This window comes from Tachysurus vachellii, chromosome 14 (assembly GCF_030014155.1).
Source record: "Tachysurus vachellii isolate PV-2020 chromosome 14, HZAU_Pvac_v1, whole genome shotgun sequence".
NCBI lineage: Eukaryota > Metazoa > Chordata > Actinopteri > Siluriformes > Bagridae > Tachysurus > Tachysurus vachellii.
The window spans coordinates 8,543,651-8,598,471 of record NC_083473.1 but is presented as its reverse complement, the minus strand read 5'-3'; the positions used below and the strand labels follow the sequence as shown (position 1 = coordinate 8,598,471).

The 54,821-nt window shown below is 37.9% G+C and overlaps 5 protein-coding genes across 5 annotated transcripts; 3 read left to right on the top strand and 2 right to left on the bottom strand.

Annotated features, from left to right (window-relative positions):
- Window positions 1–1,417: 1,417 nt before the first annotated feature.
- On the top strand, window positions 1,418–8,678 carry cdx1a (caudal type homeobox 1a). The gene is made up of 3 exons (XM_060887181.1): window positions 1,418–1,962; window positions 7,072–7,220; window positions 8,046–8,678. Exons 1-3 carry the CDS (start codon window positions 1,545–1,547, stop codon window positions 8,241–8,243), a joined length of 765 nt encoding a protein of 254 aa, XP_060743164.1. The 5' UTR covers window positions 1,418–1,544; the 3' UTR covers window positions 8,244–8,678.
- A 7,698-nt stretch (window positions 8,679–16,376) lies between these two features.
- On the bottom strand, window positions 16,377–20,069 carry LOC132857456 (exosome complex component RRP40-like). Its single transcript, XM_060887413.1, has 4 exons — window positions 19,759–20,069; window positions 19,069–19,218; window positions 18,811–18,962; window positions 16,377–16,915 (listed from the first exon to the last, which is right to left on the bottom strand). Exons 1-4 carry the CDS (start codon window positions 19,993–19,995, stop codon window positions 16,708–16,710), a joined length of 747 nt encoding a protein of 248 aa, XP_060743396.1. The 5' UTR covers window positions 19,996–20,069; the 3' UTR covers window positions 16,377–16,707.
- Window positions 20,070–20,775: 706 nt separating this feature from the next.
- Window positions 20,776–24,606, top strand: nudt22 (nudix (nucleoside diphosphate linked moiety X)-type motif 22). Its single transcript, XM_060886849.1, has 6 exons — window positions 20,776–21,272; window positions 21,362–21,962; window positions 22,678–22,791; window positions 23,119–23,216; window positions 23,933–24,026; window positions 24,170–24,606. Exons 1-6 carry the CDS (start codon window positions 21,187–21,189, stop codon window positions 24,272–24,274), a joined length of 1,098 nt encoding a protein of 365 aa, XP_060742832.1. The 5' UTR covers window positions 20,776–21,186; the 3' UTR covers window positions 24,275–24,606.
- A 102-nt stretch (window positions 24,607–24,708) lies between these two features.
- Window positions 24,709–36,684, bottom strand: si:ch211-107m4.1 (heterogeneous nuclear ribonucleoprotein U-like protein 2). Its single transcript, XM_060886848.1, has 14 exons — window positions 36,127–36,684; window positions 34,406–34,535; window positions 34,233–34,309; window positions 32,941–33,080; window positions 32,150–32,249; window positions 31,922–32,034; window positions 31,178–31,444; window positions 30,933–31,055; window positions 29,591–29,698; window positions 28,614–28,782; window positions 26,962–27,147; window positions 26,723–26,778; window positions 26,522–26,611; window positions 24,709–24,983 (listed from the first exon to the last, which is right to left on the bottom strand). Exons 1-14 carry the CDS (start codon window positions 36,563–36,565, stop codon window positions 24,909–24,911), a joined length of 2,073 nt encoding a protein of 690 aa, XP_060742831.1. The 5' UTR covers window positions 36,566–36,684; the 3' UTR covers window positions 24,709–24,908.
- A 292-nt stretch (window positions 36,685–36,976) lies between these two features.
- smyd5 (SMYD family member 5) lies at window positions 36,977–52,410 on the top strand. Its single transcript, XM_060887021.1, has 13 exons — window positions 36,977–37,120; window positions 37,437–37,545; window positions 37,917–38,056; window positions 38,837–38,958; window positions 39,513–39,582; window positions 39,845–39,949; window positions 40,045–40,107; window positions 41,121–41,191; window positions 42,740–42,846; window positions 43,043–43,099; window positions 43,214–43,308; window positions 44,890–44,960; window positions 47,304–52,410. Exons 1-13 carry the CDS (start codon window positions 37,028–37,030, stop codon window positions 47,440–47,442), a joined length of 1,242 nt encoding a protein of 413 aa, XP_060743004.1. The 5' UTR covers window positions 36,977–37,027; the 3' UTR covers window positions 47,443–52,410.
- The last annotated feature ends 2,411 nt before the right edge of the window (window positions 52,411–54,821 follow it).

Genomic DNA, 54,821 nt, shown 5'->3' with positions numbered 1-54,821 from the left:
GAAATAAAAGACAAAAGGGCGGACACACTTGAGCGAGCGACGCGTTTTCTGTGTGAAACTTCTTCAGGATGAGGAAGAACGTAAACTCCTGTAACTGCAACTGCTGTAATAAACTGTACAGAGCAGTGTGTGCATCAGAAAACACACACACACACACACACACACACACACACACACACACACCACTGCTGTAATAAACTGTACAGTACTGCTGAAATACTATTATTATTATTATTATTATTATTATTATTATTATTATTATTATTAGCATCATAATCATCATCATCATCATCATCATCATTATTCTTATTATTAGTCATAGTAGTAGTAATATTTCAATGAACAGTTTACCAAAATATCATTATTTAAATGAGATTGAGTTTGTTTTGTTTTTTAAAACAAAAAGTTTCAGATGCTTTCCAGTGATAGCCGGCAATCTTATTTATTTATATATTTACTCGTTTGTTTGTTTGTTTGTTTGGTTCTATTTTACGTACAATCGAACAGAATAGAATACAATAGAATAGAATACTGAATAAAACCTGTATAGTGAAGGGTCAGAAACATTCATCCATTTTATACTAGTCTATTCTGTTCTGTTCTATTTTGTTTTTATTCTATTACTTATTTCACTGACCCTTCGCACCCTGGGCACAACCTCTTTCAGCTCCTCCCTTCTGGCAGGCGCTACAGAACTTTGCTTACTAAAACTGCCAGACACAGGAACAGTTTCTTTCCCCAGGCAATCACCCTGATCAACAACTCACCATAATTATATTCACTGCTTCATATCTATAAGTACTGCATTATCAGAACTGTCAGTCATCAAATCATCTGTATATATTACACACACTACTGCTGCTGTATATTGTACAAAAAGCATATTGCATAATATTGTTATTTGCACTCCCACACTTTATGTACATAACTGATCAGTCATATTCTATATTCATATTTAATAATCATTCTGTCTATATTGTATCTCATCGTCTGCATTGTCTTGTGTAATTTGTATCTATAGTGTTGTTTATGTCTGTACTTTTGAGAGTCACAAACAGCTGGAACCAAATTCCTTGTGTGTGTCAACACACTTGGCCAAAAAATCTGATTCTGATTCTGATTCTGATTATTATAAAGTCATAGAGTTCTTTTTGACCAAAAGTGCGCAATTAGAAACAAATGGTATTTTTTAATCAGGGTTAAATCTCTACTGACTAATAAATCTAGAAACAATCTACTCTGTATCTGATCTTTGGCCATTGTCTTGGTGAGAACTACCCCACCAATAAAACTGCCTCTTCATGTGGATGGAGGTGTCGGGCCCTGTGCCGGGGCTGTAAAATCATACGGTACTGTAGTATTTTCCACACTCCACCACCCCTTCCCATGTACTAAGAGCAAACACGACGTCATCAGCCGTGTGGCCGACAGGTGAGCTTTACCAGGAAGGTGAGTGTTTAGTTAAAGTAAAACTCGCCTTTGCCCCGCGGCGGCTGACATCAGGCTCCGGGGGCCATTATGTACCAGGCAGTTGGCTCATCAGGATGTCCGTGAGCTACCTGTTGGAAAGGGACGGCGGCGCGATGTACAGCAACACCACGCGGCATGTCAACCTCGGCTACAGCCACCAGAACGTGTACCCGTCGCCACCGTACTCGGACTATGCCAGCTACCATCATGTCTCTGCAATTGGCAACGAGCACCATCACGGAGCCCAGAGCGGCGGCGCGTGGAATCCCGTGTACGCGCCTGCGCACGACGAGTGGCCGCTGTATACGCACGGTGCCACACACGCGCCCTTCCCGGGCCTCGGTCCAGTGAACGCGGGGAACATCAGCGGCTTGGTGGCGCCGCAGGAGCAGCGCAGCATACCGAGTATCCCCGGTCCTCCTCAGCTATCCCCTGTGTCTGAGAGGGACCAGGCAGAATGGGCGAGACGTATAGGACCACCCGTGACCAAAGGCGAGTTTCCACTCAATAGTAGCAGCATTATTAGATCCTTATAACATATTTATAAAACTTATTTAAAAGTTAATGCATAAATCTCTACGCCAAACACTTTCATTGATAACAAAACAAAATCCACCATATTTGATCTACCTCTAATTATATCTCAATAGGGTCAAACTACCTTTGATCCCAACACCCTAATATTCTTGGGTCTTCTCAAGACAGAGCCAAAGGATATGAAAACACAAACAGATCAGACTTTCAGAAGTTTCCTGTAACAATACTGTTCATTTAGCATCAATTGATGTTTCAAAGCATTTGCAAAGGTTCCTAGAGAAATTCACTTGCTTTGAAAAAGGAAATGCCGTAAAATATTTTCGAGAAAGCTTTAGTTAATTCACATTCAGTTTTTTTTTTTTACTACAAAATATAAATGAACAACAATGAATATTGCCCTGCAATCACAGTGGACTTAACTGAAATTAAAATTTCCACTCATCTGACCGCGTGCTACTGGAAATAAAAATACGAAACAATAGGTGTATTAAATCACTCAAGTAATTAATGGTATCTTGAAGCACCATGTAGCATATAATTTAGACATTATTAGCTATTTTCCACAGCCTTATCAGTGTGGAATGAAGGCTCAGAGTTTATGAGGTGATAAGAAAGTGCTCCTCTCCTCTCCTATATGTGTGTGTTGGTGTCTATGTGGCACCCAAAGAGTTCTTAAAAACTCATTGTTTGGGAAATAACTTGGTATTTGTGGGATTTACTAAAAATCAATTGAACGATCATTTTATAGTACATTTTAGTGACATTTTAAAAAGAATATCAGTTGAAAAAAGAGCTTTGAGAGCTTTCTTTCAAATTTTGTGCAGCAGCACAAACAACATACTTGCAGGAGTTGCGGTATACAAACAGATGACTAATTTAATATGTATAAAATGTAAAAAAAAAAAAAAATTAACATTATAGTTTAATTTTACATTTGTGTTTATTTAACCTAATTGGTTTATTTGTTTATGCATTTATTCATTTATTAGAGGCTACCGGAGTGCGTCTCTATGACCTTAAGTATCCGTATAGCCTACTTTATAACGCCTGTTATGGGGTTATCTTATGAGTAGTATATGAGTTGTGAGACCTCATATAGCAAGTGTTACCAATTAACCTCCTAACTTGGGCTTTACTACTGTATTTTATCATTTTATTGACATGTATGATTTTACTCTATCCAACAGCCACAGATTGTGTTAATAAGCCATTAGGCTACTGGTAAAATAATAGTAAAACATTTCTGGACATGAGTATTTGGGCCATTAGTAGATACTGGATGCTGTTAGTCTAGTATTAAGTATATATAAATTTGGTTTCTGGTCAAGTTTAACATACAAGTTATGAGTTATTGCTTAAAGTATAAATGTTTGCATCTTGCCTACTTTACCCCCTACTTCATTTCACACCACTACAGGGTGACTACAGTGTTTGTGGTCTCCTTCCTAGCGTTGGACTCACAAATCATTAGAGCTCCCACTTTTACACCAACACTGAGCACTACTTATTCATAGTCTGTCTCCATGTTCACTTTTTGGAAATAGTACTAGGAAGCCTGCTGTGAAAATAATCCAAATATCTGTTAACTAGTAAGCTCATACAAAGTGAATCCCTAAAATATAAGCAAAGCTTCTTTATTCAGCTATGTGTGCTTAACATACACAACACTTTCTAATTTTAATAACTATCTCACCAGAGCTCAGCCTTATTTTACTATGTATCTCTGTCAAGCCCTTAATTAACTTCATGACTGTTTGAACCTGGTAGTCAGGAAGTGTTTTGCTTGCTAGGAGAAATATGCTGGCTTTCTAGGTTCAGTGCTGTAACGACCGTCCGATATTTTTAGGTTGCTAAGAAGTACAACTATTGTAGCTGCTCATTCTCTATCTGTAAAAAAAAAAAAAGGTTAGTGGAACTCTAAAGCAGAAAGTGACATTTGATGGTGAAGTTCAGCACCTACAATTTTGAGACAGAATGCTCTAGATAAAAAAGAAGTTATAAGAAACAGAAGTGTCGAAGAGTTAAGATTTGAAAAGAATAATGGAAAAAAAAAAGATTTGAATCTATTGATATGTTTGAACAAAGAAATCATTAACCCTCACATGCTGGGCCAAAAAAATTTCACCATCCTTATAAGATCTTCATAGAAGTAATAATAATAAGGAGAAGAAGAAGGAGAAGAAGAAGAAGAAGAAGAAGAAGAAGAAGAAGAAGAAGAAGAAGAAGAAGAAGAAGAAGAATTGTGATTAAATGAAACTAATTTATCTAATTTATTTTTTTGCTCACTATTATCAGATTATCAGCCCAGATTCAGCTATAGGAAGAGGCTGTGAGTCAGTGTTTTCTTATAGTGTATGGTAAGAGATGAACGCATGTAGACCACACTACAGTCAAGTTCCGTGTCCAAAGGTGGTGCAGTGTTGCCCAACGTTAGTGTATTATCCATCACTGGGTCAAAGCACAAGGTGTCCTTGAACACAGCAGCCTGGCTCCTAGTGAAAGATTTTCTGAAAAGCTAACAGGAGAAGCCAGGCTGTCTGATGACATGCAGGCCGCACCCTGCTGTGTCCACTTCAGGAGGAACCCACGAACGCTGATAACACTGACAGGGGTGCAGGCGTGTAGGCGTGTGCGTGTGCCCGAAGTCAGATAGCCAAAGTGTGAGTGTGTGTGTAGAGAGAGAGAGACATGGCACACTGCTGGAGTCTACCTGAGGGCTTGAGAAACTCAAAGTATCAACTCAGGCTATATTATGAAATAAGGAAATCAGATATGAGATTCACAGTCATATGCAGTCAAAATTTGCATTTCTAATTTGGAATCTTTGAAAGTTTAGAGAGTTTAAGGAAATAGTGATTTTCCATGTACTGTGTAGTTCAGTACAAGTTATTGGTTTTATGAGTTATGAATTGCTGTGCCTTTGAATACATATTACTTATTCTACACACATGTTTAAATAAAACATACACAAGTGTCTAAGAGAGTGTTTCCTGTATACATGTTTGCTTGAGCCCATGTGCTTGGATTAACATACCATGTCTTATCTAACAGGATAGACTTATATCAATATATCATCATCTGTTTCGTCAGGACACATTCAAGATCAATTCCATTAGTGACTAAACTAGCTTAAGCACTGGGTGTATATATTTGTTTTTGTCCTGTTTTTCCACAGTGCAAACAAGATTTGATAAGATTTACCACAAAAACTGACCTGGTGTTTGTGGAGCCTGTAAAATATTTAAACAGTACAACTTATTTGTAGGGTATGTATTATATATTATATAAAAACAGACATTACATAAAGAAAGAAACTTGTAAGAAATTGATTTAGTACACTTTTAGAAAAGGAAGAAGATAATTTACAAGATATAAACTGTAGACCATACACATACTGAACACTATACTAATACTGGCTAGAGCTTCATTTTGTTCTCACTACAGCCTCAGTTCCTCATGGCATGGCTTCCACAAGAAGTGGGATATATTGCTTTAAGACTCTGGTCCATGTTGTCATGATTACATCACACAATTCCTGCAGATTTTTCTTGTGCACATTCATACTGTAAATGCCCCGTTCTACCACATCACGAAGATGTTTGGACTGTTGGATTCAGATCTATTTACTGGGAAGGTCACTGAAGAACACTGAACTCATTGTCATGTTCATGAAATCAGTGTGAGATAAGTTTTGCTAGGTGACATGGGGCATTATGCTGGAAGTAGCTATTAGAAGATGGTCATGAATTGATTCACATGGTCAGCATCAATCAAACTGGCCATGCTATTCAAGCAACATTTGATTGGTTTTAAAGAGAAAACCCACACCATTATACCAACAACACCATCCTGGACTGTTGACATGAGGCAGATTGGGTTTATGTATTCAATGCTGTTGGCACCAACTTCTGACCTGATTATCTTGTGTCTCAGCAGAAATCAAGATTCATCAGATTTCTGTCTGGTTTTTAAAATTATAAACAATAAATTCTAAAAATGTAAAATACATAGTTTTTAAATAATTAAGAAATACGTATAGTATATTGGACCATTTTCTTTTTTTAACAAATGGTTAAAGACAAGCAGGAAATTACTGTCGACCAGGACAACCTTTAGAAATACAATATGAAGAAAACATTGCACATTATTTACACATACATTAAATAGGACTGTCAGTGGTCTGATTAATTTTTAATCAGAATGATGTAGTTAATAATTCTGGTGCATAGCCTTGCTCTTGCAGACAAACAAGGGCTTTTGTATTTTGGGTTATTACTGTGTGTCATAAGCAAATATTAATACACAATGCGATGTCAGTCATGGGAAACTGATACTTCAGTGTGGAGAAATGTCCAGTAGTTTACATGGCCTGTTAAATAAATTGACGAAGTCTAATGTTCTGTACATTACCAAGCTGATATTTCACATCAAAATGTTAGATCTGCCTGTGAACAGAGCTGTTAAATGAACCCAAAATTTTTAAATGAATGTAAATACTCTGGTACATATTGCTGTATATTCAAATTCTTCACTCACTCTATTAAATTCTACTTAATTTAGGAAATGTACAATGAAGATTCACAAAAAATGCATGCACATTAAATCCCACACTAAATTTTGTTATTGATTATAAATTACTTAAGCCTAAATAAAAACAACTTTATTATTTGAACCTTTCACGTTAGCTAGCATGATTACTCGGATGATACGACTGAATGAAAAATAGTTAACTTTCAGTATACAATTTGTTTTAATTAATAAAACAGCAGATAGTTTACAGTGATGGGTATTGGGTCTCATCCTCGCTGTCACATTTGTCCAAATTTAAAATTGAAATCAATTTCTTGAATCTCTAACCTCATGGGACTATAAAAATATAATAAATTAAAATATGAATGAAAATATAAATATATGATTATAGAGACATGTAGTGATATAATGTCTGAAAGTGTAGTGAGTAAAAAGTAGAGATTCTTCCTCTGAAAATATTATTTTAATTAGATTCTCAAGAAGTGAGATTTTCTATTTACTGTATTTTGCTGACATTAATTTTTTGCACTAAAGGAGCGAAGACAAGGACAAAGGACAAGTACAGGGTGGTGTACAGTGACCATCAGCGCCTGGAGCTTGAGAAGGAATTCCACTTCAGCCGCTACATCACCATCAGGCGTAAGGCCGAGCTCGCCGTAGCTCTCAACCTCTCTGAACGCCAGGTGTGTGAAACTTAACTACTTACAGAGTGGAGAAGGATTTTTATTGTTGAATTAATTCAAGCTGTAGACATAACACTGTCTGGACTGGCATTCAAACTGGTAAACATTGTAACTGCTACAGTGAATGTCTATATATGAAGGTAACCTTAAAGTGATAAATTGACAAAAAAACGAACTAAGGCAGATTTGGATTAAGCTATGAGCTTAATTTAGCCAACGAGACATGAAACATATTAATTATGGTTGTTTGAATTTTTAATATTACGTTTTTAAAATGTTTTTTTGGCTTTAAAAAATCTCTAATTGAATTTTTGTCGGTAGTAATTATAGGGTACAGCATGGCTATATAAGTTTCTTTTTGTACTTTCACATATTTAAATACAATATAACATTTTTACCTTTTTTACTTCTAAGAATTTTAGTTCTAGGTTCAAATTAAAAGTTCTGACACGCAAAACATATTTAATGCATTATTGAAGATTATCGATTAAAAAAGTCAGCATTATATCTAAATGTATGTATGTATGTATTTATTTATTTATTTATTAGAATTAGGTTAGTTTATCTATACCTTTTTGATTAAATTTTAGCAAACATGCTCATTATGCTGTGACAAACCTTTTAAGAATAACAACACAGATTTCAATTTTGGTTGATGTTTCAAAGCTTTTTTTATATTCAATGGATTTCTAATGACTTAATCTGGTCTGATTATTCATTCTAGTGGCACCAATAAATATTTACTATTGTACTGTGTACTTTAGGGTTTTCTACCTACTAACAGGATCTTGATTTCTGTTCCTCTTGATATTTTATGATAAACAGGTAAAGATCTGGTTTCAGAACAGACGTGCCAAAGAGAGAAAGCTGAACAGGAAGAAGATCCAGCAGTCACAGCAGGCCTCCACCACTACAGCCACTCCACCTGCCATCGATATCCACACGAACGCTGCTATAGTCGCGAGCACCAGCGGCAGCTTGTTGACAGAGACGTTATCTACGGCTATTAAAGAAGAATACTAAAAACCGCTGATAGCAGAGAGGGAACATGCAATGTGGACGTTAAACTAAAGAAACCAAACGTTTACACTACACTCTCAGTGATATCACTAAGAGCACAAATGAAAATTTACCATTACACAAGAAATAGCAAATGAATGAATCACAATATTTTAATTGAAATATTTTAACAGAAATTGCCATCATGATTAAGGAGAAGCGTAAGCTTTCAGGAAATACAGCTGTTTTTCTAATGCCTTTTTAATGCCAATTATTAACAATGTACCATTTTAGACAGACATTTAGTCTATATTTGAAATGTTATTTGAACTGTATGTGTGAAGTGTTTTCTACTGTGTGCCAAACCAATTAAACTAATAAATATTCGGAACAAGTAAATAATGTATAAATAAGATACATTAATCTTTGTTTGCAGAATAAAAAGATAATATTGTAAAATTCTGGATTCAGAATTCTGGATTTTTTAAGAAAAGAAACAATGGAAAGGAAAAGCATAGGAAGACATGTCTTGTGTTTTATGGCTGTAACTTGTGTTATTTGGTAATGCTACAATGGTAAATAAATACACGGCTGTCATGTGAAAAAAACCTGGCTGCTAAACACCTGCCGTGTGGATAACAAGGATATGGAGAAATGTTCCTTCAGCAAAAGGAGTTACTTTGACCCGTTGGTCGTTAAGTGCTGGGTGTGGCGTGGCCAAAGTTACTCGAATCGTTTCATAGTCAAATGATTCATCTCAATTAGAGATACAAGATACATGATAGTTTTTCACATTTGGCTCCACACAGTGACACGTCAACAAAATCAACCTTTGCTTTGGAAATGCAAGATTGATTTTTTTTAATGACACAAACTCTGTGGAAGTGCATACTCTGCGTTATGTGGTCTTGTGTGTACTGGATTTTAAAGAGTGCAGAGCTGTGAGATGAAGTGAAGTGAATGCAGGAGCATGAATTATAATGTACAGGGCAGTTTGAAACATAAAATATGATTAAAAAAAAAACCAAGATAACCAACATGACATGCTTATGTTATGAATTGGGTTACTATTTGTGTAAAGTGTAATAAAAATTCAGTCAGGTTAAATTCAAGTCACGTCAATTGTACATTGTATAGTATTGTGCTTTGTCAAAGCAGTTTTAGACAAATTCCGATGTAGGTTTACAATTCAGGCGTAAAGTTTACATTCACCTAGGCTTAAGAATATTTAACTTGATATAAAACCTGCTGTTGGGTTTTTTTCATCTTTCAAATGTTTGTCCTGCATCTGTGTATCGTTAGCAACCTTTATCAAAAAAAGTAGTTATAATAATACATTTGGATTGATCTAATATTTGGTTGTGTTGCATGAGAAGTTCTGAAACTACTGCAAAAAAAAAAAAAGAGATAGATAGATATAAACACGACTGTTTAACCCGAGGTTTTTGTGATATGATGTAACATACTTTACAGTAAATACAGCAAATAAACACAGCAAACACTCATATTTTTAAAATGTCTGGAAAAGACTTTCTAAAAATTTCAATTCAAACACTAACCAAATTTCACCCTTTCAAATTCAGATAAAACTGAAAAGAAAATGATCAGCTTATGTCATTTCAATGAGCATAATCAGTTCCAGGTTTATTTGTATAGTGCCATGTCAAAGGAGTTTTAAACAAATCCAGATATAGGTTTACAGTTGACATATTTCATGTTTCTTTTGGCTGGTCAATCAGAGCATTCATTAGAGATTTATTTAGTCTCTATATCACTAAAGAGATATGTTGAATTAAAGCTCATTTATTTCATTTGGCATATGAATTCTTCACCCTCCACTGAGAGAGACCTACACTGCTGAAAGGCTGCCATACAAGGAAAAAGCACTCTTTTTTTATTCTACCAAAAAGTGTGTATGTGATCAACACAACATTTGGAAGTGTGGTCTCTGGTCAGATGAAACAGACATTTAACTGTTTGGAAATAATGATCAGTCCTACACATGGAGGAAAAAATAATAGGCTATGTTTATTTTAAACCAGGAACGAATAAAAGTAAATAAAATTATAATAAGATCTGAAATAGTTAATGGTCTGTCATAGATAAATGTCAACTCCATGACTTACTTGGGACAATGTTCTCCTTAACGACAGAGGAAAATAATAAATAAACAGCACAGAGGCTGACCTACATATTGTTTATTACTGCTCAGAGCTGATATTGTGTGCTATACAAGGTTATCCAGTACAGAACACCCATACAGAAAAGCCACTTGGACTTCACTGATGCTTCACCGATTACCCTTTTTACAATGGGTATCCTGGTTAGATGCAATGACTTAATCAAGATACTAATTAGCATCCAAAAAAAAGGGGTGTACACATAATGCATCTCATAACCCTATGCGCCAGTATATGTGATGAAAATCACATTGTTATCTAGTGCTGGTTACTATTTATGAACAGCAGCTACGCTAATACCTCTCCACTTGCTTCTCTTTTTTACCCATTCTGATTCATCCTTAAATTGTACCAGCTCCAGTTGTGTTCTGCTTCATGAAGTTTACGGACCTTTAGTGAGAAGAGGCCAAGCCTGTGAGGATCCTGAGGCATCTAGAGATGTACCAGCTCCAGTTAGAATCTACTTCATGAGGATTCAGAAATTCAAAGAGGAGATTCCATCTATATGTGGGCTTTGAAGACAACAACCTCCTCATCAATACACAATTGTCGGACTGTACATGACTTTAAAAACATTATTCATAATAACACACTCTGGTGTTCATAACAATTTATAATCACACCCTCCATTGTCACCAATGTCTAATATTAATTATGAACTTTTGTATAATATTAATCTTTGTATAATTACAAACTTTACAAATAATAACTTTATGTACTATATTTCTTATGTTCTGTAAACCTGCTTTGAGACCATTTCCATTGATAAAAGTGCTATACAAATAAAATTGAATTGAATTGAATTTGTGCACATGGGCATTGTCATACTGGAATCTCTTTTGGTCCTGTTAGTTCTAGTGTGTGACTAGTGTTACAAGTTTGATACCATTAGCTAACACCAAACTGAAGTGTTCAAGTGTTCACTGTTATGCCTCCAAATAATGAACATGGTTGGCATGAAAATGTTTGCTTACCTCTTTGTTTATTGTGGTCAATGTGTGCAGGGAATAGTTATCTTTATTGTTAGCTAGCTGATCTTTTTTTCCCATATGTAAATTTCTTACATAATATGTAAAGGTGAAATGCACATTCATGTTTATCCCCACTATATGAAATTATTCACATAAAACTCTTAAAATCTTTTGATGATGAGTGAAATTTAAACTGTACATTGCCGTTAAGGTGGACTTGACTCGTTTACATCAGCGCTTCAGTGCATGAGTGCACACCTTCACACTGCTCATTGTATCTGCTTTCTTTTTCCTTAACGATGCAATGGTTGTTTACAGGAACAATGTCAAAAACAGAAAGGCTTAGTTTGAGGTTTGGTTATGCATCAAACATTAACCATGCGGAAGCTATAAAGAGCTGCTTTGGATGAGGTGATAATGGGCTGTAAAGATAATGTACCTTTGCATTCTGATACTTTTGACCTTAGACCCTATTTTCTAACACTGTCGGTCACTTTAAAGAATTAAAGATAAAATAAAACTTTAAAGAAAATTTGGAGACCTTAAAAATTTTTTTATTTTCTTTCAAATATTTTGTGATACTTGGATTGTTGGGGTACTTAAAAAGCTAGAATGTAGACTATACTTTACTATTTTACTATTACATGTCGGCTACTATAGCAGGAGGAGAAAACTCTTCCAGCTACAGTATCTTTACACGTAGCTTTTTCTTGCACATACAGGTGCTGGTCATATAATTAGAATATCATCAAAAAGTTGATTTATTTCACTAATGAAATAAGTTGATTTTTTAATCACTAATGATCTGCATCTCCATAAAGTTGGTCAGCAGCATGAAGTGCTCTAAAACTTCCTGATATACGGCTGCGTTGACCTTGGACCTCAGAAAACACAGTGGACCAACACCAGCAGATGACATGGCACCCCAAACCATCACTGACTGTGGAAACTTTACACTGGACCTCAAGCAATGTGCATTGTGTGCCTCTCCTGTCTTCCTCCAGACTCTAGGACCCTGATCTCCAAAGGAAATGCAAAATTTACTTTCATCAGAGAACACACAGTAGCAGTCCAGTCCTATTTGTCTTTAGCCCAGGCGAGATGCTTCTGACGCTGTCTGTGCACTTCCTGCTTCCTGCTGCTGACCAACTTTATGGAGATGCAGATTTCATTTTCCAACAGGACTTGGCACCTGCACACAGTGCCAAAGATACCAGTACCTGGTTTATGGACCATGGGATCCCTGTTCTTCATTAGCCAGCAAACTCGCCTGACCTTAACCTCATAGAAAATCTATGGGGTATTGTGAAGAGGAAGATGCGATATGCCAGACCCAACAATGCAGAAGAGCTGAAGGCCACTATTAGATCAACCTGGGCTCTCATAAGCCCTGAGCAGTGCCACAGACTGATCGACTCCATGCCACGCCACATTGCTGCAGTAATTCAGGCAAAAGGAGCCCCAACTAAGTATTGAGTGCTGTACATGCTCATACTTTTAATGTTCATACTTTTCAGTTGGCCCAGATTTCTAAAAATCCTTTCTTTGTATTGGTCTTAAGTAATATTCTAATTTTCTCACTCACTCATTTTCTACCGCTAATCCGAACTACCTTGGGTCACGGGGAGCCTGTGCCTATCTCAGGCGTCATCGGGCATCAAGGCAGGATACACCCTGGACGGAGTGCCAACCCATCGCAGGGCACACACACTCATTCACTCACGCATTCACACACTACAATTTTCCAGAGATGCCAATCAACCTACCATGCATGTCTTTGGACCGGGGGAGGAAACCGGAGTACCCGGAGGAAACCCCCGTGGCACGGGGAGAACATGCAAACTCCACACACAAAAGGCGGAGGCGGGAATCGAACCCCCAACCCTGGAGGTGTGAGGCGAACGTGCTAACCACTAAGCCACCGTGCCCCCATTCTAATTTTCTGAGATACCAAATTTGGGATTTTCCTTAATTGTCAGTTATAATCATCAAAATGAAAAGAAATAAACATTTGAAATATATCAGTCTGTGTGTAATGAATGAATATAATATACAAGTTTCACTTTTTGAATGGAATTAGTGAAACAAATCAACGTTTTGATGATATTCTAATTTTATGACCAGCACCTGTATATGTAAACACTCATAAAAAGCAGCTCACATATGACTCAGTTCTGGTTTGTTATATCTGCAGCTCCATATGCATCATGCTATCTTATAACTTGAATCATGGCATGTTAACTCGCTCTCTGTCCTCAGTAACCTTAGTTTACCTTCCCAAAATCAAGCCCGGCCTTGGTCATTATCTGCTGTGTGGTTTGTTATCAGTAATAAAAAAGAAAACTGATACATATTCATCCTGTGTTGTCCTATGTTATGTTTGTTGGCATTTTCACCCGGAAAGAGGAATATTAATCAAAACACATCGAGCTGTAAACTGTGTGTTAGGTTGCAGAAAGCATCGACTAATCGTGACTCTCTGCATGGAAATTTCCAGAGAAATAAATTTGCCATATATCCTTAGATTTCTTCTTACAATATCAAAAAGCTGGATTATTTATCCAAGTAACATCACATAAGGACAATACAATGATCTTTTGTGTCACAGGGTGTAGGTTAAAAAAAACCTTTATGAATGATTTATGAATCATTCTAAATCTTTAATGTTTGCAATGATTTCATGACTTTAATAATCTCTAATAATGCCTCATAAACATCCAATGATGTGCTATAAGCAATTCCCTGATAATTTATATCCGTTTCCTAGCACGTGCCACTATTCATTATAATACAATGTTAATACAATATAATACAACTGTTTTTCTGAACAACCGTTATAGCTAAGAAATAAATAATAAAACAAACAAACAAATAAATAAACAAACTTGTGAATAATTTTAAAGCAGTTGTTGATACTATTATATAACTATATATAGTTATTACCAATTAAAAGAAAATTATAAATATTTAAAATATTGTCATTGAAATTGTAGTTGGTTTATAATTATGAAGTATACCATATTCATTACCAAATTACATTCATTCATTCACCTTCAGCGCTTTATCCAGGTTAAGGATGATCTCAAGACTATCCCAGGAACACCGGGTGTAAGATGGGAATATACTGTGGAGGAGGGAACACCAGCCCATCACAGGGCACATTCAGACCTAGCAGTGAATGTTTTGAATTGGTATGAACATATCCGAGAACCTGGAGGAAACCTGTGCTGACAGAGGACTAACATACATTGAAACTCTTTATTGAGATTAAACAGGATGAAATCAGGGAAGCCTGGAGTTTGGAGGTGACCCAACTCCAAGGACAATGTGAGTGATTATTTTTTTATTTTTATGGAAAAGTAATGATGGAAATTTTATAGGCAAAAATATGAATATACAACTATACAAGTTTTGCGTACTAAAACTTTCCTAAGAATTCCATATAGCAAAAGAAAAATGTCAAAATTTCACCCAAGTAGACCTTCTTAGAAATTATTATTCAAGGTATCTTTAAGGGTAAGTTGAATAAATATTGAAAATGGTTTACTTGGAAAACTTTCTGATACAAAAATACTTTGTTGTAGGGTTCTAGATACAACCCTCAACTAAAGAACCCTTAAATGTATGCCATCAAACATTTTGATGAATTGATACGTCATAATTTACAACACTTCTGGAAATAAGTCTCTGAATATTGCTAATATTCTATATAATATACCCCTATCAGCTAGAACAGTAAAACCACTGACAGTTAACATGAATAAAATGAATAGATTTTTACATTGACACCTTCAGTTGCTGCTCTAACAGATGTGCATATATGTTTGCATTAACCCCATGTTTACAGCCCTCTTTTGCACAACATTTACAACTCTATACCTGTGCACAATGTTTTGTACAACGGTCAGAATGCACACTTGTCGATGCTCTTAAGTGTTTTTTGTCTTGTAGCGTTTTGTATTGTCTGTCTGTAATGTCTTTTGTCTTACACTGTTTGCACCAGTTTACACACGTTGCACTTTATGTGGCTAGGACAACTTACTTTCAGTCCTTAGCTCTGTGTTGTTTTATGTGGATCCTTGGTCCTAAAGGAACATTGTTTCATTTCACAATGTACTGCATCAACTATATATGGTTGAAATGACAATAAAAGCTTCTTGACCACTTGACCTTTCCAGCAGTGGGAAACGTATCAGGTGTACCTTTGTATCGGAGCCAGTAACTATTTCAGCTATATGCAAAAATAGCAGCATTGCCGCTTTAAAGCATCAGAGTCCACTGGTTGATCCTGGCTGACTGTCTGTGTTGAGTTTCATATGTTCTTCCTCTGTATTTGTAGGGTTCCTCCAGAGTGTATAGTTCTTAGCCGCTAGATTCACCAGGTCTTGAACATTTTATAGTTGCTAAAGATAAAATAAATTGTCTAAAAGGAAAGTTCTGTCTGCAATGTGTCAATTTGGTGTGAATAAAAGTAAAATGTCAAAATTATAGTTAAGCTTTACATAAAGCTTTGCCTCCAGAACCTACCGTAGATCAGAGTTCAGCTGCAGTTAGCCTGTCATGACCTCAGTTTCAAATATGCTCACCATTCAGATGATTAGAAGCCAAAATATAACACTATAAACAAAGAATTTGGCCCATCTTCATTTGTAAGTGGACAATAGTGCATGTTCCATAATTTAAGTCTTATTACCTTTTTAGCTTTGATACTAGCATGCATGAAGCCAATGAATTGACTTCCCTGGCTGAAGAAAAACACGAGCCTGTTCTGTAACAGTTTTCTGGATGTGTTTTCTCAGCTATATAATATATTTGTACTGAAGCTATAGCTTAAACATTTTTAATCATGTTCTACTAATAAAGTTAGAAATAAAACAAATGAAGACTGTTGCACCTTTAACCTTTGGAACTTTTTTCCATGCAACCCATGGAAAACCCAAATTGTGAATGAATTTGCAATGTTTTTTTTATAGAGCTCTAACCACAGTAATAGTAAGAAGTAAGACTTCACAAAAAAAGCTATTTATTTATACAAAAAATATTGAATCAAGGCACCAGTAGAAATAAAACGTGTTAAAACAGACATAATGACTGAGCTGCCGTGGCTGCGTCTTAAACCGCTGCTCAATTCAGAAACTTTACAGAAGTGCAGCATGTGTCCTACATTGATATTGTTCACTCTAAGAATACAAGCTATTTTTTATTTGTACGTTTTACTAAAAGTTCAAATTCAAGCCTCCGAGCATTCATTAATCGCGTGTCATCCTGTGAGTGACATTTTGCTGATATGTCCATGAGGAATTTGCCATGGAAACCAGCAGTATGCCAGTATGTGCCCTAGAGGGCGCCCTCAGCAACTCTCTTGAACAGAACCTGTCTCTGCTGTGCCGTCATGTTCTCACAGCTCTCCAGAACATTGGCTACGATCAGAGTCTGCTGAACGCTCTTAGACTTTACCCACACCCTGCCGTTTAATCCCACCACCATCTCGAAGGGGAAGATCTTCTCAAGATCTTTCACTACCTCGCTCTGAGGTGTGAGGAGCCTGAGGAAAGAATAGCAGAAAGTCAGAATCTGTTAGGGTGTAAATGAAAAGGTTTGGGATGGAAGCAACTAAAATGTAAACAATGCTTTAATATTTTAGCAAAAAATTATAAATGATAGCACATACTATAGACTGCTCAAGAAAACAGTAAATGGCTTACATTATCTATACTTTTATTCCTTTAAAATGTTAACTCCGAGACCAGGAAAAATAAAAACTTGTGCCTGGTTTGTTGTCCATGTTCTGCATTGAATGTCTTTGTCCTGTTACACTTTACACTGAGAGTAAATGGCTTATATGAAAGAAGGTTACTCAGAGCTACGAGAATTAGTAATTTTTCAAGTATTTCTTTAAAGTTAAGGGGGATATCAAACCCATGTCTGTTCTCTGAGCTGGAAGTGCTTGTTCATAAGCATCTAAAATTTGATGTGTTATCTTCAATCACTATAAGTCTGACTAAGGTTATTCAACAGAGGGAAAACCATCCATTCTGCTGGGGTACTGGAACACCAGTGTACTGGTAAAAGTATTAAACACTGGTATGAAAACAAGGAAAAGAAAGCAAGAGAGAAAAAGGACATGGGGTATAATGAGTCCTTGTAGGATTTAACGATTTTTCAAATGCAGAAATTAATGCTATCAATTAATTCATTATTTTCAAAATAGCCACAGATTTTCTGCAGATTTGGGCCATTTGGTATGATATCATGACACACATTCGGATAAAGCAGTCTTCCATTTGTGTGTGTTGAACATGAGTATAGCTCTCACAGATAATCATTACACATATGCATCTTAACCTTTCGGAGTTTAAAAGCAGAATCCTTGCATCGAATATTTTGACAAAAAGCCACAGCAAAATCAGAGATATCTGCACACAGCAATTATAAAAAAATCTCTGAGGCACTGAACAATAAAGCATGTGACTGATACCAACGTTTCACGCTACTGCATATTGATCCACATGATGATACTTCTGCCCCTGTTGGTTTATGTAAACCCTCCCAGATTAATATTCAGTCATTTGTCTCAGAGTATAACTTTCAGTAACTAGTATGAATTATTCAGTAACCAAGTGGAAATAAATGCAACTGATGCAATAAAAAAATATGCAGTCACAGTGAACCTTGAAGTGCATATGTCTTTTCCTACACAAACACCAGCATTTATTAAAAGTTGGTTTTCAGTGGAAATGTGTGTATCATCATCCCTACTTTCTTACACACACAACCCAAATGAACTGAACAAAATGCTTAAAAATAATGTTTTTTTTTGTTTTGTTTTTTTTAAAAATCAAATGTATGAAAGCTATGAAATGTTTAGTCTATTGACACCCAGATATTAGTTGTTAACAGGTGTGGTTAGTAGTTACCAGGGAAGTCAACGGCAGGGCTGAAGGATTTTTTGCTGAACGATTTGCAACCTTTTAAAATGTGTATTGTAGAGAATGTCTTTGTACAATCTAGTCATTTAACACAACTGCGCTATTTAAAATAAATTGTGTGCATGAAGATTAGAGTTTATAAAATCTTCTAAAATACACATCTCAGATATAATTTCCTTTCATTCCAGTACATACACCAAGGCCCAAAGAAAAATCAATATTCAAGATGTCTTGTGACATTAACCATGTTAACTCCTTTGTACAGTTTTATCCCTTCTACTAAAGCAGGTGTTCAGACACCACAGATGGAGCAGATTGAACTTCACATAGAAGAACGCTCACTGTCATTGCTCACTGCTCTCAGATAAAATGATGCTATATGTGTAAATATTTCTAAGATTCAACAATAAAATCATTTGTAATAAAAACCTTCAAATAGAAAAAAGAATGCCAAAAGGAAGCATTGCCTCTGAATTAGTATTCATGGTGCTACTTGAGGATCTATGCATACCTGCGCACTAATCCCAAAGACACCTTGAAGAGAAAGCCTCCTACTCCGAACACTCCCATCCCGTTCGCCCGGCCACAGCTGTCTATACACACCAGCTCGGGCTCCATGTCCTTGTTTGCGATGATGAACTGGGCGTACACCAGATCCCCCACCTGTATAGTGTTAAAAAATAAATAAATAAATAAATAATCAATCATATTCAATTTCATTCCTATTGCCCTGAAAAGACACTCATAACTTGATGTGATGGAACCGTACCTGCACATTGGGTCTGTTCCTTTTCGTGGCTCCTTCAAAGGCTAGGTAGGACAGCGAGGCCTGCTCACTGCCTCCCACATCCACTTTAAAGATGTCCCCGGACTTCGCTGTCACTATCCCGATCACGCTCTCGCCTTTAACTGGAACATACTGAAGAGAAATTGTTCACTATTTAGAACTATAATATCCAGACTGGAACTAGGCAGCTACACAAGGCATAAATTAAAGAAAGCCTTTTTTTTTTTTTATAGAAAGCAGGATGTAATTTGGTATTCAGCATAAAGTCATTTTCATTACAGATCTATGAGATGATGAAGCATGAGATACTGGTGTGGAAGTGGAAGGTGTCTGTTTGAGCAGAGTGTAAAGAAGAGGTGATAGCGGTGTCCAATCTTATCCACAAAGTGCCGGTGTGGGTGCAGGTTTTCATTCCAAACAAGCAGAAGTCAACCTAGAAGTCAAACAAGCAAACCTGCACCCACACCAGCCCTTTGTGGATAGACTCAGATATTAATAAAGCGCTGCTGCATCACACAGTAGGTATCAGTAGGACGCAAAAACGTCACGATCAGAATGGAAACATGTCAAGGATTATTTGTGTAAATGTCTGGAGATAAAGGACACGTGTGTCACGTGTGTTTTACTCCACACCACTGATACAGAACGTGTAATCACTGTGTAGTTTCTCACGCGTTTCTGCTGGGAGTCTATCCAATACATATTGGGCTGTTTATAACGGAGGATCCCGCTTTTATACACCAGGATCTCGTCTCCGTTTCGGCGCAATCCAGGTCCACAGACGATCTTTTCTGCTTTAACTTTGCTGTCCTCCTCTACAGAGGACGCGTCAAACTGGAAAACATCTCCAGGTAAAACCACCTCACCTATCTGAGCCTTAAAACAAGAGTGTATGGAGTCCATGATCATCTCTTATAGTATACACACATAATACACTGTGCACTTTCAACATCCCCACGTGAGAAGCAGGTTGTGTAAAAGAAGTAGATAGATTTCCGGTTTAAAATAAAAGTCCTTGCTTCATTCGTACATAAATGCCATAGATATATAGATATCTATGTATAAATGCATACATTCATTCATTTGGAACCTCCGAAGGTATTTTTAAATTTAATAGATTACATTTATTTATTTTAAATGATACGGGTAATATGAAGGATTTTTTTCTGAGCTTTGATGCCACAGATTCCGTTTTAATTGTTATTTGAATTTAATAAATCCTTTATTTCAAATGTATTTCACTTTATTATTATTATTATTATTATTATTATTATTATTATTATTATGATTATGGTGGTGGTGAAAGACGTCTACGAAGAAAAGTTGTGATTATACAAATAAACAATTTTTATTGTAATAAATAGTTATGAATTATTTATAGGCAAAATAAAAATGTATAATAATGGGGTGTGATTTCAAACAATGCAATACAAACAAACAAGCAAGCAAACAAACAAAACAACAACAAAAAGCCCTGTCTATAATTCACAATGTAAGATTCTGTGGATTTTGTGCTCCCACTATAATGCTATATATTTTTTTGTAAAATTGCAATTAAATGTTAAAATCAATATGTAACATTTTCTGAGCTTGACATTTTTGGACTCTTTTTTTAATTGTATTATTTGATTGATAAGACATTAGATATCGCTTTTAATTTGAAGGGAAATGAAAAAGTTATTTCCTGTTTGTGCGTCAGTGGGATGCGTTGTCACAATTTATTCATTTAAATTTTTTAAATAATAAAACAAAACGCTGTAGCGGTACTTTTAAAGGAGAAAAGAGGGAAATTAGCTGAAAAATTACTTGTAGCCGAGTTTTTAAGTGTCGTAACCGGAACTTACGACACAGAAAAGTTTGGACGTTAGCAAGATGGCTAACTGTTTGGGTTTGTAGACTTATTAGCTCACTATCACAGCAAATAGACTGGAATTGTTTTGCAAGCTGAATAAAACTGGCGTTGTATCACTATATAAGCATTAAAAGTGATAAGTTACCTTGACAAGCTACATCCATGGTTCTGCTTTCTGGTCTTTTGTTCTTTTGAAGAAGAAGAAGAAGAAGAAGAAGAAGAAGCCTGAGAAGTTGTAAACCATTCAAATGGACTCTGAGGTGTCTGTGATGCTTCATTGTGCTCCAGCTCAGGGCTTTAAAGAGCATCAAGTACAAGTAGAGATATCAAGCAGGTACAGACATTCGTTCCATCTGTGTTTAAAAGTTAACAAGGCATCATATGGTGTGTTTATTTTATACTCTTTATCTATAATGAATGTAGGTTCAACCGCAGAAGTGTTCCTGAGATGGAGAAACATATAGAGGTGGTGTGGAACGAGCGAGTGGCCAAAGAACCGTGGCTTTTCAATGGGGCGAAGTTCAGACTGCACTCAGCAGAACTTTTCACAACACCTCCTCAGACATGTACAGACACAGGCTCACGGTCTAGAACAGTCGAGGCTGACAGACAGCTTGGAATCCCTTCGTTCCACTGCAGCGAAGGAGACCACATCTCTCTGATGGAAAAAGACATCTCGTTGGTTAATGCAAAAAGCAAGAAGAGCAGCTGCTGTAGAGAAGCCACAGGAGAACCCAAGGAAAACAGGAGACCCTCAGAAGTGAATGGAGCGATCCTACGATTACAGCTGGGTTTGACGTGTTATAAAGACTTCCTAGGAACCAACTGGTCACAAGAAGCCGTGAACCTGCAGCAGCGCGGACGGCTGGAGTCAGGAGATCCTCAGGTGCTTCTTGCACAGCCTCTCGGAGTTGGTGCTGTCCTGCTTACCTCTGATGGACAGATAGTGATGCTGAGGAGGAGTCAGAGAGTCGCCGAGGCTGCTGGGCTCTTAGACATACCCGGTGGGCATCCTGAGCCTAAGGTGATGTAAGGACTGTGATAAAACCATAGGTTCAATTGACGTCACTTGAAATTTTGTTTACTTAAGTCAAACATTGTAATGTTGTAGTAATTCAGTTGATGATCAAAGGTTCCGTGCAGTAGGAATACAGGAGCAACAAGCTTATAGATTGTATAGACAGAAAGAGCTTTCAGGCTCTTCTTTCTCTGATTATATCCACTAAACCACTTAGTGTTGAGATTGGACATTGATTGCATTTTAGTGGTACACAACTGTAACACTCTGATGATATTGATATAGTCACTGATGGAGCGATGTACAAAAGTGCTTTGAAATCTCTAAGGATGTCTGCCAAATGCTTTCAAAGGTGAAACAATAAGCACAAAGTCCTTTATCCTAAATATAACCGCTTAAAGGAACAGCTTCGGCTCTGATTAATAAAATGCGTTGAAGGTTCTAACCTATAAATGTCTCGTTACCAAAGAAACTTATCCATACAGTACATTCCTTTGCAAACTGTTACTATAGAAACAATAATTCCAAGGAACAGGTGATTTTCCTTGCAGCCAGAATTTCTGTCAGAGCCGCTGTTATAGAAACCGAATCAACACCTTCCGATCAATCAGATTGAAGAATTCATCAGCATTGTTGAGTAACAGTCTGGAACACTTTCGCTGGATTACAGTATGTAGTTTCTGACTCCGCGGTCGTGTCACCCGTTCATTTCTTTCCTCAGGCTGTGTGTCAGGGGGTGAAGGAGGAGGACATCAGCGTGGACCTCATGCAGGGCTGCGAGAGAGCCGTCGTTGCAGAAATCTTCTCCTCCGTGTGCGCCGAGGTCAGGGATGAGGTGTGTGCAGTTTATACAACACAGTTCGACATCTTTGTATCGGAGAAGGATTTGGATGGCCTGATACAGGGATTAGAGACGGTGCAGGTTTGAGAGATTCAGCATGCTGCTGCATGTATTTATAAAGGGCTCTGTTTAGTAAATTATGAACAAATAATTTGAAATCAGCCTTGATGCCCGATGACGCCTGAGATAGGCACAGGCTCCCCATGACCCGAGGTAGTTCGGATAAGCGGTAGAAAGAGAGAGAGTGAGTGAGTAATATGAAATCATGACCTGCATTATTTCATGCAGGAAAGATTTGTAACCTGCATCACATTTCTGCAGGTGAATGTTCCACTAGGTTCTCTCAGTGCACCGGTTCTGATGGGAATAGCACTGAACCACACCAGCGCAGGACGACCCAGCGCAGAGTTTTACATCAGGTACAAACAAACCCTACAAAGAACACAATGTCCAGTACGGATCCTTACAGGAACAGGAAGAGATTCAGATTAACACAAATTTCCCACTTGCACTCCAGTGTGTTAGCCATCTTAGGAAACGTCACACACAGCTTTCCAACTGGGTTTAAATGATTTATAGACTGCATTATAATGTGTTACGGCTAACAGCTAGATCATTATGGGCTTTTAAAAGATTGAAGGACAAATTCTACAGGAAATTTAAGAAGGTCATTAGAGTTCAATTTAAGTGTAATGTTTTTCTGACTCAGTAGATCAGACTTTCTCTTATTTAGCTCATTTGAAGCAAGTGGATGAATGTCTTTTTTGTGTATTGATGGAATATCTTGAGACTTCGGAAGAAACAAACTTCCATAGTTTCAGTACAAAATGAATTATGCAAACATCAGACACCAAACACATGGTCGCTTAGTGGTTGGCAAGTTTGCTTCACACCTCTAGGGTTAGGGGCTTGAAGCATCGACCCTGTGTGCTTCAGGGATTTCAAAGACGTCCAACAACGTGAGTTATAGGCAGACCGCCATCTCTGAATTGTTTGTAGTGTGTGAATGAGTGTGATTGTGCTCTGTTATGGGTTGTGCCTCGAATCCCCTTTAATAGGATAAGCGCTGCAGAAAATGGATGGACGGATGTTATGTTGTTTAGAATGCACTGATTTTACATGTTTTTACGGACAGGTGTACTCTGACGATGGAGGAAGTAAAGGATTTTTATCTGCGTGGCGGACCTGAAGCTCACGAGTCTACAGATATAGTGTTTCTGAGTAAAGCAGTAAGGCTATTCACCAATATACTTAACTCCATTAAATAATGAACCTGATGCAGGAACGATCAATGAACAAATAATTTGAAACAATGAAATGATAAATAAGTGCTACACACTCATTCATGCCAAAATCACTATTCTGATTACAGGAGATGCTGCAGTTGGATACAAAGTCACCCTTGTGGTCAGAACTGTGTCCTTCAGCCAAAGGAGCAGTGCTGCTATACCAAGTAGTGAGACCAGATCAGTCTTAAACACCACACACACGTGCTTCCATATCTCTAATCATCAACAACTTCAAAGTTATCTCAGATAAAACTGTTCAGTTAGTTTTTTGGCTTCAGGCTACACTTTTACACGTTTATCGGTTAGCTCCGCCCCCTCGTCCAAGCTGAGGGAGAGTGGAGGCATATTTCTTTTATAGCAATTGTTATTCTCAGGCAGAAGAGAGCTCTAAAATGAGACTGTTACTTTATTTTTAGAACTATAAAAGATCTGAGATCTGTATAATGTATACAGTTTTTTTTTTATTTTTTTATAAAGATTCTATTTTCAAAGCTTAATATATATCACAATGTGTACGAATCTGTTTTAAGGTCTGAAATGTGAATTTTTAAGTTCACATGTACTTTTCTGAAAATCAATAAAACACATTTTATACAAACGAGACAGACGTGTGAACAGATTTCTATATTTTGAATAAGTTTGTGTTCAGTGTTCAACAATATAAAAAAGTTCAGAATTTTGATTCACAAAAGGAAACGCTTTTCAGAATACTGCAGTAACACTTGTGTTTTTTTGTACAAAATGAATATAAAACAAATGACACTCAAAAGCTTAAAAAAACTTGGAGTAAATGTTGTAAAGCAGTTCTTCAAAAAAGTTCGATTACCAAAATGCCTGGCTGCCAAAATAATAGCCTTGGTTGGCATAGAAGCTCTGATTTTGATTACCCAGGTTCCACTGCAAGAGGAAAGAAAGGGGAAAAATGTGAATGAAAATGACAAAGAAAGAAAGACAGACTAAATTCTTCTTTAATCAGTGTTCATTACTTGGCTAACATCCCTTAAATACCACAAATACACTGTTAAAAGTAGGGACAATAGTATTTTACTTGAGCTAATAACTGACCCTGACGGTACACACATGTCTAGACAATATCGTTACTGATCAGTGTATGATGTAGGACCTAAACACTCAGGGCCCGTATTCATGACAATTCTTATTGTAAAGAGTTTCTCCTAGTGACATAAGAATAAGAATATTCTTAGACATGTGGGTGTTTATTATTAAAATAATAATTTATTAATAAATTTATTTAAATATTAATTTATAATTTATTATTCTTAGACATGGGGGTGATTATTATTAAAGTGAAGATCCTAGTGGGATGTGGTAGCTGAGTGGTCAAGGTGTTGGACCACTGATTGGAAGGTTGCAAGTTTGAATCCTAGGCCACAAAGCTGCCACTCCTGGGCCCCTGAGCAAGGCCCCAGTTTCTCAGCTGTATAAAAATGAGAATGTATGTCACTCTGGATAAGGGCATCTGCTAAATGCCATAAAGATAAAAGTTATTCATAAAGCATCTTAACCATTAAAAGGGCTCATAAAGTCACAAAGGGTTAGGAGTACTTTAAGAGAAGTAAGTTTCTTTAGCAGAGGAGAAAATGGCTTAAAGGTGAAGAGGGAAAAGAAATGTACCGTATATAATATTTAATAATGATAGTCAAAAAGGTGATACAGTTTGGATCATGTAGGGATTATTTTAGTGACCAATTATATTAGAGATAACATCTCCACACAGCACAGAAATGCCATACTGTATATATGTATAGATTGTGCTGCTATGGCATTTACAGATACTCTAACGTCTCCTAAGCAGAGCTGAAATGCCATAGTAGCAGAAATGCTGTCATTTGGCGATATGGCATTGCTGCTCTGTGTCGAAGAGGTTTAACATTTACATTTCATTTATTACATTTGTACCATACAGATGTTAGCACATCTGTAATCTGATCAGTCACGAATGTAATCACTGCACAATATAAACAAAAAACTGCACAATATAAACAAAGTGAAGGCTTATATTAGACCATATTTTAAAAGCGCTCCTATTTAATTCATTTTATTTATTAGACAACCAATCACAGTCTTCAAAAAAAAAGATGTCATACCTAGTAACAGTTTAAGCCCCGCCTCCTCTCAAAAATAAAAGTTGTTGTATTTTCCTTGCTCAGAATCGCTCTGAGATCGTTCCTGTATCACTATTAAGATAAGATTCCTAATTAGACATTTCTAAGCTAAATTAGGAGCTCTCTGAGTTCATTCTTAGAATCTTTATGAATACAGGCCCTGATTTTTATTGCTGTAGAGGTGGAACGGGTGGACATGTACTCAGATTTTGATGTTTTAAATAATAGTTTTAAATTACAGTGTATAGCTGGATGGAGCTCACTATAAGTTTAAAAAGAAAAAACATTATGAACCGTTCAGTTATTCACCTGTTCAGTACAGGGCTGATAGTAATCTCTGTACGTCTGTGGATCACTGTTATAGCCATAAGGCTGAGAGAAAGCAGAAAAGTTCCATCCCTGAAGACGAGACAATACGCTTTTTACTGCATGTAAGTCATTCGTAACGTAAACAGAACAAGACTTTAGTATTCTTTTAATGCAAAAAAAAAAGAAGAATATTAAGCTCACGTTTGGCTTATGGCATCCCCACTGTGACTGCAGCACGTTGTGACTGCGGCTCAATCCTGGCAGATGGAAAAGCAGAAGTAAACACGACGTTCAAAGTAGAAGGATTTAATTACAGGAAAGCAGATGCTGGTTTTTGACCATCTGTGACCATTCATGTGATTTAACTACAGCAACAAGTCTAGGTTTCACCCCCATCGTTATTGATTGTCATGCCATCGGTCCTGTGCAGTTTTCCTCACCGAGGGAATCGCCGGGACGTTTATGGGGACGTTTTTTGTGCCTTTTGTGCCGTTTAGCGGGTGTAGGTAGGAGACGTGTGGCCTGTTCTTTATAGCCTGTGAGGAGTTTTTGTGCATCTTCACGGCAGAGCTCGACAAACAGGATGTCCTCCAGGAGATTTCCCTGCTCGGGGAGGGTGAAACTCACTGCAGGACCATAAACACATAAGAACAGCAAAAAAAAAAAAAGAAAAAAGATTACTTTCACATATTCAAAAAAAGGTTTACAGTATGTTCTAACCTGAGCCTTCTGTGTGAAAATGCTCCAGAGAGAGAGAGAGAGAGAGAGAAAGAGAAAGATGAAGGAAGCGAGAGAGAGAGAGAGAGAGAGAGAGAGAGAGAGAGAGAGAGAGAGAAAGATGAAGGAAGCGAGAGAGAGAGAGAGAGAGAGATGAAGGAAGCGAGAGAGAGAGAGAGAGAGAGAGAAAGATGAAGGAAGCGAGAGAGAGAGAGAGAGAGAGAGAGAGATGAAGGAAGCGAGAGAGAGAGAGAGAGAGAGAGAGAGAGAGAGAGAGAGCGGCAGAGAGAAAGATGAAGGAAGCGAGAGAGAGAGAGATGAAGGAAGCGAGAGAGAGAGAGAGAAAGATGAAGGAAGCGAGAGAGAGAGAGAGAAAGATGAAGGAAGCGAGAGAGAGAGAAAGATGAAGGGAGCGAGAGAGAGAGAGAGAGAAAGATGAAGGAAGCGAGAGAGAGAGAGAGAGAGAGAGATGAAGGGAGAGAGAGAGAGAGAGAAAGATGAAGGAAGCGAGAGAGAGAGAGAAAGATGAAGGGAGAGAGAGAGAGAGAGAGAGAGAGAAAGATGAAGGAAGAGAGAGAGAGAGAGAGAGAGAGAGAGAGAGAGAGAGAGAGAGAGAGAGAGAAAGATGAAGGAAGCGAGAGAGAGAGAGAGAAAGATGAAGGAAGTGAGAGAGAGAGAGAGAAAGATGAAGGAAGCGCGAGAGAGAGAGAAAGATGAAGGAAGCGAGAGAGAGAGAGAAAGATGAAGGAAGCGAGAGAGAGAGAGAGAGAGAGAGAAAGATGAAGGAAGCGAGAGAGAGAGAGAGAAAGATGAAGGAAGCGAGAGAGAGAGAGAGAGAAAGATGAAGGAAGCGAGAGAGAGAGAGAGAGAAAGATGAAGGAAGCGAGAGAGAGAGAGAGAAAGATGAAGGAAGCGAGAGAGAGAGAGAGAAAGAAAGATGAAGGAAGCGAGAGAGAGAGAAAGATGAAGGAAGCGAGAGAGAGAGAGACATTAAAGAAGGGAGAGAGAGAGAGAGAGAGAGGGAGAGGGAGAGGGAGAGAGACATTAAGGAAGGGAGAGAGGGGAGGAGAGTTACAGAGGAAGGAGTGGAGGGAGAGAGGGAAAGGAAGGAGGGAGGGAAGGAAAGGGGAATAGAGAGAGGAAGGAAATAATCTTAAGATTTTACGATTCAAATGCAGGTGTTAAAGGACTTGGATTACATTAGTTTAGAGTCATTTCACAGAGTAAGAGTCAGTAGTACTTCTCAAACCCATGTTATGGCACAGGTCAATATTTCTGTACTGAGATAAATCAGATCAAGAGCAATAAACAAGGGCACGGCTTTGAGAGATAGACTAAAATAAGATTAAATGGTAAAGGGTAGGTATGAGCAGACCTTTGCTTTTTAGCAGTGATATTTCAGGCAGCACTGCACCCTCACTCTGCTCTTTCTGCGCCAAGCGTCTCTTCCACTCCTCGTCCGAGGGGACGAGCACAACCGCCTTTCTCTGATAGACGCAAAATCTCAGCAGCTTGTGTCTCTGAGCAGACGGGTAAATGTTCGCCTAGATAATGAGGAAATAAAGCAGAAGGGCAGGATTATGTACATTTCTCTAATTCAACACAGCATCTGTGATTACTGCCTTATACAACACACACACACAGGGACAACATAGAATAGAACAGAAGTGTTTATTTTGTCATATATACATTACAGCACAGTAATACTGGAAGAAATGTAACCACGGCAACATGCACCAGTTCTGACATGTTTAAAACTTTTGCATTTATGGTGTAAACCAAACAAACTAATCCCATAACACACACAGAGACAGACACACACAGATGCACACAAACACACACAGACACACACAGACAGACACACACACAGACAGACAGACTCTAACACAGACATACTCTAACACACAGATGCACACAAACACACAGACGCACACACAGACAGACACACACAGACAGACACACACAGACAGACACACACAGACAGACACACACAGACAGACACACACAGACAGACACACACAGACAGACACACACACACAGACAGACAGACACACAGACAGACAGACAGACACACACAGACAGACAGACACACACAGACACACACAAACACAGACACACACAGACACAGACACACACAGACACAGACACACACAGACACAGACACACACACAGACAGACACACACACAGACAGACACACACACAGACAGACAGACACACACACAGACAGACAGACACAAACACAAACACAGACAGACACAAACACAGACAGACACACACAGACAGACACACACAGACAGACACACACAAACACAGACACACACAAACACAGACACACACAAACACACACAAACCTGGTCCAGGATAAAGTTCCTCCTCTTAGTTGCTGCTATTTTGATGAGGTGTGTGAGACACTGTGTTGCCTGCTGCAGCATCAGATTCTTGTGTTCTGGGCTCGGCAGCTAAACACACAAAACACTAAGATATTCATATACTGAGTTTTCTTTGTATACTAATGCTGTATATTTGTTAAGGTTACAACGTCCACAAACTTCATTTCTGTGATAATTCATCATGTTTGTAAAGAGTCAGAAATGAAACTGAGTCAGAAATGTTCCCACAAAGCTGAAGTTTAGAAGACGACAAATGTTTTTTGACCAGTGACGAATGTCTGTAATGCTTTTTTTCCAGTTTTTCCAGTATAATGAAAGTCTATGCCCACTGCCGGCTGAAAGGAGAGGAAGCTGATGTGGTCTTCTGCTGTTGTAGCTCATCAACACAGCTCCAACTGTCTCTTTTTCATACCAATATAATCTCTTCTTCTTTCTTCTTCCCTTTAGGGGTCACCACATCAAATCAACTGTTTCCACCTAACTCTATCCTCAGCATCCTCTACTCTCGCACCAATAACCTTCATGTCCTCATTTAACACATCCATATATCTCCTCTTTGTCCTTCCTCTTGACATCTTACCTGGCAGCTCCATCTCCAACATCCTTCTACCAATATAACATCTCCCTCCTCTGTACATGTCCAAACCATCTCAATCTACTCTCTCTGTCCTCGTCCCCAAAACAGCCAAACTGAGCTGTCCCTCTGATGTGCTCGTCCCTAACCCTGTCCATCCTCATCACTCCTAAAGAAAACCACAACATCCTCATCTCTGCTACCTCCATCTCTGCCTCATGTCTTTTCCTCACTACTACAGTCTTTAACCCATACAGCAGAGCTGGTCTGGTCTGGTCACCATTCTGTATAAAGTCTTTGTGCAAATTCCAGATCAGCAGTTACTGAAATACCCAAACCAGCCTGTTTGGTGTTATCACACATCCTATGGTCAAAGTTACAGAGAGCACAGATTCTGGTGTTTGATATGAACATTTACTGAACCTGCGTTTGCGTGAATTTATGCACCGAGAAGCTGCCACATGGAATCCAATCAACATCAGCCAACTGCATAACTGCACGAATAACAAAGGGTACAAATGTGTTCCAATGAATGTGTTCAGTGAGTGTTTTATTTAATAAACTAATGATTGGGATAAGAATCACCGCTGTATATCTTTATATCTGAAAACATATGAAGCCTTCAGTGTTCTGTCTGATAAAGTTTAGATATCTATTCTACCCGTAAACCCTCATTATCTAAACAGAGAATACAACATAGTAAAGTTTTCCTTTCTTTTTTGTGCTCACTCTCATGCAGTGAAGGACGGAGTTTGTGCTCAACACATCGTATCGCTTCTCTGGGTTCTTCGCCACGTGGCTCTCAGCCCAGTGGCTCTTTCCAGACCCTGGCATACCAACCATCATTAGCACCTGAAAAAGCGAAGGAGTGGAAAATAAAAAGCAACAAATCATCTAAAAAAAAAGACACCAATAGTCCACTTTAATAAAGTCTTTCAGTGTCAGCTATTTAATCAGGATCACAGGAAACACACCTCACAGTCTTTCCTGTGTGATGGAGGAAGTGGTGCTTGAGAACGATGTGCAGATGGTAGCATCGGTAAAGGGCAGTACCCAGGAGGGCCAGGATACCACGTCACGCCCCGAGGGTCCAGGTTCAGGGAAACTGAACAGTTTTTGCACAGGACGTGTGGGTAGAGCGCACGACCTGCCAGGATGGAGCCAGCGAGTCGAAACGCCACCCCGAGAAAAAGGCCGTTTTTAGAAAATGATAACTCTGTCTCTCCGCAGTCACTGATGAACTGAAGAGATAAGGAACACATTTGAGTCAGTAAATGATGAGTAATCATTTAGGACTGGATTTGCATGCACAGATTATGCTTTATATCTGATTTTATATGCATACATAAAGGATAGAAGTGCATTACACAATTTTAAAAATTGTGGAAATCCAAAAAAAAACATTTAAGGCTCTCTCATTTAAAGGTGCACACATTCACACACACGTACAATGTAAACAGATGATAATTTAATAATAATAATAATAATAATAATAATAATAATAATAATAAATAAGTAAATGTAGAAAGTCTAAATATATTTATGATTTTTGACAATAGAAGCAGTGTCAAAGTATGCAATTAGAAAAAAGAAAAAAAAAAATGTAAAAAATGGTCAAAACCCAAGAATCATGCTGATAGACTTTCTCAGTCTGCTGCGAACAATTTATTTCTACATAAGATGAATTTCTCTGAGCTGTGTCACACGTTACGGCATACCGCATAGCAGCCGATGACATCACCCTCTGAAAACGACTCGCCGAAATCTTCCGTCTTTCCTCCGGTCACTGCTTTGCCTGCTCCATCAAATCCGAACGACAGCTCGTCCTCTCCTGAGCAACACAAATACAAACACAACTACAAGAATGACAGGCTGAAGGAATAAACAATTCTCTATACATATTTTAGGCATCATCTCCCACGTGCCGCTTAAGAGTTAAAAGCTACCTAGCTGAAGGCTGGATCCATCCACAGACCATCCCACTCTGAGGACATGAGGCTCAGGGTTGACACACGTCGGCGTAGCTGCTGACAATCTCTTCACATACTAACAGAGTAAAAAAGACAAAATCAACACTGCTCGTGTCAAATTTCAATACTGGTACATTTTCCTGTGTTTCTCTTTATGAAAAAAAAATAATAATAATAAACAATCTAATTATATAGCATGTACACAACCGTACGCAGCATCAGCATCATTTTATTTATTTATTTTTTCATGCAATTTAGCAGATGCCTTTATCCAGTGACTAACATTTCTCATTTTAATACAACTGTGCAATTGAGGGTTAAGGGCCTTGCTCAGGGGCCCAGAGGTGGAAGCTTGGTGGACATGGGATTCAAACTCACAACCTTCCCATCGGTAATCCAACAGCTTAACCACTAGGCTACCACATTCAAATAAAAGTAGAATAAAAATGGACTAAGAATAAAATAATCAAAAAATAGAAATATTATAAGATTTTAAAAATAAACAGCTGTTTAAAAAAAATACATTTTGAAGGTATTTTTCATCTGAAAAAACAATATATTTAAGTTTTAACATCCAGTAAGCTACTGGCTCCTGTTAGGTTAGAGCTAATAGTATTCATAATGCATCATAATGACACATTTTCACAATATCGCTGTGATCATTTTAATAATTATTGCCCAAACAACTACATAACAACGTGTACTGTAGATGCTGTGTATGATTTTTATATAAAACTGGAATTCCATTTCATGTTACTTTATTCCACCTTGACTTCGCATCCCACTTTTCCTCGAGTAAAGCCGTGGGTCAGTCTGCATCCTGAATGCAGCAGAGGAAACTTCTCCCAGAGTAAAGGCTGACCGCTGCTCCCGTCTGCACTCACTTCAAAATGCAGGTCGCTGTTGTCTGTAAAACGTTAAGCGGTCATTAGGACACGAGTCGAGAAAACCTTACAGATCGAGTATAAAATACACCCAAAAACCCAAACCTTATACCTTATACTGTTTTGTGCCGTACACAATTGTGTTGTATTAATAGTGTGAATGGAGGCTTTAAACTCTAACAAGTACCCAGATGATGCACTTCATTAAACAAATTAATTAAAAAAAAAATGACATAAGGAAAATTAAGACTTTGTTCACTCGACACTCACAGCTTTGCTTATGTAGAGGAAGATGGGCGTTGCTACCAGGCACTGAATGTGTTAAATGTCTTAGCTCATGTTGTGCAATTTATTTTAACATTTTAAAATTTCACAAAGCTACAAAGGTGAATTTCCCGTGATTGTGAAATTTCTAATACTTTCGGTTAGTTAAAAAACAAAAAACAAAGATAATACTACCCTTCTAAAACTCCTACACTAGACGATAGAGGACATGGTGTAAGTGAAAGTGTATAGTACATCGTTTGGGCCGCAGCTACTGTAACCTGTGTCTGATGCTTTCTAGCAGTGAATCTAAGGACACTCTTGAGGTTACACAAACTTATAGTTATTTATAGTTATAGTTATTTTAGCGGGGGGCACGGTGGTTTAGTGGTTAGAACATTCGCCTCACACCTCCAGGGTTGGGGGTTCGATTCCCGCCTCCACCTTGTGTGTGTGGAGTTTGCATGTTCTCCCCGTGCCTCGGGGGTTTTCTCCGGGTACTCCGGTTTCCTCCCCCGGTCCAAAGACATGCATGGTAGGTTGATTGGCATCTCTGGAAAATTGTCCGTAGTGTGTGATTGCGTGAGTGAATGAGAGTGTGTGTGTGTCCTGCGATGGGTTGGCACTCCGTTCAGGGTGTATCCTGCCTTGATGCCCGATGACGCCTGAGATAGGCACAGGCTCCCCGTGACCCGAGGTACTTCATATAAGCGGTAGAAAATGAATGAGTGAGAGTGAGTTATTTTAGCTGTTATAGTTAGAGTCCTGGCTAAATATACATTGTATTTATATGTCTCAATAACTAATTAGAGCGATACAGACGAAATAATAGATAATATACATTCTAAGGTTGGGTTGTGTGTGATTTCGTTATTCAATAATGAACTGAAGATTAAAGGAGTGAAACTCACAGGGATCTAGTCGAACCGTGTCATCATCGATGTCCATCTCATCCTCGCTCGCAGGACTCGGCTCTGGAGTTTTGGCTCTGATGGCAACAATGGCACAGTGGTAAAATAATGGGTTTTGTTTATGTAAATTCTATCATGAAATACATAGGTAAAAAAACTGCTCTGAAGATCACCTCATATACTGGATCTCCTCTTTAAACTCGTAATAATCTCGGCCCCTCTCTTCGTCAGGTCTGCTGACGTTCCTGGACTCGTCCTCCTTTCCTTTCCTGGTCTCAGTGATGACAGGAGCCAGACGGGGTACTGTGGGAAATGAGAAATCAGGTCCATGTAACATCTAGGTCAGTCTGTGAGTGTAGTGGTATTACAGATTGCTGTTACGTACAACAATTCTGCACCACTCTACCTTGTCCATCAACTGAATAATACACACTTTATCACACACATTTAGCTCTTTGGTCCACCTAGGTGCAGATTTAGAGACCATGGTTCCAGTTCTGAGTACAGACCTGCTGTTGTTTAGATGACAGAGGTGATTTTCACACTGGGCATGCTCAATGTGGTCAGAATCCGCTGAATCCGAGTGTGGTTGTTCCTGGAGCCCCACAGTTTTGGTTTGGGCTATGAAACCCGGTGCATTTGTGTTTATATTACATCATCACAAATGTGCATGAGAAACACAACCATATTGATTCACCATATTGGGTTTTTATTGGTGTTAATATGATGTACAGTACAGTAAGGCTCCTCACTGCTCTTCTGTGTTCCACAATGTTCCCCTGCCACTCATGCTGCATGTGTGTTGTGGAAATTAACGACATCGTTATAGGCTAAAACACAAAAGGTCAGAGCGAAAGCCCCCAGACAAGTTCTCATTACAGCCATTGCACTAAAATCCAACTTTATTAAACCTCATAGTAACCATTTAAGTAAAAAGACAATTGAGGAAGTTGAAACAAAACATATCCTTATATCCTCAATCAGCTCAATGTGAAGCATGATTGTGTACACGGCTCACCCTGTTTAAAAGTTTACACCCCCCCCCGGCATGATGCTTGAGCATTAGTGAATGTTTCTGTCTTGCGTAAAAATCCTTGACATCATATAGGCACTGCGGGAAGCTGAATCAGTACTAAAAAAAAATTCAATGAATTATAGTTATCTAAATGATTCATATTTTGCAGTTTCTGCATATCTGGCATATCATATTTTGTATATTGTCTTGTGTATTGCCTTTTGTGTATTGTCTTGTATTTTTCTCCTGCACTGTCTTTTTTCTCTTTTGTCCTGCACTGTCCTCTTTTGTCTTTTGTCCTGCACTGTCCTCTTTTGTCTTTTCGTCCTGCGCTGTCTTTTTTGTCTTTTCGTCCTGCGCTGTCTTTTTTGTCTTTTCGTCCTGCACTGTCTTTTTTGTCTTTTCGTCCTGCCCTGTCTTTTTTGTCTTTTCTCCTGCACTGTCTTTCTGTCTTTTGTCTTGCACTGTCTTTCTGTCTTGTCCTGCACCGTCTTTCTGTCTTGTCCTGCACCGTCTTTCTGTCTTGTCCTGCACTGTCTTTCTGTCTTGTCCTGCACTGTCTTTCTGTCTTGTCCTGCACTGTCTTTCTGTCTTGTCCTGCACCGTTTTCACCTGGTTGCACAGATGCACTTTATGTATCTAGGACTAACTTACTTTAGTCCTTATCTCTGTCTTTGTTCTGTGTAACACCACGGTCCTGGAGAAACGTTGTCTCATTTCACTGTGTACTGCAGCAGCTACATATGGATAAAATGACAATAAAACCTTCTTGACTTGATCAGTAGTGATCCAACGTTAGTGACCACAAGCGAGAGATCATTAATTATACACTTGTGTTCCAGGATAAAGTGCATGAAGTGTTGTGTAGAATTGACTCACACTGATGACTCTCCAGTGGTGCAGACTGATCTTCCTCCTGATGCACATCACTGCTGCTGAGAACACACAGGCTTTTAAAAGGTTCTTCTGTCCTGTTAGAACAACAGCAGACTGACTGTGGGACTGCAGTGTCATTGTCTGTCTGTGTGCTCTGATCCTGTGTGCAGGACCTCGCTTCTCTCCAGGTTTCCTCTGATTGCTTTTGCTCCACAGTTTGCTGCTTGTTATTTAAAGCTGTCCCAGAGCCTGTGGATGTGTCTACAGTGTGACATGTTAGTGTTGGAGTCTCCTGTGCATCGTGACCAGGTTCTGTGCTCCTGATGGCTGACATCAGACGAGCCACAAGCTCAGCTTTCAGCCCTTTGGGGTCCAGACCACGATCCCGCAGCTCGGCCCTCAACTCGGACACTTTCAGCTTCCTCACGTCCTCCAACAGCATCGTGAATAAACTGGGGTTTAAAACCAAACTACTAAAACGTCTAAAACACACGTCTATAAACGTAAACACACCACAACACGTAGCAGCTGAACGGCCAGAAAATTCAAGAAGGCTTCCTGATCGCTTATTGGCCAGTAATCTATAATCCCCGCCCACTTAGGGCATTCGGACCAATCGTGACACGCCCCCTCTCCTGTCACTGGTACTAACCGTGAATGTAATTTAATTTTCATGAAAAAAAATGTATCACTTTATAATTTAAAAAAACATAATTTAATAGTAGTTCAACTTATATATATGTTATATATATATATATATATATATATATATATATATATCTTATTCGCTTTTACAAAATAAAAAAATGCGACTGTTTTTATGTGTGACGTCAACACGCATCGAAGAAGAAAACGTCCGATTGGATAACCTCACAGAGTTCAAAGGTAACACGCATTTTACAACATGGCGGCCCCCTTGGATGACATGTTTTCGTGGTGCGGTGATCCCGGTAAAACTGCTAACCGTGTTGAAGTCCGATTTATCGACAACGTCAAGGTGTGTACCTGTTAAAAATGATCTGTTCTCAACATCCCGACTCTTTATTTTCCATGCGATTCGTTTTAAACGACTCTGTCTGCGCCTGCACTTGCATACCGGAGAGCTCTAGTTACTTTTCTAAACATAACGCTACATTTTGTGTGAGAATGTGACACCAATTTCATGCCAACCAACTATATTGATATTAAAGTGGTAGATGTGTATCATTTCTGGTTTAAATCGATGGGTGATGGAAGGCAGCTGGTTGCATTTGGTTGCAGGCCTGAGATACACAACATAAACCTTTAACACGGTTTCTGTGTTGATCTTTTAGGGTAAAGGACTGTTCGCCAAGAGACCGTTCAAAAAGGGCGAGACAATCTTTACTGAGCGTCCCCTTGTGTCTGCTCAGTTCTTGTGGAATGCTTTGTACAAGTATAAAGGTGAGCAGTTTTGTGGTGTTCGGCATCTCGCCAGTTGCCTCAGGAAGTCCAGTCAGGCTTGACAGTGTGGTTCTTCCTCGTTGTAACCTTTTTCCTAGATTAGTGATCGTCTACACATAATACTGATCCATTACTGATCATCTAATACACCAGCAGCTGTTCAGCCCAGAAACCAATATTCAGCATTAGTGTGTTGTATAAGTGGTGCATCTTTTAATGTAAGTTATAGTGTGTAAATCATTTTCTTTTTATTTTAGTACTACAAAATGTGGAAATGTTTAGGGGCAAATACTTATGCGTGCATGTAAAGCATATAAGTAAGAGGTGTGTGTGCTGGAGTTGTTTTGTTAATCAGTTTCTCCTTTCTGTAGCTTGTGAGTACTGTTTGCGTGCTCTGGAGACAGCAGAGGAAAACGCACGCAGGCTCAGCACTCTGCCTGCCCTCAGCCTGCCCCACCCTGAGCTGTGTAAAGTCCGGCCTGAGCTGCACCAGGCCTGCACTCACTGCCAGGTACCACATCATCATTCAGTTCTCCCTGTGTGTTTTGTATTCAGTCTTGGCTTCTCTCTGAAAATACAGGTCCTGTAGGATATCTTTATGAATCACATGTAAGAAAAACATATTATCGTATTAGATGACTAATTTCTCCTCAGATGTGGTCCAATAGAAGTTTAATTGCTCTGTTTTAAGAAGTTATTACATGCTAATATAACATGTAAAGACTGTAATGATCTTTACTTTTCTTGTCATTATTGTTGTTCTTGCATCTTTTTATTGGTAGTATTTATTTATTTTTTGTATTAGTAATAGGATATTAGGAAAGGCCTGTGTACATGTACATGTACAGACCTTTTTGGAGGTGGCATGTGGAAACAAACTGTTATGATATTAAATATAAATGATAGCTTCATGCATCACGCTGATGTTTGATGGCACTTTTACTGTTTAAATCAAGAATTGGTTTTGTTTCTTTATGCGACTTACTGAAAAGACACTGATATCCTATTAGGTATACACAGGAATCATATCTCTTACATCTTCATTATTTTACCCATCCTTGTGCATGAGCTTATCGACCTCAGCAAGCTGTAAAAAAACGTTTTTATATTTGTAATAATCTATATTATTAATCTATATTATATTATTAAATCTATATTATCAAGATTCAGATAGAAGAGCTGGAAGGGATGTATGCATGCCTTTACTCATCATGGTGTTGAACTGGCACTGGAGCTAAACAGCCTACAGCTGTGTTTATGGATTGTTTTGGTCTTTGCTGTGTTCTGTTAGATGATGTACTGTAGCAGCGAGTGCAGGCAGTCTGCATGGGATCAATATCACCGCGTCCTGTGTCTGGGCCCTTCACATCAAGATAACGATCATCCAATCAACAAGCTGCAGGATGCGTGGAGGTGAGACACAAGACTCTCATGTGTCTGCTTTAATCTTGTCCGTTTATGTATTCGCTACATCATTTTGTCTTTAGGTTGTAAATCTGCTCTAAGCAAGTTAAAAGATGAAGATGCAAATAACCAGGTTTTAATGCCGTGACCTAATGAAGCCTCTCAAAGAATCAGTCTCTTAATAATCAAATTAAAATAATCCAGGGAATAAACTTGCTGCCGTGAGAGATCCATCACGATTAGAGCTGCATGAGTGAGCATATTTTAATCAGTTCATCTGTTTTGTTTGTTTTTTTTGTTTTTTTTCCTCCTCTCTTAAACATAATCAGCTGCATTAGATCCTTGAATAACTGACACTTTAGTGATTATTAATCTGATGTATTAATTAAATTCCTATCTCTGTCTGTTTATATGTTAGATGTTATAACATAGAAATGGAGCATTAAAGATTTTGTATATTAGGAAAAAAATGTTGATCAAATATGCTCATAATCCTTAATCATTATGCTGATTAAACAAACACGATTCAATACTGAAATTCAAAATGTAAATTGTGTGTTTAGGAGTGCACACTATCCTCCAGAAACCTCCAGCATCATGCTAATGGCCAAAATGGTTGCAGTTGTCAAGCAGGTATTAATCTTTCTCTCTTTACTTCATCTTTAAAAGCTAACTCAGAGTAATAGCTCTGCTAATGGAAAGATTTAGTAAACTTTTTTGAATCTGTGCTGAGAGAATAGCTTTTACTAAATGATTAATCTGTTCACTTGTTAACTGGGCGAGTGCCTGAGAACGGCTTTGGCTCGAAGATTAGTCCATTTGCTGCATAATTTTAACCTTTTCTTCCAGTACTTGTTTTTTTTTTTCCTTTATGTTTATGTTGCCTGTTTATTAGGCTCAAGATAAGGGGCGCTGGCAGAGGCTGTTTTCTCACTTTTGCAGCCGTGCAGCTAACGAGCAGAAGGAAATAGCGCACAAACTTCTAGGAGAGAAGTTTCAGGTATTAGAGAGCGAGGGTGAACGCGTGAGAGCGTGAGCGCATGAGAGGGTGAGCGCACATCTAACTTTAACTGTTTTACTTTTTGTATCCCACAGGACCAGCTTGCATTGCTGCATAACCTTTTTACCACAGCACTCTATGATGATCACCTGAGTCAGGTCAGTGTATATCCTCTAGTGTGTACTGTATGTATAAGTGACGTGACATACGGCTAAGTATGGTGACCCATACTCGGAATTCGTTTTCTGCGTTTAACCCATCCAAAGTGCACACACACACCCAGTGGGCAGCCATTTATGCTGCAGTTGGGGGTTCGGTGCCTTGCTCAAGGGCACCTCAGTCGTGGCTGGCCCGAGACTCGAACCCACAACCTTAGGGTTAGGAGTCAGACTCTCTAACCATTAGGCCACGACTTCCCCAATTATATACAGAGTGTTCTCCTTTTCACTGCTTAATAGACTCATTTACACCAAATAACTCACTCCTGCTTTGAGTGCAAACAATTTAACCTTGAATAAATAATTAAAAATGTTTACAGGTAGCATTTACTGTGGATAAAAGTCTGTCTAATTCTTGATCTTGGATAAAGCATCATTTTTTAAAAAAAAGACTCTGATAATGTTATGTGAAAAATCTCCAATTATCCTTTTTTCTTTTGATGGAACAAATTAGAAGATTTTTGTAAAATAAATGAACCTTTTTAAGTGGTTTCATTTAAACGCTTAAATCGACGACATACGTATATATATATATATATATGCATGTATGTATGTATGTGTGTGTGTGTATATATATATATATATATATATATATATATATATATATATATATATATATATATATATATTTTAGATAGGAGTAGCAACTGTAAACGGCTGTATTGTTAATATCAGCATATCTATTAAAAATAGATATGGAGGTCGCGATATCGGTGTAACGGTCCTGAAAAGCTGTAAGAATACCAGCACAAAGCTGATAAATGGATCTAAGAATAGCAGTGTAACAGCTATAGAAGGATGTAGTAACAGTAATAATATAAGAGACATAAAACAACAAGTTATTCCTGTCCAACTGTAATAACAATATTAACGAATATAAAAGACTGTAAGTGTAATAACATGATTGAAGTGTGCATTGATAATTAATGAAGATAAATCTGTCCTCCTTTCAGTGGTTCACTCCAGATGGCTTTCGCTCTCTCTTCGCACTTGTTGGGACCAACGGGCAGGGCATCGGAACCAGGTTGGAACAGTGTTGTTAAATATTTATTCTGTAATATATAGTTTTGCTTTGAGAAGCAAATGGATTTCCCTGCATGTTATTTATCTAACACATAGTGGCCATCCAGCTCTTGGAAATCTTTAATCCTGACTTGGGGTGTGATGACGTACAGGGATTAAGGATTTGTGATGCAGTTACAGTATTTAAATTATACCATGTTGATTTAATGATGCACATTATTTCACAAAGACATATCCTATGAACCATGCTAAAAGATTTACATTTAGAACAAAATCAATAAGGATTACTTTTCTTATACTTTGGTGATGTACCACGTTAAAAAAAAAGTTATGGAACAACAAAGTCCATGTTGTAGGGTAATAGGATAAAAGTTGAACACCAGTACTTTAGGAAATCAAAAGATTTCTTTTAAGATGTATTTAGATAACGATCATCCTAATGCCGCCGTTGCCTAAATTCGGAAATGGTTCATTTTAGCTAGGAATAAGAATCTGTACACATGCCTTGGGTTATGTTTTTCTGTCTGTATTTCTTTTTTCCTGGGAGTTTGTTGAAAGCAAAAAGAAAATAAAGTGAATCAAAAGAAATGGCACAATCCTGCAGACTTATTAAATGCACAAATATTGTATTCAAAACAATATTCTGAAAAAAATGAACCCCTCCATATTTGAGCTCAGTCCAAGCAGAATGCTAATAAAGGAACAAAACCCTTAGGGTGTGAGCTGTTCTACAGAAATAATCAGCAACAGGGTGGTTACAGGTACAGCGCTTCCAAGGAAAAACAGAATATTTGTGCATTGTTTTATATATATATTATATATTTATATTTATATCATATATTTATATATATATATATATATTATATATTTTATATATATATTATATAAATTAGTTTTTATATATATATATATATATATAGAAAATGCTGGAAATTCTATCAATTTATAGTTATTTTTAATGATGTATCACAGGCACATTTCTGTTTTTATTTATTTGTTTATTTATTTGTTTTTTCTTTTTTTCTTTCTGTCTCTCTTCAAAGCAAATTAGAGAAAAATCGTTAATCACATTAAAGCCATCCACTTTTCTGACGATTTAGACGTCTGGGAAAGTCTTTTATTTCACCAAATCGACGACATCTATGAGAAAACTTCAACATATCAACTGTACACTTTTTTTTTTTTTTTTTTATTCTAAATCTGTTTCTATGGAGCATCTTTTGTGTAAATGGTTAAAAATATAAACCTGGGGTTTGTCTTGCAAGCCATGTGTTTAATTGCAAAAATCAAGAATTATGCTGCAATTACAATGAAAATTAAATTCAGAATTCTACTGAAATTAGAATGTAACTCCAACGTCGTACAAGTATAACAAATAATGGAGATATTTTAACATTTTCACTGTGATCAAAATTTTGGTCGTACCTACTATACAAGTGTCCCACTATAAGGAAGCCAATCAGAAATGAGTATTTACTCTTGCTATGGTATAATGTGACAAGGAAGACTATTAGTTTGCATTTCTAATTGCTGCTTGTTGTTGGTTCAGTTCTCTTAGCCAGTGGGTTCATGCTTGTGATGCACTGGAGCTTCCTCACCAGCAGAGGGAGCAGCTGGATGCCTTTATTGACCAGTTATACAAGGACATTGATAAAGGTCACTTTTCCTTCAAATACGTTTAAATATACGCAACACCCCACTGTGTTGTAAATGTGAAACGATCGACGCACTCACTACTTCTGATTCCCAAACTACGTTTGAAATATACGTATTGATCTAGTGAAATGTGAAATAGGGTTGATGGATGAAAGGTTTTCCACAGACTGTCATTTTCTTTTTGCTCGTCTTACAGAAACGGGCGACTTCCTCAACTGTGAAGGATCCGGTCTCTTCCTTCTCCAGAGCTCATGTGAGAATAACGCTGAACGTTTTTGCAATTTACTCCTCTTTACCTTATACAAACATTTATTGTAAGCGTTAAGACATGGAAAGATCACTTCCAGTGATATGCTTTGTCGTCAAGGTAACCACAGTTGCATACCGAATGCGGAAGCATCCTTCCCTGACAACAACTTCCTGCTTCATCTGAGCGCCCTGAGTGACATCAGCCCTGGCGAGGTCAGAGTGGGAAGGGGTGTGGCTTAACATGGGATATACTCCACTGTAAGGGAGGTATTCGTTTTCAGACACTTCAGTTTTGTTGTGTACTTCAGTGTTTTGTTGTCCCAGATGTAACGTGGAGTGGATTATTATAGTTCTATATTTGTGCATCTAAGTGAAGGTTTATATAATTTTAGGCCTTGGTATTGTAAGGAGCAAAATCTCATGTTACCATATCTCCCTTTTCCTAGTGGATGTTTGTGAAGGATGACTCGTCTGTGTTTTGAAATATTGGTACATTTGTACATCAATAGCTGAAATCCTGTGCAAAACCTATTATTAGTAGAAAATTATATTAGAGTGCCAAGAAACCATCAATATAAACGACGGGGTGAATTATGAATGGTTGTTGCTATTCTTATTCTGATGCTTGTGGGTGAAAATCATTCTTGATAAAAGCGCTCTGTGTCTGTCAGTGGCAGCGTCCGAGCTGGATGGTTCACGCAGCCTTGACTCACACGACCCGTGTGTTCTTTTCACACATTTACTCATCGTTCATTTAGTCATTTGGAAATGAATATTTTGTATGCAGCATTAAACATCTAGGACTAATTTCAAAGCTTTTGTACGTCGTTCCTTCGTTTTTCTCTTTTGTTAACTCTTTGTGCTTCACTTGTGTGTGTGTGTGTGTGTGTGTGTGTGTGTGAGGTCATGTGATTTGTCATAAAAGCTTTCTGTTGACTTTGGGCATTAATTATTATGCTTGTGTCATAAAAGTTACACTCAGTTCTTTCTGGTGCAAGTTAGCAATAAACAATGCATATATGGTTTTATTAAAAAATATATATATATATATTATATAATATAAAAATGTTTATATACACACAAGATATATAATAAAATATTTATAATATATCATACTTGTATTTTAAGATAACCACAAAAGCATTCTTTAACCAGGGTGCCAATATTTTTTGCGGCACAACAAAAACGCTTCATAGGTTAATAGTATTGTACAAAGAATGATCCATTTATAGACTCCTTATAAATGAACCTCATCTTGGCCAAAGGTTATGCATGACTAATTGCATTTAAAATTTTTATCTAGAAAGTTAATGGGTATTTTTTTTTATATTGGGCAGTAATTCTGTAATTGAGAAAAATGCTTAAAGAAAGCAGATGTTTGGTGTTAATGTGTTCATGTTTCGTGTGTGTGTGTTGTAAATATTCAGATTTTGAATACATATCTCTGACAATATAATTTTTTTGTATTGATTACATGTGGCATGTCCGACAGATGTGCTGTGTTTTTTTTTTTTTTTTTTTTTTTTTTTTTTTTTTCTTCTCCTTGCATCCTCCACCTTACATGATTAAATCCTTCCATTCATTGTGATTCAGGTCAGCTCAGATCAGCTCACAGTCAAATAAATACGCCTGTGTTCTCGGCTTATATGTGAGCTGTAACCGAAGGCTGATGGCTGTGGAAATCCCTTTATGGCTTCTTACCATCTGAGTTAACTTTGACTTAAGTTCTAGATCTAGTTAGTAATTGACTGGAACTCTGTTCTTACTGAAGTCTTTATTTTTGGCTTTCTGTAGGAAATCTGCATCAGCTACTTGGACTGTTGCCAACGAGACAGGAGTCGTCATAGCCGGCACAAGATCCTGAGGTGATGAATGTTTACAGCTTGTTTAAGAATTCATACGTCCCATCAGAAGGGATCAATTCCGGTGCAGCAGCATTGTGTTAGTGAGAACACAGGAACAGGGATTAGTCCTGGACCTCTGCTCTTTATTGATCACCTTCCTACCTATTCACTGTTTATGATGGAAGAAACTAAGACAGGTTTGTTTGAAAATTCCATTTGATTAAAGGCAAATTCTGTTTTCCCCCTGCGAGATGTCTCACTTTGACTTCAAACACCTCTACTGCTGACTCCAGCTGTGGGGCTGAAGCAATTCAGACTGCTTTATTACTGATGATTCATGTGTTTGCAGGTTTTGTGAAACCTTCAGGAAGTATGAAGTTGTAATAAATTAGAAATGCATTCTCACTTGTGAGCTGTTTCTTAATTGAATAAACTGTATGTAGCCAGTGTCCACATTATTAAGATATTGCTGGCTGGCATCTTTTATTTGCTCTCGATGTGTCTAGACAAACTTATAGCAGGAGAGTTATAGTAGTATAGTATAGCTTACTAGTTTCTATCTCATATACTTGTGCTGAAAAGCCAACTTGAGCCTTAGCAGATGTGTGTAGTGCAGCAGGTTGTGGGATTCTAAACAAGTAGCGCACAGTATATTTACAGCAGTTAAGAGGTGCTTACTGAACATCATATTCCAGATTTAGTCCCCATTTCCTGTTATAATAACCTTCACTTTTATGGGAAGGCTTTCCACTCGATGTTGGAGCAGGACTGTGGGGATTTGTGTTCATTCAACCACAAGAGCATTAGTGAGATCAGGCACCGATGTAGGGTTAGGAGGTCTGGGGTGCAGTCAGTGTTTCAGTTTATTACAAAGCTGTTTGCTGGTTTCATGAGTCTTCGTGGAGCTTGTTTTGTGCCCAGGGGCTTTGTCATGCTATTAGGTTTATCAAGCTACAGCATACGACATAGTATGCATTTATGTGTTTTAAACATTTTTCAACAGTTTGGAGACACAACTGGTTATATAAGTGGTAGCTCAGTGGTTAAGGCATTGGATTAGTGCTCTCAAGGTTGAGAGTTCAATTCCCAGGTCCCCCCAAGCTGCCACTGCTGGCCCCTTGTGCAAGGCCCTTAACCCTCAATTGCTCAGCTGTATAAATGAGATTAATAAGTCGCTCTGGATAAGGGCGTTTGCCAAATGCCAGAAATGTACGTGTAAAACGCATGTGGATGCGATGGTCTATAAACCTCTGGCCAGTTTATGTAGCAAATTATTTTTTTTCCCCCAGCAGTCAGTTAGGAGTAGGGTTTATGTCTGTGGCATGCATATACAGTATGAGTAAAACAATAATGAACATTTCAGACATGTCAGTTTCTGTTCTTCACGCATTCTTTAAAAAGACCTGAAATGAGCCTGAAGTTTTATCTACCCTGGCAATATGGCAATAAGGTATTGATATCTTCAAACTATATCACTACTTTTGAGCATCGATATCTCTGCCAGATCATAAGTTCAAATCCCAGTGATGCCACAACTATCCATGGCTGCAAAACTGAGCTAGTTTGGAAAGATTCTTTGATGTGTCTGGGTGAGAAGGATTGCATTCCCCTCTCCTGTCCAATAGAATAACTCAAGGCAATCACTGGCATCTTTCAGGGGTATGGTAGAGGGCAATTGGCTGAGCTGTGACCGGCAGTTTGAGATGTGAGCAGCAGTTTGAGAAGATGTGGAGACAAAGCTGCACATGTCTAAGAAGCATGTTCTAGTCCTCAGTCTTCTCAATTGGTAGCTGCAATCCAAGAAAGAAGAACGAGCAGGCTGGCCAGAAGTTACAATGAAAAAAATTGGTTTAAAAATTGGGAAGTATAATAAAAAAAAAGAGGGTACATTCTGAACATTTCCTGATTCAAAATTGAGTTGGATTAATCATTATTATTAAGTATAAGACTCCACAGAGAGCATTTGTGTGTGTGTGTGTGTGTGTGTGTGTGTGTGTGTGTGTGTGTGTGTGTGTGTGAGAGAGTGTGTGTGTGAGAGAGAGACAGGAAAAAATGAAAGTGTGTGCGTGCGCAGACACATAATGTGATTTTCAATTTAGTTATAATCGTAGCCACTCAACTTTTGCATGAAAAGATAAATATTGATCTAAAATATAATAGCAATAGTGCTCTGATGGTGATAGTATCAGATTAATACATCTAGATAAACCTTCAATTTTTTCCAAGAGCTCTAAATTCAGGCTTCTTATGTCCAAGTTATTTGGTGAGCTATTTATTTGATCTTTTTTGCTTGAGTATGATGATGCCTGCAGCAATACTAAAAACCTTACAGACATGTTGTCTTTTCTTGTGTCACTCTTTCAGAGAGAACTACCTGTTCGTGTGCTCATGTCAAAAGTGTGTGGCCCAGATGGATGATACGGACGTGACCTCTGAGGAGGAGGACGAGGGGGAAGGAGAGACTGAAGGGGACGAAATGGAGGACGAGATGACAGACGTGTGATGACGTTTCGGTTTTTGGGTTTCACCACCACCACCCCCAAACCATTTCATACCTGTCTTCTTGTGGACGTTTACTCCTTCATATCATCATAATGAAAAGCACTCGGGTCACCATAACGAACCTGCAGCTCTGTTCATGCAATAGGAGAGTAAGCTCTTGGCTATGCAAAGTGTTTTGTCTCACTTTTACACCTTTAATTACCATCACATTAGTGGTGCCAGGAATGCTTCCATTTCCATTTTTTCAGACTGATTCATTTTACCTTGATATATAAAAAAAAAACATATTGTAACGCATTTCATCTATGCACTTACATTTTTGATATGTGATGATGTTCTAACACAGCATGAAGTCTTTGAAAGACAAAATCCACATTTCATCAGCCTTTCTGGACTGTAGACATAACAAACCCATGCAATGTCTGCACCAATATTTTTGTTTACTTGGCCAAAAAAACAGTCTGCTTTTGCTGAAAGGAGGTAGGGTGTCTTTTTAACCTTCTTAAACTCACTGAATCTGTCAGTTCCTTCAGACGTCTATTGCTCAATCTCATTACTACGGTGCCCTCCAGGATTATTGGCATCCTTCATAAAAATAAACCAAAAAAAAAAAAAAAAAACCTTTTTGCACAGTAAATCAAAATTTCCACTCAAACAACAGGAAGAACTATTTACCTTTGTTCAGACAGTAAGGATTCTTTAAAAAAAATGCAAACCAATTGTTATTCTTCATATTTTTTTCCTCTCATTTTTTCGCAGTTCCCCAGGAATACTGTTGTGAATAATACACGAATATAAAATAAAACACGAATAATGTCGTGTTTCTGTGCAATAAGAATTCTACCCCAGAGAAACAAAGTATTGTTAAACTCCTTACCTAAAATTCCCAAACCTTATTATTGGGAAGAAACCAAAGATCTAGATAAGACATTCACCTACACACCGACACCCCACACACTGATGAGGATGATGAAGGATCTAATAGTAATATTGTGTTTCCTAACAACACAAAGTAAGTGTTGTGTTATGAGAAGAAAAGCCTTCCAAATTTGTTAGATATTCCAGCAAGCATCTCAGAGCTGGTGTTCTCTTAAGGGTAGAGTCACTTATTAATTCTAAGGGTACTGATCATTTTGTAAACCAATGTTTTGTGGCACTACTTTAATATAGTTTCCATGTATATATACTTTAATATACATTTCCATGTTGTTTATATATATACATTTATCTTGTTTTTTTTTTTTTTTTTTTTATGGGAGGGTGCCAGAAATTATGGACGACACCGGATGTATGTTTCTCGTTTGTTCCGCTGTAGTTCTTGAATCAGTTTACTAAATGAATTTCTGCTAATTCTATGCTATAAAAGTAAATGTAAGTGAATAACTCCTTATAATATCCAGATAGTCATTAAGGAGTTTATCAGTGAGACTTAACAGTAAATAACTGCAGTTCTGCCAGTGCTGACAACCTGAACGAGTCTGTAGTTAACAGCAGGGTTTAGCTGATCTACAGTTGTTTCAGGTATGCAGCATTAGTTTCACTACATTAACTGCCAAGCAGATGCATTTTGCCTCAGGATTTTTTTTTTTTTTTTTGATGTTGAGCGAGGAGTCACCACAGCATCGCAGGAGGTAGGAAAACACCTCCGATTGCATTTTTCCACCTCTTGTCATAATCCCCCAGCATTTAATACAGTCATCTTGTATTTATGAAATTCGCTTTGGGAACTTTCTCACTTTCTCTCTATCGTGCACAGCGTTCTTGACAAATCCTGTCAGCTTCATCAACATCATGCCAGAACAATTCAACATCGCGAGCGGCAGATGCTGAATTATCATAACTGGAGATCTTTGAAATGCAATAATAATCGTGTGATGACTTGAGCGTGATCAGTACACGAAAGGAAACGTTTCTTGAACAATCTGGGACCACCAGTGCTTTTTATCTTGCTGAAACCACAGACCAGATAATGAGTAGATTAGCATTCATTAGTTCAACATCCACCTCCTCGAGATGTGTGTGTGTGTGTATATATATATATACACGCACACGCACGCACACACTTTCTATTTGTTCTGCCATCAGGATTTGAGCAGATAAATTCTCAGAGCCTGAGCACTGGCCTGCGATCAGGTTTTGCTTCAGCTATCATAATGAATACGGTTTCTATGGACACATCCGTAAGACGTTCAGGAAGATGACACTTAAGGACAAAAACTTGTGCTATGTTATGCATACAAAGCTCTTCATAACAGATGACAATAAACTTACAGGAGCACTTAAAAATTTGTCATCCTGTCATGTACGGTTGACAAATCACTTAAGTAAAATGAATTAAGATTGATAGAAGGTTACACTGTAAGATAATATAGGAAGTGACATTTTGCCCAGTCAGGTTAATTAGAAGCTATGTGAGTTGATTTAGGTGTTAAGTTACCTTGACACATCTTGTTCATATGGTCCATCTCTCATACCATGCCATGTAGATCAGCTGTTCAACATATGTTGATCCTCATAAAGTCCTCATTCACAATTCCATACAATTTAAATTACACAGAAATACTAGTTCTCTTTATCTGGAGGGACCCCTGTATCATGAACATTTTTTTATTTTTTATTTTCAGTACAAGAGGAGCAGCAGTCAGGGCAGTTAATCATTAACATATGTTAGGCTAGTTTAAAAAGTTGACAAAGTCTGACAAGCGAGATATTTTACAGTAAGTAATAATGCAGACAACGTGCCTGTGATGTACAGAACCGTTTCTAGCTTCATGTTTACAGAGAGCTTTAAGTAGCCACTTTAAAAGTAGCCAAAGTAAGCAAGTAAATTAATATTAACTGTAAACAATGCATGCATTCATAAAGTGACACTGGGAGATATTTAAGCAATATGACAAAAGCAAGAGTGCAGGTTTACCGAATATTAGCACAACTTTGATTCGCCATAGATAATCACAGCCGTGTCTATATTCTGTATAACTGCCAAGTTGCGAGTACAATATTGCTTTTATATAACAGTTGCTTAATCAAGAAATGAATATTGAGTCAGTGAAATTCTGGAAAGAATATGGCTAAAATTAGAAATAGATATCAGAGAATATTTATATTACATCATTTTCTAGCTAGCACATTGAGTTGTACCTTCCAATTAAATGTAATTGCTGTAGAATTTCTGTCCACTCTTTAACTAACAAGCTTTCTTTTTTCAATCCATCACTTAACGTTCCTAAAAAAAAGTTTGCTATATCCGGTCATGATTTCTTTCACACCACTTTAGCAACTGTTTTTTAACTAGGAAGTGGAATTCTACATGGCGAACGTAAAGGAGCAGAGTGATTTACAGTGAAAAGCCTCGCTCAGGTTATAGGAAATATACTGTAGGCACTCTTGAAAACCATTCAACCAATTAAGTTAGTGAACTGGAGTTAGCTGTTGTATAAGATATATTACAAATACTAAGTGAAGCAAAGGTGGATTTTTGAGATATAGTAGTAGTGAAAGGAAGCAAACCTGCTGTATTGAACCCAGTTAGATGAAGGTACACCTGAAACCACTAAAAACAAGCTGCTCGGATGTATGATGTATGAGTGTATGTTGTCATGTGTCTACTCCCTATTACATTCTTACTCAGTGCATTCATTAGGTAGTTTCCTGTAAAACAAGTCACATGTGACAGAACCTTGACCATTTAGTTTGAGGCTATGATGTTTTTAATGTCGTCCTGCCCCACTAAAATATGTGGTCATAAGCCATTGCTGACTTGACATCAAAACGGACAGATGGTGCCTGTTGAAAAAGCTTTGAAAAAGGCTTCCATTAGATGTCACGAACTGTTTACAGAAGAACAAGAGTTACTTTAGCCATGTGACACATGATTATTTTTATCTTTACATATCTATCTTTTTTTAAATAAAACAATGTTTTTCAAATTTAGAGAAAAATGACAAAAATATTTGTTAAATGATTATAAAATGTGGCCACACAATTTCCACAATAATAACACTCTATTATACAGAAATATTGAGAAGAAAGGTGCACAACATTATAGTTTGGGTTTCAACGGGTTAAGAATGTTTTTTTTTTTTTTTTTTTTTTTTTTTTTTTTTTTTTTTTTTTGCTTTAAAAAAAAACGTTAGAAGGGAAATTTTGACTTTCCATGTACATATTCAGTACATGCTGCATCTGCAAACAAGGTCTTGGCTAAAAGCCGTTGATTGTTATTTCTGGCGAATGGGAGTGAAATGTGAACCCTACATCCTGTAAGAGGACAAAATTGGAAAAGATATGAAGGAGGAAGTATGGACACCTGGGGCTGTGTCTGAGAGGAATAACCTCTGAGCTCAGGCCAACAGAGTTGCACTGGCAGAAACTGCCTGCTGTGAATGCAGCCACACAACGGCTTCCCTTCAACATGGCCACATGGCCGCGTTAGAGAGGTCGAAGTGCCTGCCCTGGGAGGAAAGAGCCCTATAGAGATGCCCGATTGAAGATGGTGGAGGGGGAGGGCTACATGCACACAACTAGAATGAAGCACAGTTGTAATGACTGAGAAAAAGGAGCTTTTATTATATCAAACTGAGGTCATGAGGAATCCGCATTCACATTTGCAAATGAACGCTGAGTGTTAAATGGCAGCAACGAAAACAAGGCATGTTATGATCATCGCAAACACACGCAGGGCAAATGAAAGAACCCAATTTGCATCTTGTGATTAAAAAGGTTGGGATGATGTTTAAGCATATTTGACATTCAGAGGTGAAACTTGACTGCATTTAGGAAAGAGAGCAATTCTGGCTTAATATTTGGTTGTTTACAGTTTGTCACAATGTTAATAGCTCTCATTTGAGCGCTCCAGTTGATTTGCACACAGCATGTTTACGTTTTTTGCGATTACTTATTACTGCATTAGCTCCTGTCATTCAGTCCATGGTTCACTGAAACAACACCAATAAAGACAACTGCAAAACTCCTTTGCTCAGTGGTGTGTTGTTGTCTTTCGTGACATGGCTTACTGTTCCTTGAGGGCATTTCATTGTGTTAAAATGCTTTTCCCCCCCATTTTTTCTTTATTGTATTCTCTAGTTTGTGTACCCTGCTTGCTCAAAAATAGGTCATAATACTTGGTGAAAAACTGCAGTCCCCTGTGGAGGACCTTTTTCTACAGCTAGTTGACAAGATAAATAGGTAGGATTTATGGGAAGATTTTTATATCATAAAGTGTGTACACAATCGATTTGAGTACAGCTATAAACAATGATTCAATCATCTAGTCCTGGCCAGAGCTGATGGTAATGTGCAGCTTCCACTTATTTAGTTAGCATGCTTGCCTTAAAAATAGAGTTTCCTTGTCTAGATATAAGTAATTAGTATTATCAATAATCCCAAGTTATGTTTTTCTTTGAGGAGTAGGATTTGGAGTTGATTCTCTGAGTCGACTTCATGCGTACTTTCTGAGTGAGTCAAACATTTCCAAACATCAAACATCTTCCCTAGCTCCCAGTTGATAATAAACAGAAATTGTGAAGTAAAAGCGCGTTTCAAAAGACAATTTTGCTGTATTCATTATGATTGTTCAAGTTGTCATGATGAACTAAATGAAAGTTCATGAAATGAACTAAAATCCTAAGTTCTCTTGGTTCATGTTTGAGCCAAGTCTTTGTGTGTGTGTCTGCTTTGAAAATATGGTTCAAAATGCCAGATAATATGGGTCTCCTCAGTTCTGTTATGAAACACCAAGCTCCTAAATTACTTCAAGTAGCACTGAGCTGTGTTATTAAATGCATAAATGGAGTGTGAGAGAGCTGTGGTTTTAACCTCCTGACACAGAGTGATGTAAGCTTATTTGTATACCACAGTCGCCACATTTGTATGTATAACAAATGAGTGACCTGGTTCGTTGGGAAAGTTTTCTCAAGTAGAAATGCACGACATGTGGAAGCAGTCAGCATTAAACTATCCAGATCAGTTGCTCAAAAGCCCTCGAGCTGAAGCCATAAACCTGTATGATGGACTGCTCCTGCCCAGATGGCCTGATGGAGGGCTCGTTTGCTCTGTTTTCCCCAGAACCCAGTCGAAATAAACACAGAATCTACTAAGCTATAATTCCAGTATAAATGTCCTGCAGTTCAGTAACACAGTTTCACGTTCAGATGGAACGTTCTAATTTTCTGAAAAGTTCAACAAACCATTTCCCTTAGTGCAAGTCAAATGGTGGACATTTGTCAAACTGGTCCCCATAAGAAAAAGACCCACCTGAGCTCCTCAGTGCACAGAGCATTTCCCTTTGTTCAGTGATGAATGACAGGCATGTAACTGAACTCCCACTATTTTTTATATGCAGATATAACAAACTAATCCACATGTGGCTCTTTGTGCTGTTTGTTCCCAGCAGCGATCATACTGCATGTTTTCAACATCCCACATGGATTTCCAGCTTCTTATTAATTATTCTATCCACTCACTAGTGCCTCAAGACCTTTGGGATATGTTGACATTTGCTAAACTTGGCCAACCCTATCCAATTCTGAGGCTAAGACAATCAAAATAAAGCCATGCTTCGTTCCACGAAGGAAACGGCATGCGCCTACAGAGATGATTTCAGCCTTGCAGACCAAGCCAAATCTGTAGCTCTGTACCCTGAATCTTAAATACAGGCGACAGAGATGTGCTGGTCATTCTTCTTTCTTTCTATTTGCTTATCTCGTTCTCTAATTCTCTTCTGCACATCCCTTGTTAGTACAATGCTGATGCTTTTTTCCAGCTTGGCATTTCAAAATGGCCAGGACAAAAGAAGGAACAGTGTGCAATTATGTTTTACCAATGCTGGAGTCAGAATGCTTAGATGTCTGGCAAGATATTCTGCCAAGATAGGCTCTTTTTTTTTTTTTTTTTTTTTTTTCAGTTCGTAGAGCTTGTTTTGCATCCAGAGGGCAAGTTTTTTGATAGCTGCACTTTAGACAAAAGGTCATATTCATGAAGAAGTTATTTGAGAAATTTTTTGTGAATACCACAAAATGAACATGATACCACAATGTGACAAGCGCAGAGATTTCATCCATGCATATCAGCCATTTCACAGCTCAGTTCTCTGCCTGAAATGACATAAATGACCAATTTAATAGATGTCACCCTCTAATGAACAACTTATTAATGGCTTTGTTTGCCTAAATGTAGAATCACAAAAATAATCTCCAGCACTGCTGGATGCAGACTACAGCTGATCATGAACATTGGTATTCAATTGTGGTCTAGGAAATAAAGGCAAACAATAGTGTTGTATGAGCCGGCTGTATGAATTCTGAATGCTTACACTCATTAAACTGAAAGGATCTTTGAAACTAACAGGCAAGAGATTAAAGCCTAATCTCCAGTGTGATGATA

Coding starts and splice junctions, on each gene's coding strand:
- cdx1a (XM_060887181.1), top strand. CDS start 1,545: ATGTCCGTGAGCTACCTGTTGGAAAGGGACGGCGGCGCGATGTACAGC. Junction 1,963..7,071: donor AGGACCACCCGTGACCAAAG/GCGAGTTTCCAC, acceptor TTTGCACTAAAG/GAGCGAAGACAAGGACAAAG. Junction 7,221..8,045: donor TCAACCTCTCTGAACGCCAG/GTGTGTGAAACT, acceptor TATGATAAACAG/GTAAAGATCTGGTTTCAGAA.
- LOC132857456 (XM_060887413.1), bottom strand. CDS start 19,995: ATGATCATGGACTCCATACACTCTTGTTTTAAGGCTCAGATAGGTGAG. Junction 18,963..19,068: donor GGAACAGACCCAATGTGCAG/GTACGGTTCCAT, acceptor AACACTATACAG/GTGGGGGATCTGGTGTACGC. Junction 16,916..18,810: donor TCTTTGGGATTAGTGCGCAG/GTATGCATAGAT, acceptor TTCTTTCCTCAG/GCTCCTCACACCTCAGAGCG.
- nudt22 (XM_060886849.1), top strand. CDS start 21,187: ATGGACTCTGAGGTGTCTGTGATGCTTCATTGTGCTCCAGCTCAGGGC. Junction 21,273..21,361: donor CAAGTAGAGATATCAAGCAG/GTACAGACATTC, acceptor TAATGAATGTAG/GTTCAACCGCAGAAGTGTTC. Junction 24,027..24,169: donor TAGTGTTTCTGAGTAAAGCA/GTAAGGCTATTC, acceptor TTCTGATTACAG/GAGATGCTGCAGTTGGATAC.
- si:ch211-107m4.1 (XM_060886848.1), bottom strand. CDS start 36,565: ATGCTGTTGGAGGACGTGAGGAAGCTGAAAGTGTCCGAGTTGAGGGCC. Junction 34,536..36,126: donor ACCACTGGAGAGTCATCAGT/GTGAGTCAATTC, acceptor CATTTCCCACAG/TACCCCGTCTGGCTCCTGTC. Junction 32,035..32,149: donor TGGATCCAGCCTTCAGCTAG/GTAGCTTTTAAC, acceptor TGTGTTGCTCAG/GAGAGGACGAGCTGTCGTTC.
- smyd5 (XM_060887021.1), top strand. CDS start 37,028: ATGGCGGCCCCCTTGGATGACATGTTTTCGTGGTGCGGTGATCCCGGT. Junction 37,121..37,436: donor GATTTATCGACAACGTCAAG/GTGTGTACCTGT, acceptor TTGATCTTTTAG/GGTAAAGGACTGTTCGCCAA. Junction 38,959..39,512: donor AAGCTGCAGGATGCGTGGAG/GTGAGACACAAG, acceptor TTGTGTGTTTAG/GAGTGCACACTATCCTCCAG.